The sequence below is a fragment of the Neofelis nebulosa genome, chromosome 18 (assembly GCF_028018385.1).
Source record: "Neofelis nebulosa isolate mNeoNeb1 chromosome 18, mNeoNeb1.pri, whole genome shotgun sequence".
Classification (NCBI taxonomy): domain Eukaryota; kingdom Metazoa; phylum Chordata; class Mammalia; order Carnivora; family Felidae; genus Neofelis; species Neofelis nebulosa.
The window spans coordinates 20,393,416-20,465,192 of record NC_080799.1 but is presented as its reverse complement, the minus strand read 5'-3'; the positions used below and the strand labels follow the sequence as shown (position 1 = coordinate 20,465,192).

Genomic DNA, 71,777 nt, shown 5'->3' with positions numbered 1-71,777 from the left:
TTGCTGTTTTCCCTAGTTCTCCTGGAAGGCAGCTAATACTTGTTCTCTTTCCAAAGCATACCTTGCAACTGCTGCTGAAGGTTTGCCACATTCTGGTTGTAGGAAGCCACAGATGTCCTGCTGGGGCGGTCCTCTGTCTCCAAATCTTTTTGCCGGATAATCTGAGTGAGTTTACCGGTCTCATCTTTGGATGGGTGATCGATCGATCTGTTCAGTTAATCAGATGTTCTTTTCAGTGAGGAGTTTATTCTCCAATTCTTTTTTTTTTATGGTTATTTTTTTAAATTTTTAATCTCCAATTCTTGTCCTTTTGTTCCTTTTACTTAATCTTTCAGTTTCAGCTTTAGATGAATCATGCTTTTCACTTCCGTGTTTCTACAGGAAGATGCTGAATCGTTGTTACTTGAAAAACGTCAGAATGTGTTGTAGGAATGTGCTGGGTTTTTGAAGGATCTGGGTTTTCATTTCCTCTATCGTGTCCTGCAAAATCTTAATCTCCTCATCTTTCGCTGAAAGGAGCTGGGCGTGTTTAACGTTCATTTGCTCATGCTGGCGCGTGAGATCATCTGTCTTCCGTTTCTGGTCTTGTAAAGCACGAAGCCATTGCAGCTTACCCTGGCGTTGATCCTCAATGATCTTTTGTTGTTGTTTGATTTCGTCTTCCAGACGAACTCTTTCTGCATTCAGCTCATACACCTCGCATTCCAGTTCCATGATACGGTCTTGCGTTTGCGGGTCGGCCACAGGTACAGTTTGGCCGTCTTCTCGCAGACACTCCAGTTCGTCTTGCAGAAATGCATTCTCTTCTCTCGTGGATGCAAGACGAACGTCTTGCTCCTCCACGGTTTGCTGTAAAATTTCGTTTTCTCTTAAGACTTGGACGTACTTCTCTAATAGCTCCTGGAGCTCTGGCCTTCTTTCAAGTTTTTCGATACAGATTTCTTTGTCTTGAATAAGTCGTGTCAATCGCTTATGCTCCTCCAGAGCAGAGGAGAGCATTTCCTTAGTTTCTCTATGGTCGGCATCCATCTGCTCAACACTCTTTTTGAGTTGTAGTATTTCATCGTCTTTCTCTTGACTGCGTTGAATTAAACACTCCTGCTCTAACTGGGAGGACGACTTAGACAAGTTATACGTGTCGGTCAGTTCTTGAATAGCTTGCTCATACCTGGCTGTTTTCTCCAACAGCTTCTTTTCAGCCCGGCACAATTTTACTATTAACTGTCCTTTTTCTATTTTCAAGGCCCGCGTAATAGACTTTTTTTCCAGAGAATTCTTACGGTTACAGACAGTAGTTTCTTCCAGCCGACGTCTTACGTCTTCAAGCTCCAAAACCAGCTTTCCATTTTCCACTGTGAGGTTGCAAGCAGCTTTCTTTAAATTGCCATTCAGCTCTTCCATTTCTGAAAGGCTTTGCTGCAACTTTCTAACCGTCGTCTCCCTCCCCTTAAGTGAGTCATCTCCAACAGTATTGTCAGAGTCTTGATTAAGAGACGGTGCTGGCTCCTTCTCAGCGCTAGCAGATTCCTCCTCCTCTTGTTTCATGTGTTCCTTGAGTTCAGCGTTCTCCTTCGGGATGTTTAAATTACGTATTTGCGACGGATCTGACCGACGCAAATCATTAACGGCCGATTGACTCTGAGGTGATTCTTCGTTTTGCGCATCTAACTCTTTAGCTGTGTCCGTTTGCTCCTCTTCAAATGGACAAGCTCTCTTTTCGTCACTGAGATCGTGTTCCACTTTGCCGTTGATGCCGTTGCCTTCATTTTGTTGTTCTGATCGCTGGCCTCTCCTCAAAACCCTGGGCCGTGTAGTTTGTTTCTGTCCATCGAACTCCCCCAGCTCTGCTGTTGGGAGTTCCTTCTCGGTCCTACCCTGAGTGGATTTTTGTCCGTCGGCCTCCAAGTCACATCTGAAATGCTCTACTTCTGAATCCAAATTCACACCTCCTGGAGCCGTACCTTCAATCACTTCCTGCTCATGGCTCACTTTCCAAAGTGCCAGTTGAAGCGCTTCCCGTCCTTGACCTGATGAGTTTTCTTGTTCTAAAACGTAGACTCGCCCTTCAAGTTTCAGATCGTCTCCAATGAGATTGTCACCCTGGGTTAAGCTACACCGTGGCGTCATCTCCTTTTCCGCATCGGACAGCACTTGCCGCGGTCCAGACGCTTCTTCCACTGCTGTACTCTCGGAAAGAACTCTTTCCTTTTCCGTCACTGTATCACTTGGCCTCAACGCGGAAGGCTGCGATTCACGTTCTTCAGTCCTCTCTTTCTTTTCCTCATTGACCCGGTCCCATTCTCTCCTTAAAGCGTCTCTCTCACTTTCTACCGAAGATAATTGGTTATTGATGTATCTTACGGTGTCCTCAAGTTCTTCAATTTTCCTGGTAGACTCCACTTTTTCAGTCTGTAGCACTTGAATGGTGTTTTGCATATCCTCAATGACAGACTCCTCAGCTGCTCTGAGTCCAGAGTCGTCCTTCTCTAACAGATTTTCCAGTTCTTTGATTCTTTTTTCATAGCCTTTTGCCTTTTGATGGTACCTGCGACGTATTTCTGCCAGTGTCTGTTGATAGACGTTCTGCAGTACTGCCTTTTCAAGTTGATGGTCATCCATTGCCTCATTTCGATTCTGTTCAAGTTCCCTGATGGTAACCTGCAGTTTGTAGATTTCATTTTGCTCGTGGCTATTCGCTCCCGGTGCTGAAGTCTGGGAAAAATGCTTCCAGTGGCTAACTTCAGCCTCCAGTCTTAAAACTTCATTTGACAGTCTGCTTATTTCTTGTTGTGACCAAATGAGGTCAGCAAAGTCCAGGTCATCCCCCGGGGAAGCTGAAGCAAAGTAGTTGATACCGTAACCCAAGGAAGGGGACGCTGTGGTTGATCGAAGGGCTGATTGGAGCTTCAGCAACTGGTTCTTGAGCCCTATCTGTCTCACTTTAAGAAGTTTCATTTCTACCTCTTTCTGTTGTAGCTCGTATCGGTAGCTAAGAGTCTGCCGCTTTATTTGAAGCTCCGAGGCTTCATACTTCTCTTCCAGGTGACTACAAAGACGTTTAAGTCTCTGATTCTCCCATCTTAAGGTTTCCCGACTCCCTTCACTCTCTTTTCGGTCAGAGTCAGGCCCTTCTCCCACCTTTTCGGTTCCCTCCATCCGCACATCTTTGATGACCTCAGAGATGCGGTCAGTGAAGGAAGCCACACCGCCACCCACTTGCTCTAGGGAATGGCCCAGGCCACCAAACGAAAAGGACATCGCCGCGGGTCACAGAACTGACCTGGTCCGCTCGGCAAAAAGCGTCCAGCGCAGTCAGACAGTCCCGCTAAGTGTCTCCAAAGGGAGGGCTGCGGGAGGCTACTGATCAAATCACAATCAGGCGTTTCTAGGCAACGCCACACCTCACGCGGGGCTGCTAGGGTCCGCGCGACCCCTGCCCATGACCTCCCACCCCTTACCCTCCCCCCACTGCCCCGCGGCCATCCCTGGCGGTCCCCAGGTGCCTGTGAGCACCTGCGGCGGAAAATGCGACCGGCCCTGGACTTTCCGGGAAGTCCAATCAAAGCGCACAGGGCTCTGCAGCTTGTGGTTTCCAGGTAACAATTTCTTGTAATTGACATGAAATGTACACAGTGACAGCACCCATCCACCCGGGAGCGTAGAAACAGGTCTACACCCGCGCATGGCCACAGTCCTAACGGGGGCATCCGGAAGCTCCCGGGTACCCCAAACCCTCCCGTCTTCCTCTCCCACCATCGCCCCCCCCCCACTACCTCCCCGCCCCGTGCCCGGGTGTGGCTGTTCCCGGCCTCCAGGACCGCGGGGTCACGCCACTGGCGCCTGCTGCCCCCTCCCACCAAGGCGGCGCCTGAACGCGGGGCTCCGCTCGCTGGGCGGGGCAGCCCAGGTTGGGGGGGCGGCGGGGGACAGGCCGCGCGCCGCGCCCGAGCCTGGCGATCATCTGCCATCCCGGCCCCGTGCGGCCCCAGGCGGGAGGCGCCCCTGGAAGTGACGCGGCGAGGGCGGGGCTCCGGCCCGGGAGCAGCAGCCGCGCAGCCACCGCTCAGCCGCCGCAGTAGCAGCCGCAGGAAACGCCGCCGCCGCGCCGCAGTAACCGCAGCAGCAGCCAGGCGGCGAGGGCGGAGCTCCGGCCGGGGAGCAGCCGCCACCGCGGCCGCCGCCGCGGCCGCCGCTCAGCCGCCGCAGTAGCAGTCGCAGGAAGCGCCGCGGCCGCCGCCTCAGTAGCCGCAGCAGCAGCCAGGCGGCGAGGGCGGAGCCCCGGCCCGGGAGCAGCCGCCGCCGCCGCCGCCGCCGCCGCCGCTCAGCCGCCGCAGTAGCAGCCGCAGGAAGCGCCGCCGCCGCCGCCTCAGTAGCCGCAGCAGCAGCCAGGCGGCGAGGGCGGAGCTCCGGCCCGGGAGCAGACGCCGCCGCCGCCGCGGCCGCCGCTCAGCCGCCGCAGTAGCAGCCGCAGGAAGCGTCGCCGCCGCCGCCTCAGTAGCCGCAGCAGCAGCCAGGCGGCGAGGGCGGAGCTCCGGCCCGGGAGCAGCCGCCGCCGCCGCCGCGGCCGCCGCTCAGCCGCCGCAGTAGCAGCCGCAGGAAGCGCCGCCGCCGCCGCCTCAGTAGCCGCAGCAGCAGCCAGGCGGCGAGGGCGGAGCTCCGGCCCGGGAGCAGCCGCCGCCGCCGCCGCCGCTCAGCCGCCGCAATAGCAGCCGCAGGAAGCGCCGCCGCCGCCGCCTCAGTAGCCGCAGCAGCAGCCAGGCGGCGAGGGCGGAGCTCCGGCCCGGGAGCAGCCGCCGCCGCCGCCGCGGCCGCCGCTCAGCCGCCGCAGTAGCAGCCGCAGGAAGCGTCGCCGCCGCCGCCTCAGTAGCCGCAGCAGCAGCCAGGCGGCGAGGGCGGAGCTCCGGCCCGGGAGCAGCCGCCGCCGCCGCCGCGGCCGCCGCTCAGCCGCCGCAGTAGCGGCCGCAGGAAGCGCCGCCGCCGCCGCCTCAGTAGCCGCAGCAGCAGCCAGGCGGCGAGGGCGGAGCTCCGGCCCGGGAGCAGCCGCCGCCGCCGCCGCCGCTCAGCCGCCGCAGTAGCAGCCGCAGGAAGCGCCGCCGCCGCCGCCTCAGTAGCCGCAGCAGCAGCCAGGCGGCGAGGGCGGAGCTCCGGCCCGGGAGCAGCCGCCGCCGCCGCCGCGGCCGCCGCTCAGCCGCCGCAGTAGCAGCCGCAGGAAGCGCCGCCGCCACGCCGCAGTAACCGCAGCAGCAGCCATGCGGCGAGGGCGGAGCTCCGGCCCGGGAGCAGCCGCCGCCGCCGCGGCCGCCGCTCAGCCGCCGCAGTAGCGGCCGCAGGAAGCGCCGCCGCCGCCGCCTCAGTAGCCGCAGCAGCAGCCAGGCGGCGAGGGCGGAGCTCCGGCCCGGGAGCAGCCGCCGCCGCCGCCGCCGCTCAGCCGCCGCAGTAGCGGCCGCAGGAAGCGCCGCCGCCGCCGCCTCAGTAGCCGCAGCAGCAGCCAGGCGGCGAGGGCGGAGCTCCGGCCCGGGAGCAGCCGCCGCCGCGGCCGCCGCTCAGCCGCCGCAGTAGCAGCCGCAGGAGGCTCAGCCGCCGGAGGCGCAGCCGCCGCTGCCACAGTAGCCGCACCAACAGCAGCCGCAGCGGCAGCAGCAGGTGCAGCGGGCGCAGCCCCCGCCGCCGCAGCAGCCGCAGGGGCAGCCGCAGCAGCAGACGAAGCCCGCGCAGCCGGCGCAGCCGCCGCCGCTGCCAGAGGATCAGCCGCAGCAGGCGCAGCAGCGGCAGCAGCCGCTGCCGGCGCCACCGCCGCCGCCGCCGCCGCCGCCGCCGCCGCCTCCTCCTCCGACTCCGCCTCCGCCTCCGCCTCCGCCTCGGCCTGGAAGCGATGTAGCCGCACCAGGCCCGAGCCCCGCGGGCCGCCGCTGCCCTTGAACCACATGAAGCAGCTCGCCAAGCAGACCGTGGGCAGGTGAGTGAGCCGTGCCGGGCCGGCCGAGAGCGCGCGGGCCGGGGACCGGGGGTCGGTGTAGGGGCCCCGCGCTCCGGCCCGGCCACCCTGCCGCCCGCTCTGCGCCGGGTCCGCTGCGGGCCAGGGAGGAGGGCTGGGCCACGCAGCGGCCAGGCACCCAGCTCGGAGCCACCGTCCGAGCGCCCGGGAACAGCGGGGCGGGCCGGCCTCCCGGGACGCCCCCCGCGCGGGTCCCCGCCGCCCATTGCCCCGCCCCGCTGAGCATCGTCCTCTGGGGTCTGGACCCAAGCTTTCCCCAGGCCTCCCCCCCACCCCGCCCCCTGCCTAGGCTCTGAGCTGTCAGCAAAGTGCCTGACGCGGGGCTCGAACTCACGGACTGCGAGACCATGACCCGAGCCAAAGTCGGACGCTTAACCAACGGAGCCACCCAGGCGCCCCTTTTTCAGATTTTAGAAAAGTAAAAATATACATATGCTGTTACTGTATAATCCATGGTGTGCGTCAGCAGCCCTTCGTTGAATATGTTAATATTTCTAGAGTGAAAATATAAAGGTACTTCATGCTAAATGGAACACTTAAAGATTGTAAATGGTTTCATATTAGTTCAGGTCAAGTTTTGTTAGCAAATAAGTTGCCAAAACACCTTGTTTTTTAGATTTCAAAATGATGGATAAGGGCTTATGGAGCTGGTTTACTGAGTAGTAATGCTCCTATTGAGAGAGTCTGAGATGGTTTTTTGTTTTTTGTTTTGTTGTTTTGCCTTTTACTCTACGTAATGCCCCCTTACTCCAAAAAGTTAGAAACCACAATGATGTTCTGTAACTAGGGGTCACAGACTCAAGTGCCAGGCAGGTAAAATTAATAAGCGAAGGGAAGGTAGATGTAAGGCAGTAGAGAGAGGCGAGGAATAGCAAAACTAGCTCATTGCACGGGCTTGCTTGCTCTTGGCAAGTCTAGCTACCTGTGGACATGGGGAATGTGGGTGCAGGAACACCCATCTTCCCACTTTTAAGGATACTCCAGAACGCTGATTTTTTTGTGAAGTTTATCGATACTTAAGTATCAGCAGTGAAAAAGGAAAAGAAAAGAAACCGCTGGACGTAGGCCAGAGAAAATATATCTGCAAGCTTTATCTGGCCTTGGGCTGCCTGCTCTGACCTCCGGGTGCGAGACTGATTCTTACCGAACGAAAAGTTGGACCGTGGTGTTTTGGTAGTGAACGCTTTCTTGAGATGGGGATGGGACGTTTGCTTTATCATCGTTCGTTGTGCTTTACGTATATGTCACATAATTTTGCAGTCAGATGCTCTATCCCTGAGCTATACCCCCTAGTATATAATTTTGGAGCGTAAAATATTTCAAAAGAAAAAAACACTGGAGCACTCCCTTATTTTCTAGCCAGTGGGAAGTTTTCGTTCTCTTCTGTGAATTTGAAAGTTTAATGTTTATTTATTTTGGAAAAGGGAATGAGAACCCCAAGTGAAAATAGGGCCCTCTTTTTTAAAAAGTTTGAGTTAAGGGGGGTTAGATTATAATGTCCCTGCCTTTCCAGGGCCACAGTGATCTGAAGTGCCGTTGCATGTGCGCCCCCGTATTTGGACTGGGAGGTGTGCCTCATCTTCTGTCCTCTCAGACCGTATCCCTGGTCCTATCCCCATACCTACCGCCACACGGCTGATGACTTTCAACTTGATGTCTTTTTTTTTTAAGTTTATTTATTTATTTTGAGAGAGAGAGCGAGAGCGAGAGAGAGAGAGACAGAGGGAGCACACACAAGCAGGGAAGGGGCAGAGAGAGAGGAAAAGAGAATCCCAAGCAGGCTCCACGCTGTGAGGGTGGAGCCTGACGCGAGGCTCAAACTCACAAACCGGGAGATCGTGACCTGAGCCGAGATCAAGAGTCTCGGCTTAAGATCAAGATGCTTGATCAAGACTGACCCCCCCTCTGGGTGCTCCTTAATTTTATGTCTCTAGTCCTGGCATCTCTTCATCTCCAGATTGATCTTTGCCTTGAACTTCTCTATTGAAATGTCCTGCTGGAATTCAGCTCATGAACTGCATCCTCAAATTGGCCTTCTTTCCCTGTATTCCTTAGGCCGTGGGTCAGCAACCTCTGGCCTGTAGGCCAAATCCTGCCCACTGCCTGTTTTGTGAAAAAGGGTTATTGGATCACAGCCACGCACTGCAGCAGTACAGTCAAGCAGATCTCACGGTGACCGTATGGCCCACGGAGCCCATGCTATTTACCGCCTGGCCCTTTGCAGGAAGAGTTTGTGGACACCCGCCCTGGCGCACTGAATGCCAGAAACCACATCTCCTCTGTCACCTGCGATCCCCCTCTTTCTCCTCCATCTTCTTTATATCCAGGCTCTCCCTGCCATCTGGCAGCTCTGCCTCTGGACCATCTCTGACTTGGTCTCTGCCTCTCGGTGGCCTTAGTTAGTTCAAGCTTGCGGGGTTTTTTCTTTCTTCTTTTTTTTTTTTTTAATGAAATGTACTGTCAAATTGGTTTCCATACAACACCCAGTGTTCATCCCAACAGGTGCTCTCCTCAAGGCCCATCACCCGCTTTCCTCTCCCCCCCCCACCCCCCATCAACTCTCAGTTTGTTCTCCGTATTTAAGAGTCTCTTACGGTTTGAACTGTTTTTTGTTTTTTTTTTTTAACCTGGACTCACAATTGTCTTCCAACCGGCTTAGCTAGCTTGAGCTGGATTTTATCCATACGTGGGACGTCTGGGCCTCCACTTTGGTCCGACATGGCCAATCGAAATTTTAATGGTCATAGCTATTCCTCTCTAAATTATTTTCTTCTGATGACATCATGACGTTCGGAGGACATTTTATGTCGTCCTAGTATTGCTAAATTGTCTGTGAAACGATAGTGCTGTCATTGAGTTACGGTGCGGCAGATAATTTACACTGGATCGTATGTCACCGTGCGTGATATGATGAATGTCGTGTTTCACCGTTAGGCTGGTAACATTAGATGCTGTCTTGTAAAAAATCTACCTATTTTAATTTTTTCTGTTAAGGTTGAAATGAATGTGTCCCATATTTGTATTTCTTGATGAGTTTTCTGTATGTTATTTGGTCATTTAATTGCCAGTTGTCAATTTCGTTTTTTAATCGCCAGTTTCGGTTCAACACCTGTCTGCTGAGAACCTGTCAAATGCTGGGGTGAAAAAGATAACGGATTCCTAGGAATTTGAGTGGGGAGAGAGACCTACAAGCAGATAATTTGAATACAGCCGGTTGTACTTACTCTAGCAGGCCTTAGGAAGTATGAATGCCACATCTTGATTTATTTATACATGACAAGGTAAACAAGTTCACGTTCTTATCCTCAGGTACATTACGTAATGAGTGCAGGGACAGAATCTTGAGGGAACACATTCACGACTAGGTACAGGTTTGATACAAGATTCAGAAAATAAAGCGGATTCTGTTGAAAATCCGACCGACCCTGTGGTTTATAGAAGAAACTGCTTTTGAATAGGAGGAGCCTCTTTGTAGCCAGTGACACGAAAGCAATATTAAGTTCATCTCAGCTCTCCAGGTTTCAAGACTCGTTTCTGAAGTCTTGCTATTCCCTGTGAATTACAGCTTATTCATTACTTGCCTAGACTCCTTCCTTTTGATTGGTCCCAGCATGGTTCTCTCTGTCCTTTCTCACAGTTCTTTTTTTTAAGTGTCTTCCTTATCAGAGATACTTCGGCCTGGTTGTCCACTTGATCTCTCCATTCATGTTTCATTAGCAGTTTTTCTATCATTTCTGAATGGGTTCGTTAAATTTCTGCCTCCTAAAGCGTTTATAGTAGAAATGGTAGACTGAGTGACCAGGTACTCAAATGAAAATAAATGTTCAGAACTGCACAGAAATTCTTCCAAGCAGTGACCAGCTCCCTGTCAGTGTGAACATTTAGAAGTCTACCAGCTTGGTACCTGCCACATGGTCGCTGGATACTTTGATGCATAGACAGGACTGGCCACTTGAACCCATGCCCGTCTGTACCTTGGGGAAATACACGAAAGTACTTCTACTTCACTAGGTACGGTGGGTGCAGGATAGATGTAGCGTGGGCGCTGGCATGGGGTCGCTGAGACGTGCCCAGGGGTCCGTGAAGCCTTCTCGGACATGGGACACCTGAATAATCTTGAGAACAGGAAGGTAGGGGTGATGGGTGGTAGAGAATTCCCAGGGAGAAGAAAAATTCTCGGGGGAAACCTAACCTAATCTTGTCCTTTAACTTCATGTTTTGTTTGTTTGCTTTAAATTGGAAAAAGGCAACGCTATCTGATTGCTAGCAGTGGAAAAAGTCTGTCCAGCTCTTATTTTCCAATGAGGTAGTGAACTAACGGCTGTTTGTAGATCCATATGTTCTTAAGTCCAGAGCAATTGTGGTGTTTAAATTCACAAGCCTCTGGATGCATTTCCATCCAATAGATAGAGTAAGTTGGTTCTTAAAAGCTTTGAAGCTCTGAAATCAGGGGACTTAGGTGGCTCATAGTTAAGTAACCAGCTCTTGATTTCGGCTCAGGTCATGATCCCACGGTTCATGGGTTCGAGCCCCATCCCGTGTCAGGCTCTGCGCTGATAGCTTGAAGCCTGCTTAGGATTCATTCTCTCTCTCTCTCTCTCTCTCTCTCTCTCTCTCTCTCTCTCTTCTCTCTCTCTCTTCTCTCTCTCTCTTCTCTCTTCTCTCAAAATAAATCAACATTAATAAACAAGGTTTAAAACCAGTGTACCCTTATTTTCTTTGCTTAATAATAACTGACAGCCATCTTTCCCCAAAATAGACAATTTTTAATTTTTTCTGCTAAGGTTGAAATGAATGTGCCCCATATGTGTCTGTGAACATCTGTGGAGGCATCATTTCTCACAGTGAAGCTTCTCATGTCCTTAATTTGCATCATGCTTGTTCATCTCCCCTTAGAACCTTTTCACTACTCTCATGGCTTTTACCTTCTTGGACACGCTAGGATGTGTAACGTTCCTCAGACAACCCCAAGATGGCAGGACTAAAACACACGAACACCTGTGGCCGTGGACGTCGACTCTTAGAGACGGGCAGTATCGATCGGCCTTTGTGCTCATCGGTGGAGGACCATTGTTCGAAAAGCTTCCGGGCCAGTTTTGGGGGATCGTGGTTTGAGGACCACTGCAGTAGAATTGGGGGAGCCCATCTGTGCAGAAGGTTGAGGAAGCCAAGCTGGTGATTGAGGAGGTGTCCTGTGGTGGCAGGTGAGCCAGGACTGTGGAGGAAGGGGAAGGGACACGAGTGAAAGTCGAGTCAGGAAGCAGGAAGCGATGGCAGCAGCCTAAGGGAGAGGTGATGGCCCCCAGAGCAGGACAATGGCATGGGACTGACGTGAGAAACTAGTTAGCACCATGGCTTTAGGGGCGAAGAAGGGAGGGGTTGGCGTGATTCGGGTTATGTCTGGATGTTATTTACTGAAGTCGGTGACGCAGTGATTATTCGCTTTTCCATTCGTTTCAGATGCTTCTCTTTTTTGAACCATAGAATTCTCACACCTGCCTCGACTTTCTGTTGACTTTGTTTTCATCGACACGTGGCTTCGGGTGGGTGTGTTTGTGCGCACCGACACCACACTGTGCTAATAATAACTGTGGGTGTGTAATGTGTTCTCAATCTGGCAGAGCTGGGCTCCTTTGGCTTTCCTTTTACAGTTGCTGTCTCCCATTTCTGTGTAGAAGTGAATTTTGGTATCGTTTCTAGTTCCTAGAAAAATGCTATGATTGTGATTGGTCGAGAGCACATTAATCCATATATTTAGTGGGTCCCTGCTATGGGGTGGGTCCTGAGAACCCAAAAATAAGTAAATCCCAGGCATTGATGGCCTGGCATATCTGTGAACTAAACTTTGGGGAGGATTGATGTCCTTTCCCATGAGCCTGGCACATCTCTTTCTACACACAAAGGTTTTCTGTGCTTCCTGAGGGCTTTGTTGTCATTGGAAGAGTGCCTGATTAGTTCAGTTGGCAAACGTGAGTGATGTTAATGTCTGTCTATATCTTTATGTACTAAATAAAGATGTGCTAAATTAGTCACAGCTGATCATTTTTGTTACTTCTTTGGATTTCTACGTATGTATTGTCTATGTTTTTATTTCTCCTTTTCCTTTTCTTTCAGCAATTTCTTTTTCATCCCTCATGTAATTGGTTAGACTCGAAAATAATGTGTAGCTGTATAATTGTTTCTAGCAATATTGTCTAAAGGGCGTGTGATTTCACCCTAATTAGGCGTTCCAGAAATGTGGTAAGGTGAAGTCGTGTTTAAGTGCGAATGTCCTAATCTGAGTGGTTCTCAGTGGAAATCTACAAGCATTTTCCCTCTGCTTTTGGAGCCACACACCTTGTAGTGTGTCTGATGTTTGAGCCTTTGTTCCAAGGCTCAGTCATAAGGTTGGCAGGCGTGTGGCTTAAAGGCAGAATACTGAATCGAGGTAGCCTAACCGTATGGAGAAAACAATCACAGTGCACTTGGACTGAGGAAGGAACTGGAAGAGAAATTTGAAATGGAGCCTATGTGGCAATAGGTTTTTATTTGTTCGTTAGTTTTAATTTTTAAAAGGTTTTTATTTTTGAGAGAGAGAGAGAGAGAGAAAATGTGAGCAGGGGAGGGGCAGAGAGAGAGGGAGACACAGAATCCGAAGCAGGCTCCGGGCTCTGAGCTGTCAGCACAGAGCCCAACACGGGGCTCAAACCTACACATCGCGAGATCGTGACAGGAGCTGACGTCGGATGCTTAATTGACTGAGCCACCCCGGCGCCCCAGCAATATATGTTAACATAACTTCTAAAGAAGTGATCAGCAGGTCACAGGGCAGTGGACTTAACTGCAGCCTTTGACTCTTAGAACAGTCTTTAGGAATAGAAACCTTGCTCCCTGTAGATGTTACAGGGAGGTTCTGACGGCCTCTCCCCCCCCCCCAAAAATCATCCACACACACAAATTGGCAGAGAATTTCGCGGACTCCACAGACCTCTTCAAGCCCGTGGCCAAGAACCCCGGGCTAGCTCCTGGAGAGATGTGTAGTCACGGCTCCCACGCTAGAAACACATCTGTGGAGAAGCGCCGTTTACAGGTGTCTACCTCCCGTGTAGGTGGGTGGTGTTCCGCTGTTCTCCAGAACACACACTTGACGTCTGTGAGAGCCTTGCCCAGAAAAGCTGAGATGGGCAGCTGTCTCATCTCTCCATGATGAGATCTGGCGATCCCATGAAATTCCTTTCCCTGAATAATCGGCTTCTTCTGATAGTCCGTTCCATAATGTTTTCAAAGCTTTTAGGTGAGGGCTTAAGAAAACGAAGACTCCTGTGGGGCAGCTGGAGTCTAGTAAAGAGTAACTGGACTTGAGTCCGTGTGGTCCCCCAGCTCTCTGTCTGACCTTGGCCGCGCGAGCCTCCCGGCTGCGCTCCCACGCTGGTGAGACGGGGCTCCTGCTACCACCTGGGAACCGGCCCTGGGAGATTTAAGAAGGCGCCATGAGGTAAGGAGGCGTCAGAAGACAGGGAGGAAACAGTACGAAACAACAGGTTAGCACTGGAAAAAGCAGGCGGGTTAGATTTTACCTCACCATTAGGGGCCAAAGTCGATTCCAAACGGATGAAGAGTTTCAAGTGAAAACCCAGAACCACAGAATGGAGGAAAAGATGGAAAGTTCTTCATGCTCTGGCATAAAAGTACAGAGAATGAACAATAAAAGATAACCACGCAAATAAAACCACCACTGTGAACTTAAGCACACAAGAATTAAACTTCTGTCTGCCTATCTCATAATTAAAATTATGGCCAATGACTAGTTGGAAACAGGAGCAGCCACCACGGAGCATTAATATCTTTAATGTATAAAGCTGTGTTATCGATCAGTTGAAAGATCTCGCAGTTCAGATTGTGAGATTGAGCCCTGCATCAGATTCTGTGCACTGATCTCGAGGAGCCTGCTTGGGATTCTCCCTCTCTCTCTGCCCCTCCCCTATTCACACTCTCCCTGGCTCTCTCAAAATAAATAAGTCAACTTAAAAAAAAATCACATCTCCGTAAAAACCAAGTTTCTGTGGCTGATACACTCTTTGAATGGGCACCGTGGCCAGTATTCTGAGTAATTGCTAGACTTTCCCTGGGTAAAAATTCTACTGGCACATTCTCTGGTAAAGATGAACACTCCCAAACAGTTCAGCATAGAAAGGGCTGAGCCTCGGACCAGACACAGTGATGAGAAAGACCGAGTCATTTGGAGCACATATTGGGGGAGGTAGGGACCATGGTGGTTCCCTAAAATTAAGGTGGGGATAGCATAGACCAATGGGGGTATCTTTGTGTGAAGGAGCCACCCCAATTTGTATGTTACATTCCAGACTCATGATTCGTCACGAAAAGTAATCTTCCCAGATAGCCTGTATTTAATATTATTAAAACCTCCATACTACCCAAAGCTGTCTACAGATTCAGTACAGTTCCTATCAAAATTCTAATGGCATTCTTCACAAAAAAAAGAAAAACAATTGTAAAATCCACATGGAACCACAAACGACTGAAACAGCAAAAGCAATCCTGAGCTAGAAGAACAAGGCTGGAGGCGTCACACTTCCCGATTTCAAACTCCTTGATCCTTGAACAACGTGGGTTTGAATTGCATGGGTCCACTTATATGCAGATTTTGTACAGTACTATACTGTAGATGTACTTTCTCTTCCATACAATTTGCTTAGTAACATTTTCTTTCTAGGGGTGCCTGGCTGGCTCAGTCGGTTAAGCGTCCAACTTCGACTCAGGTCATGGTCTCGCAGTTCGTGAGTTCGAACCCTGCATTGGGCTCTGTGCTAACAGCTCAGAGTCTGAAGCCTGGTTTGGATTCTGTCTCCCTCTGTCTGTCCCTCACCTGCACACACACACACACACACACACACACACTCTCTCTCTCTCTCTCTCTCTCTCTCTCTCTCTCTCTCTCAAAAGTAAATATTAAAAAATTTTAAAAAGTAATTACATTTTCTAACTTTCTTTATTGTAAGAAGACATTAAATAATGCACGTAACATATAATACATGTTAGCCAACTATTTATGTTCTCAGTGATGTTTCTGGTCACCAGTAGCTACTAGTAGTTAAATTTTCAGGGAGTTAAAAGTTACGTGCCAATTTTTCACTGCACAGGGTCAACACCCCTAACTCCTATGTTGGTCAAGGGTCGGCTGTATATTACAAAGCAGTAGTCATCAAAATAGGATGGTATTGGCATAAAAAAGATACATGAATGGAACAGACTAGAAAGCCCAGAAATAAACCTGATTAAGAAGAGATTTTGGATCTCTTTCTAAAATTAATTTTATCAATGTAATATGTGGCTGAGTGTCCATAAAGGCAGGAAACACAGTGTCAACTTATCTTCAAGCTGTATGTTAACATTTTCGCATAATATGTTCCACATAGATTTCAGTCTCCAGATACCTTTCTAGGTAAAGTACCTCTCTCTAAATTGAAAGCAAAGGGTCTGGTCGGTAAAATGAAAACAAGGATAAGAAATACATTGATTTGCTTTGTAATCAAATGACTTGATTACAGGGTGTCAAATGACTCGACTGAGATCGCCGTTTGAACCAGAAGTCCCACTATGGCACCTCGATTGCCATCATTCTGGGTATTACGTAAAGCAACAGTGCTGCCCCTTTGGACTGCAGAGGACTCCTCGGAAAGTACCGTGATCTGGCAACTGAGGCTCGAGCAACTCAGGATGTTCCTCTGCCGGTTGACGGCCGCCAGGTCGGCTTTCTGGAAAGGTCTACATAGTTAATGATAATTGGAAAGCATGAGTGGGAAAAAGCTGTGAAAATACTTTGTTTCTTTTTAAAGTAAAGATGAGATGCCTGAAGGAAGGAGTACTCAGTTGTTACTATTTGTGTGTGTAGTATTGAATCACGTTCCTGGACTTGTGACAAACTTGTTTCAGTAAGGCTGTGCAGCTCAGAAATGATCATTTTAGGAACTGAAGGTTCGGCTTCTCTACAGCGGTCTTTTTTTATTTTATTTTTTTAATTTATTTTAAGTAGGCTCCATGCCCAATGCGGGGCTCAAACTCATGACCCCCAGATCTAGAGTTGCACATTCTACCGACTGAGCCAGCGAGGCGCCTCTAGAGCAGTCTTTTCTGCAAGGGTGGCCTGTGGGTCTCGGCCATGGAATTCTGGGAGGAAAGGGCCTCTTAAAGAAGCAGGATCTTGTTCCAGACCTGCTTTTGAACAGAGGTGAGGCCTGGAAACTGGCATTTTAAATCAGCACACTCCCCACCCTCAGTGATTCTGTACACGCCCAGGTCTGGGAGCCACTGGTCTTGAGGCTTTGTTCTTGTTTGGGGTTGCTATTCTTTGCAGACTTTTGTTTGCTGGTTTTTTTTCTTTGGTTTTGCTCAAGGAGCCCTCTGATGTCAACATCGGTGGAATTTCTAACCATGTTATCATTCATTTCTGCCTGTTTTGTTTATTTTTTATTTTTTTATATTAGAGAGCGAGAGCGTGCATACACACGCGGGGAACGGGGGGAGACAGGGGCCGAGGGAGACGGAGAGAACCCCAAGCAGGCGCCACCCTCCACACGGAGCCCGACGTGGGGTTTGATCCCACGACCCTGGATCATGACCTGAGCTGAAGTCACGAGTTGAACGCTCGACCGACCGAGCCACCCAGCCGTCCGTCCCTAGCTGTTTTGTTTTAAACTCTGGGATAGTCATTATTACATTTCACGAGTTCCTTTGCATTTCTGGATTTCTGACTCTGAGCTTTTCATTTTTTCCCACAGAGCTGAGAAAACAGAAGTCCTCAGTGAAGATCTGTTACAGTTAACAAAATAAAATCTTCTTAAAGTGCTTTGCTTAAAGAGGAAAACAAAACAAAGCCTCATCGGCGAGAACTGAAGCAGATCTGTGTACGTACGTCTGTATGTATGATCTGAGACACGATGAGACTGATCGGCATGGTCCCGAGCAGGAAAGAAAAGCAGTTGGGTTGCACGGTGATAACAAGGGGATCTGGAACTTCGGTGTCATGTTGTGAAGTTCAAATGGGGCTGTCCTGCTTTCAAGTGCCAGGTGTCGGGGTGGGGTGGGGGAGGCGCTGGCTGGCCTGGCCGGTCCACCGGCACTGCAGCCTGGTCACGGCTCCCGGGTAGGCTGCGGGCCTGTCGCTCGCTATGACGGTGTCCTTGATGGGACAGGCCCTGCCGGCAACAGCCTAGAGTTTCCACTTCTTGCCTCTCATGCTATCATCCTCCACTTCTGGGCTGAGTTGGCTCCTGAAGGACTTAGAGTCTCAGTGACGGTGACCAGACCTGTCAGAACCACCCTGAGGCCCTGAGGTGGCCTGTGATCAGCCTGGACTTCTCTGCCCTGCAGGAGGAATATTTTCTGCAGGGGCTTGGCCGGGCCCACTGCACTTCGTCTCTCACAGGCTTCCCTAACTTTGGGGCTGGGGGTTTCTTCCAGAAGGCCTGGGACCCTTTGTACACATCCCTTCACTCGGCCTCAACCCCTTTCCGTCTCCGCCCACCCCAGAGCATGCCGGGAAAGACAGAACCCTTCTGCACTGAGGTTTCTCTTAAGCCTCCTTGCTTGTGTCCTTGCTTTTCACCTGAGCCCCTGAAGACCAGCAATCTGCTCCCGGGTGACTTTCTGTCTCTTCCCACAGAGAGGAGCCGGCATAGCTTAGAAAACTGGTGCCATGCCAGCCCATGTCAGAATATCCTTCTAAATTATGACAGCCACCTGCAGGTAGAAGATTCTAAGAGCCCGTTTTTGTTGTTGTTGTTGTTGTTGTTGTTGTTTTTTAAGGACCAGAAGTTTTTATTACGAGTAGGAGGGTTTGTTTTTTTAAGAATTATTAGATAATCATATTCTTTTTTTTCCATTTTTCTTTTTAATGTTTATTTTATTTTTGAGAGAGAGAGAGAGAGAGAGAGAGAGAGAGAATGTGAGCAGGGCAGGGGCAGAGAGAGAGGGAGACACAGAATCTGAAGCAGGCTCCAGGCTCTGAGCTGTCAGCACACAGCCCAATATGGGGCTTGAACTCCTGAACCGTGAATTCATGAGCTGAGCCAAAATTGGACACTTAACCGACTGAGCCACCCAGGAGCCCTGACAATCTTATTCTTAGTAATATTTCCTCATTGGCTTTTATCGTATATTTCAGCTTCACTTTCAGACTTTCAGAAATGTTGCTTGGGCTCGATAACCTTTAACTAGACTAGGTTTCACATCAGTGTTCTCTCTCCCACACCCCACGTTAGTAATAAATATGCACAATCTCCTTGAACCCTTGAAGCCCCAAACCTTGCAGGCAGTTTGAGGACTGCAGAATTCCCACAGGAGGCAGGTGGCAACTGTCTGCTCCTGTCCCTTTCGTAGAACATCCACGGGGGCCTCAAGAGTTTGCCAGTTTCAAGGAACTCCTTGTTTCATCATGAAGATGCTTACCCGCCTCCCGCCCCCCCACAATCCCCTCTCTGTCAGCACAGAGCCTGACGCAGGGCTCAAACTCACGGACCGCAAGATGGTGACCTGAGCAGAAGTCAGATGCTTAACTGACAGAGCCACCCAGGCGCCCTCGTTTTTTGTTTTTTGTTTTGTTTTTTTTTTCTTAAGTAGGCCCCACACCCAATGTGGGGCTTGAACTCACGACCCCTGAGATCAAGAGTCAGTTGCATGCTCTACCGACTGAGCCAGCCAGGTGCCCCCCCCACCCCACATTTATTTTTTTCAACGTTTTTTTTATTTTTATTTTTTTTTTATTTTTGGGACAGAGAGAGACAGAGCATGAACGGGGGAGGGGCAGAGAGAGAGGGAGACACAGAATCGGAAACAGGCTCCAGGCTCCGAGCTGTCAGCACAGAGCCCGACGCGGGGCTCGAACTCACAGACCGCGAGATCGTGACCTGGCTGAAGTCGGCCGCTTAACCGACTGCGCCACCCAGGCGCCCCCCACCCCGCATTTAAAATGTACACCCTTCCACTCAGCAGTTCTGCCTTTAAGAGTTTACCCTATATGTACAAAGATGTACGTTCCAGAATATTGACTGCAGCCTCACAGCTGCATCACAGCTGTAACCGAGGAGAGCTGGGTTCAAGAGGTTATGGCGCACTCACACAACTGGAGGATATGCAGCTATCTGAAAGAATGCGATGGGTCTGTGTGCACCGACCTGGCACAGTCTCTAAGGCTCACCGTGGAATTCGAAAAGCAAACTGTAGAGTTAATAACGTGCAGAGTACGCTACTATCTACGTCAAGAGCAAGTGGGGGACATACGTGCTTCCACACGCGTAGCTCACTTCTGGAAGAACGGGCAAGGGCACTTGCGTCTTGAGAGAAGGTGGTAGACTCGTGGTGAGGGGAGCAGGATGGAAGGGTTGGTCTTCGTACTCTACACTGCCTTCTTCTGTTTTGTTTTATCATGTGCTTGTATGATTTTTTTCAAAAGAGCATTTAAATATAAGCTTTACAACATATACACAAAGAGGCGCCTGGGTGGCTCGGTCGGTTAAGCGTCCGGCTCTTGATTTTGGCTCAGGTCACGACCTCACGGTTCATGGGTTCAAGGCCCTCACCTCGGACTCTGCACTGACATCATAGACCCGGCTCGGGATTCTCTCTCTCCCTCTCTCGCTGCCCCTTCCCCACTCGCGCTCTGCTCTCTCTCTTAAAATAAAAATAAGTTCAGAGAAAAAATCTGCAAAACACAGGGACTGTGCAGAATTGCCACCGCACAGGGTGCTCTGGGAGTGCGACAGGTGTGACCGCTCGTTTTGACCAAAATAACCTGCTTTGGCACAAACCCTATCTCCGTTAGTGGCTAATGAGTTCCTCTCAAGGTGCTGTGGTTTAGCCTGTATTAGCAGATTAACATGGTTCAAAGTATATCTAGTGAGGGTTGGAGGTTTGAGGTTTGTTTTGTGTTTGTGTTTACATTAAAGACAGTTATGCCTTTAATCAATCAGAATTGTTCGCCGTGAAACTAACTCTCGCCAATCCGCACCTGCTCACTTCAGCTTGAGGCAGTCTGCTGTACGCTTCCATCACGTCGACGGCTGACGCAGTTTCCCACCCATTCGACAGGAGCCGTTCTTTCTAGAATGTGCAGCGGAGAGAAAAGGCAAGGTACGAGGCACTGTTGCACAACTCCAAGGCACTCTTGGAGCACATGAGAACTTGTCTCAGATGACTCCTTTTTCAAAAGCCCGTCCCAGCCCCCATCTTTCTTCTTTTTCTTTTCCAATTTCCTACACCGAACATGCATTGTTATCATGGGAGAGAAGTCACTAATGTATATTTAAAGAGAAATAAAGCCAGGAACTTCTCCGTGAGCAAGAGTGTTTGAATGCGTTCGAGGCGTAATGTGACATATCCCACCTATTTAATAGGGGCAGGGGTGGGTGGTGTCTCCTCAGCAAAAAAAAAGAGAAAACCAAACAACCTAAAAAACAATAAATAAAAGATATTTAAAGTCTCTATTACAGATTCTAAGAAACGTAAGCGACGTGTCAAGTGCAAAGTTTGGACCATGTTTGGATCCTGTTTCAAACACACCACCTATAGAATTTTTTTCTGTTTTTTTTTTTTAAACAACTGGGGAAATCCAAACACGGACTGTGGAGTAGGTGCTATGGAGGAGTTTCGGCTGCTGTGTGAGGTACAATGATGATGTTACCATTATCCCGGGGTGGGGGAAGAAAATGCTTACTGGTAGGAGATTCACATGGAAGTATTTATGGGGGTAATGCTATACTCTCTGGATGTGCCTTAAAATATTCCAGTGACAACACCGACAAAAAATGGGGATAAATAAAACAATATTGAAAGATGTGAGTCACCAAAGTTGGCTGATGGGACATGGGTTTTCGTCCTACTGTTCCCTCTACGTTCATGTTGTTTGCAAATATGCATACTGAAAACTTGGGCTAATAGGGTATGGGAAATGTGAATGTGTTTTTTCCAAACCAAGATGGCGGCCCAGGTCTTGGACTTCTTTAGCGTGACGAACCAGCGGCCCACGTGGAACCCCAGCTGCCTGTTCAGGTGGGCACGCGACAGGGCTTCTCACATTCTCTGATCGGAGAAGGGAGTGTGCCCTTCCCTGGGGGGTTAAGGGTACCAAAGGATGTCCCCGCCCTGCTCTCCGACCTGTGACTCTCACGGCTTGCAGGTCTCCACTCCCGCCAGGTCACACTGTCTCCTCCGCAGGTTTTCGATCACGGTCTGTCCGAACCGGTCGGTCGTCCATGTTCACCTGGGAAGGGAAAGAGGAGGCTGGGCAATGCCAGAAGGGCTTCTCGAATACGCAAAATCAGACAACAGTATTCTGTTTCTGAGCCGTCAAGGCTGATGTTTGCTAATACCCAGTGCAGTCAACGGAGTCGGGGGCGGGCACGGCACGCGGGGCTGACGAGAGCGTCGTCTGCTGCCGCCCCCTGCGGGGCAACCGGGCGGTGTGCGCTCGGCCTGGGAGCCGGTCAGACCACTGAGCGGCTGCTCCACAGGTAGACTCCCACGTGCACGCCAGGTGCAAGAGGGTTTACTCCGCAGCATGATGTGTAACGGGACCTATGACGGAAAGGACTCACATGCCCATCCGCTGGGGTTAAAGCAGTTGTGGCATGGTCGTTTAATGAAATATTACATTGCCATGAAAACAGCAAGAGGACATCCAAGTAGATGTAGGTACAGACGCAGACACACATACAGACACAGATACAGATGTGGAATGATTCTCAGATAACAGACTCTCGAAAAGTACAGTACAGAGGGCTGTGCATAACATGCTCCTGTCTGCCCTTAAGAAAAAAAAAAATCTCTAGCTACATTTATATATGCGCAGAATAATTCTGGAATCTGGCAGTGTTGCTTCCCAGGTTGGAGGACTCACTAAGGTCCGGGGTAGAAGAGAGACTTACCTTTCCCTGCATACCCTTTTGTACTATTTGATTTTTTTTTGAAGTTTTGCATGTGCTGTTACTTATCTAATGACAAACCATTTAAAACCCCCTTCTTACGATGTTTATTCATTTTTGAGAGAGACAGAGCATGAACGAGGGGAGGGGCAGAGAGAGAGGGAACCCCAGAATCCGAAGCAGGCTCCAGGCTCCGAGCTGTGAGCCCAGAGCTCGACGTGGGGCTCGAGCTCATGAGCCGTGAGATCATGACCTGAGCCAAAACCAGATGCTTAGCTGACTGAGCCACCCATGTGCCCCCCATTTACCACTTCAAAAAAACCATTAACGTATCTATATGCACAAATGTCACAAAACATACATAATACACCGCGCACTATTGTTACTTTGTCCCAAAACGTCAACAGTTTACTATACGAAATGATTCCCAGAGCTCCTGTGACAACGGTGGCAGGCAAGAAGCAGCATCACTCTCTGTCGGTGGACGTGTGAGGCTTACGTGGCATGAATGGTCACACTGGGTGCCTGTGAGCACGTGCTCCGTCGTCTTCCTGCCTGGGTCTGAATCCTGGCCTGAAACTTACCGGCCGTGAGGCCGTGCGGCCGTGGGCAGCAAGCTGTCCAATCCCTCTGTGCTTGGGTCCCCTCACCGGCCACACCCGCCACACCCTGGTTACGTGACAAGTAGGTTAATACAGGTCACACTCACGGAAGGTGCCTGCTATATAGCAAGCAACTTCTACAAGTTCGCTACCCTTATTCTACCAGTACTGAAATTTGCATCACTCAGGGCACCTCGGTCGGTAAGCGACCGACTCTTGATTTTTGGCTCAGGTCATGATCTCACAGTTTGTGGGTTTGAGCCCCGCACTGGGCTCTGTGCTCACAGCATGGAACCTGCTTGGGATTCTGTCTGTCTCTCTACCCCTCCCCTGCTCGCTCGCTCTCTAAAAAATAAACAAATATTTAAAAAACAGGTTTTTTCATCATTCATGTGGTTTTTGTCATTTTAAAATACTGAGTAGGAAATCATGGAAGGCATGTGAGCAGTTAGTACACCTGAGGAGGCTGATGGTTTGCATTTGTTAGGAAATTGCAGAATTCAGTGAAAACGGACACATCCCCAGGCTTGCTCCCAAGTGACTGGGTCCATGGTCAAGATTCACTTCATCCACCATTGCTATATGATGTTGAATAAGAGAACGCACGAATGAAACGAGGCGAACAGAGCAGGGTGAACACCCACAATGTGTGAAAACAAAGCAGAATTCAGGGGCACCTACGTGGCCCAGTCGGTTAAGCGGCCGACTTCGGCTCAGGTCACGATCTCACAGTTCGTGAGTTTGAGCCCCGTGTCAGGGTCTGTGCTGACGGTTCAGAGCCTGGAGCCTGTTTCAGATCCTGTGTCTCCCTCTCTCTCTATCCCTGCCGTGCTCGCTCTCTCTCTCTCTCTCTCTCTCTCTCTCAAAAATAAACAAACGCTAAAAAAATAAGATAAATTTAAAAAAGAAAGCAAGCAGAATTCATTTTCCCCAGTCCTGATATCCTGCAAGCAAAGACAGATTCCCAAGACTTACAGAAGCCAGATGAGGCCAGCTACCATTATATCCACTCACCAGGACTGAAGACTGAGTGTGAGGAATGCCCCCAGTTACACAGAGGGAAGGAAGAAAACTCAACCGAGAACCACCTCTACGGGAATGTGGCCTGGGGCATGAAGGGGTGAGAAAGTCAACCAAGGTCTAGCCTTAGATCTGTCCATAATTACGTGACACGGGGCAAAGCGTTTACTGCTGTCATCCGTAATGGAATTTAAAAATAAAATGAGATGAAAAAAATAAAATCAATAAAGTTAAAATGAACTAAGCAATAAAATTAGCCGCCATGTATTCAGTCACGTGCCCCCCGCTACACATCATCTCATGAACTCCCATAATAGCCCAGAGAAGTTCTCCCTTTATAAACAAAGCCCTGGCGGGGGCACCGGGATGGTTCAGTTACTTGAGCGTCCATCCAACCCTTATTTCGGCTCAAGTCACGATCTCACAGTTCGTGGGATCAAGCCCCGCGTCAGGCTCCAGGCTGCCAGCACAGAGCCTGCTTGGGATTCTCTCCACCCACCCCCACCCCCACCCCCACCCCCACCCCCACCCTGCTCCTTCCCTGCTCATGCTCTCTCTCAAAATAAGTAGAGAACTTTAAAAACAAATCAAAATCAAAAACAAGGACCTGGGGCTCAGAAAGATCCAAATAACAGCTAATAACCTGCTCAGCAGCCGGGCAATCCTGAACATGCTCTCGTACAAATTAACTCGCTTACTCCTCACTACACCCTATTAACGTCGGGACTGTTATTATTCTCATTTTCCTGATAAAGAGACAGCACGGAGAGGTTATGAAACTTGTCCCGGTCACACAGCTAGGCAATCTACCTCCAGAGCATGGACTCCCAACCACCCTACCATTCTGCCTAAGGGCACCCGGCCAATCATAAGAGCCAGGGCCAGGACTCGGACCCACGCTGAATAATTCCAAAGCTCTAAAACAGAACCCTTCCCACCACATCAGAAGAGAAAAACAGGCAACCAGCGGGCCAAACTCGGGGACGTTACAAATTAGGAATTTTACATTAAAATTCTACACTGTCGCTTCTCCTGGAAAATTGGGGGTTCTCAACTCCAGGCTCCCATGTCCACATGGGAACAACGAGGTGGCACTGAGCAGGGGTGAACTGTGGTTCACCAGAGTCCCCAGCACTCCTGTCTGCCTTACACCTGGCCAACTTCCTCCACTGCATCACCTGCCTGCCTCGGAAGGAATCAGGGTTCGCTACCCTGACACCCATATGTTAGCCAAAATTCCTTCCATCGCGGTCTATGACTCTATAATTAATACAACGGTAAAATGTGAACTTTACAAAGTTTTTGTAAAGGCCAAGAGAGAAGTTCCAAAAACCCTGGCTGCGAGTTTGCAGGAAGTTAAGAAATCAGGAACGCTGGGAATTGCTAGAATCGATTTAAAACGGCGATGTGTGTGTGGCCAGAGGCGGAAGGAAAAGAGTGAGTGGAAATTTATACTGGGGTTGCTCAGAGAGGGTTAGCCCCCACGCGAACGCATACAGCACGCAAAGGTCTTGAGCTTCCTTTTACCTGTTGGTAGTTTATGAACATAGCTGTCTCAACGCCGTTAGCTGCCCACTTGAGAAGGTTGGCCGACTGCTCCGGAGTCATGTACACCAGCACGCGTTCCGTTATCAGCAGTGCTGGCAATCTTCAGAGAAGAAAAAAGGCACATAAGTATGTATTCATCAAATCGGGACTCTAACGGCAGCCACGGATAGTGCTGGCAGGGCAGGAAAACCCTGGGGTGCACACCGCAGGAAGAGGAGAAGCCCCGGATAGCACGTCAACTATCAGGGCGGTAAGAGGTGGAGAGCCCCGTCGTGACCCAAAGTTTCAGACCGTAACAACGCGAGCACTGAGCAAGGTTTTGTCTGGCTTGCTACAAATTCTCCCCCGGCATGCCCGCACAGGGTGACAAGGTGGCCCTGCAGACCCCTTGCTCCGAGGCAGTCTAGTTCCCTTCCCCTGGAATCTGGGTTAGGCCTGTAACTCGCTGTGGCCAATACAACAGTAGCAAACACGACGCAAGCGCAAGCTGAAAATCACTTGCACGTTGGCCCTTGCCCTCTTGCTCGGAAGTCTGAACCCGTGTGGCAATGAACCCAAGCTGGCTTGCTATCGGAGGGGAGGCCCTGTGCGTGAGAATGAGGCATCCACATAGGAGGGAACCCCAGGGGATCTCAGCTACAGCAGTGAACCCCAGGGGACCTCAGCTGCAGCTGGCTCCAGTGGAAGAACCACCCAGCTAAGCCCAGTCCAAATGGTTCACTCACACAATCCTGAGCAACTTGTGAACTGCTCAGAATTGTGAGTTGTTCGAGACCGCTGAGGCTGCAGAGATTTTGGTACACATCAAAAGCTGACTGATAAAATGCAGAAATACTGCTATCCCTTTAACAGAATCTAATTCTTCTTACACAAACTTTTATCATCAAGAATTAAAAACACGGTGGGGCGCCTGGGTGGCGCAGTCGGTTAAGCGTCCGACTTCAGCCAGGTCACGATCTCGCGGTCCGTGAGTTCGAGCCCCGCGTCAGGCTCTGGGCTGATGGCTCGGAGCCTGGAGCCTGTTTCCGACTCTGTGTCTCCCTCTCTCTCTGCCCCTCCCCCGTTTATGCTCTGTCTCTCTCTGTCCCAAAAATAAATAAAAAATGTAAAAAAAAAAAAAAAGAATTTAAAACACGGAACAGTCTTCAACAAATGACACATTAGCATGCGGTCTGAGTTACCAGACCCGAAGTAACGAACAAATTACGAAACAGGAAAAGCACTAAACTCCTACAGAAATCTCTAAACGCTTTACAGTTGGAAGGGAACACAGGCAGCCCTAAATTGTGTGAGCTCTGCTCATTTATTCCTGCTCCTTCTGACTCCTTTACTGGATCCTCCTCCTCCTCTGCCCCTTTACGCTGCTGTTCCTCATGGCTGGTTGCTATTTTTCTCACAAAGCAAGTAGGTTACTTTTGCCTATTTTTATTGGCAGGGAATTTCAAAACAAGTAAATTGTCTGAACTGAAAATACCCAAGCAATTTGCTGAAAAGAACATCGTGTACGTTAGTGTCAGAATGTAACCCATGCAGTTAGACTCAGTGCCTGGACTCATGATCGCTAGAGAGAAAGGCTACCCACAAGTGCTGCTGGCTTTGACCCGACAGTCCCGACTATCCACTGTTACTGTTCATCAGGATTTCCTTTTTTTTCTTTTTTTGACAAGGAAATGTTGTATAACTCAAGTGACTTAAAAATATACATCCAGGGGTGCCTGGGTGGCTCAGTCGGTTAAGCATCCAACTTCAGCTCAAGTCATAATCTCACAGTCCATGGCTTCGAGCCCCACATCGGGCTCTGCTCACCGCTCAGAGCCTGCGGCCTGCTTCGGATTCGGTGTCTCCCTTTCTCTCTGCTCCTCCCCGGCTCGTGCTCACACTCTCTCTCAAAAATAAATAAACACTAAAAGAAATTAAAAATATATATCCAGGTGCGCCTGGGTACCTCGGTCAGTTGAGCATCTGACTCTTGATTTCGGCTCAGGTCATGATTCCAGGGTTATGGGATTGAGCCCTGTGTTGCGCTCCATGCTGAGCATGCAGCCTGCTTGGGATCTTATCTCTCTCTCTCGTTTCCTCTACCCCTCTCCCTGACTTGCACATGCTCTCTTTCTCTCTCTCCAAAATAAAAACGTATGTATGTGTATACAAATACACACACACATATGTATGCATATATCTACAAATGCTCTCTGGACCCAACTGGGTCATGGTACAAAGAATGAGAGAACTAAATCCAGAGGATAGACAATGAAGTCCAAGTTGCAGATGAAGTTGAAAATCAGAAAGAAAAACATTAAAAGGAAGTTTAAAGTAAGCAATTTTTTTTTTAACCTAAGTCTAAACCCCCAGATTATATCAATAGGAACGATTAGAAAAAGTGAGTGGAAAAAAAAGTTTCAAAACCTCAATAGGTTGGTAATTAGAGAAAAACAGTTCCAAAAACGTTTTTATTTATTTAAAATTTTTTTTAAATGTTTGTTTATTTTTGAGAGACAGAGCACAAGCCGGGGAGGGGCAGAGAGAAAGGGAGACACAGGATCTGAAGCAGGCTCCAGGCCTCCAGGCTCCAAGCTGTCAGCACAGAGCCTGATGCAGGGCTCGAACCCATGAACCATGAGATCATGAACTGAGCTGAAGTCGGATGCTTAACCGACTGAGCTACCCAGGTGCCCCTCCAAAAACCTTTTTAATGCAAAAGGCACTGACTATTACATACGGTGTTACCACATGGGGGGAAGCCAGGTGGAGAAGGCTACGTGGGAATTTCCTGTAAAGGTTTGCAACTTTTTTTTACAAATTTGAATTATTTGGAAGTGAAAAGTTAAACACGTTTACAGTGTATTTTTAAGAGGCAGTCTTCGCCAATGTTAAAAACAGGATTAATACTTTTCAGAAGAGAAGTCTAAGCGAAGCAAAAACAGCCCACGGAGGAAAACACAGAGCACAAATGAACCCCAGAGAATTATGAATGTAATTCTAATACTTGTGATAGCTGCTGTTCCTTATCCATTTTGTAGATCTCCAGGAGTGAGGCAAACTTGCCTATCAAGAGCTCCCCTGATTAATTTTTTTTAAGTGTATTTACTTATTTTGAGAGAGACAGAGGGCAAGCAGGGGAGGAGCAGACAGAGAGGGAGGGAGAATCCCAAGCAGGCTGTGTCAGCACAGAGCCCAATGTGGGGCTCAATCTCATGAACCAGGAGATCACGACCTGAGCCGAAATCAGAAGTTGGATGCTTAACCAACTGAGCCACGCAGGCATCCCAAGAGCTCTCCTGATGTGTAAGTGATTATTTCCCTGGCCATGTAGCACATTTGCCCAAATGGTGTGTTTCTACGTTCGCAGCGGGTTGCTGCTGGTTACCACTGCAACTGTAATAATCTACAGATTATAGCTTCTGCGCCAATTTCCGTTCAACTGCTTTCACACGCGTACTTAATATCATCTCCAAGCTCTCCGCGCAAAGCCTGACATGGGGCTCGATCTCCCCAACCGTGAGATCATGACCTGAGCGGAAATCAAGAGTTGGACGCTTAACCAACTGAGCCACCCAGGTGCCCTGCAGTTATAGGTTTCTATACATATAATTACCTTCTCTCAAACTTTATGGTATCAGGCATCAGTATGTTATAAAAGCAACACACGTGATTCTGATGTGAAAACAGGAGAAACATTGCTTCTCAAAGACTTAGAAAACCTCCCTCATAGCAATGAAATGATAAACATCTCAGAATTAAAAACGGAACACGGGTATCATGCTGCACTTTCACCTGACCTTATTTCGTATTCACATGAAATCACAAACGCGTAAGAGGTTAAAACAAGATCTCACTGTGGATTCACGTCACATTTCTCTAGCTTCTCTTCGAGTTCAGGTGAGTCTCGGAGATCTGCTCCGATAATGGCATAGCTCTTTGAATCCAACAGGTGTCCACCTGGAAAGCCAAGAAGAGATTATCATTTCAACAGAAATTCATCCAGAGGAGATCATTTCAATGGATTTCTTTTCAAAATTCAATTATTATTTTTTCTCCATTACAGAAATACATGTCCCACTGCAAAAAGGAAAAAAAAAATCAGGAAGGAGGAGGGTGGAATGAACGAAAATCACATCTTCCAACTATTAATGTTTTGGTATAGAACATTCCAGTCTTTCTTCTATACATACAACATAAACCCATACACACAACATAAGCACATTTTCTGTCACACAAATACGTACACACACATCACACAGGAAAAAGAAAGGAGGGCCAATTCTTCTTTTGAAAACTGCTTCTCCTACTTAACAGTAATATCAATGACATCATCGTCTGTAATGATTTCCTAGCATTCCATCAGTGGATAAAACAACTTACTCAGCCAAGCCCTCACGATTAGGCCTGTGGTATCTCCAGATTTTCTCCATCTGAGGCACTGCGATGAGCATCTTTGTTTAGACCTCATGAAGCACCCGTCCAGTTAAGTAGGTCTCTAGGAGTAGAATTAGGAGGTCAAAGGGTAAAATATTTAAGTATTGGTACCGATCGGCTGGCCACTCTCTAAATGTCGTGCCAATTTGTGAGATACTATGTTTAAAAGAAAATAGCTTCTAAAGTATTTACAAATACAATGATAACATTTGCTTGAAAATACTCCCACAGAGATCGGACAGCATGGTTTCTATAGTGGTTCTCGAGCTTTGGCAGTCATCAGAATCACCTGGCGGGCTTGTTAAAAGAGACTGATGGCTTCAACCCCCCGAGTTTCTGATGTAGCAGATCTTCCAGAAGTAGACATTTTGCCAAATTCTTTCAAAAGCTAGACATCTGTATTTCCAACCAATGCTCCACAGTGGTGATGTCACTAGTCCAGGACTACACTTCTAGAACCACTGGTACAGATGAAATTGGCCACAGTTAAAAGTTCAGTGATGGGTACATGGAGGTTCATTTACTTACTTATTTTGAGAGATGGCGGGGGGGGGGGGGAGGGAGAGCGGGGGAAGGGTGGAGAAAGGGGGAGAGAAAGAATCCCAAGCAGGCTCTGTGCTAATAACACAGAGTCCAGTGCAGGGCTCAAACTCATGAACTGTGAGATCCTGACCTGAGCCCAAATCACGACTTGGCCATTTGACTGACTGAGCCACCCAGACGTCCCCCTTGATTCACTCATCCGGACTGACTTTTCATTGTGTGCCCATTTGTATACTTTTAAGTTTCACCTCGTGCATATTTCAGCTTTAAGAAATGATCAATTTCAAGATGCGTATTTTTTCTCAGTTTCACATTTCTGAAATGAGGATGCATCGGTCAATAACGTTTCGGTTTAACTTATCAGCACCTTTTCTTTCCTGGCGGTAAATAGATAGTGTGATTCTTGCAATCACAGCCTCAAAGGTTTAATGAAATAGGGCAATTTTTCAATGAAAATGTGTCAGTGTTATCATCGCCTATCACTTTTCTCAAATTTTCACTCACATTTGTATTTTCATTAATTTTTATTTCAACTGTCCCTCTCCCAGAATGATGGCAAGATCAAAAACTATCAAGGACAGGACTAGAAAATTTGCCCACACAAGACACAAACCCAGAGTTAAAAACCAAGTGAAAGGCTAAGAAAGAAATCTGCCAATCAACAGTTGACGAGGGATTTATATCAAAGAACATTGCTTTATGTTGTAAAGGATTCCTATAAATTGAAAAGGAAATGAAACAATGCAACTGGAAAATATATGAGCAGAGGAAAGTTACAAGAAATCCCACAGGCCAACAGAAGGAAGGAAGGGTACTCCGTTTCACTAGCACGTTCAAAGTTATAAAAAATTTAAAACAAAGTTACAGAAACATCTTTAATTCACAGATTTGGCAGACTGGCAGGAATTTTTTAAAATGGTAGTAGCCAGTGTTAGCGAGGGTGTAGGGAAAGGGAACCCGCATCTACTCTGGTGAAAATACAAATTCGTCGAAAGGGTCTTGAAGCACGGCTTGGCAGTAGCTATTAGAATTCATAAGGTACAATTTTTTGAACTGGCAATTCCTGCGAATATGCACATATAACTAGGCTTTCTACAAAACTGTTTAATAGGAAACCATAAAGAAGGCGGCAATCTAAAGGACCATCAGTAGCGAATACGTTAAGTAAAATGGGATTTCCATGCAGAGGAGTACTACGAAGTCACCAGAAATAACGAGGTAGATCTAATCTGGCAACATGAAGACAGCCGTGATTCCCTAGGATGCACAAAGAACAAGTTTCAAAACAGTACGTGTAAATTATTCGCTTTACTAAAATTATACATATAACTGTATTTATTTATTTCTACAAGTATAGATTCACTCTTTCAACAAATACATGTTGGTCTACATCATATATATTTATTTATTCAATATATGCATAGATTCCTTCACCAAAAATTTACTGAACCTTTTGCGGGCCGGGCACGGGATTCTATTTACATGTGTATTTTCTTACGCGTGATATTTACCTGCCTCTAGGTACACTGTCCATCCACAGGAGAAAACACCCTGCACAGTGGTTATCGTGGTGGGGGGAGAGATCACGCAGGGTCTTTACTTTCTACTTCACATGCTTCTACACTGATGGGTCGAAGGCAATGCAAAGTGCTAACTAACCCTTTCATTACAGCTAATCCTTCTGACGCAAATATTAACCAAATATACAGAAAAGTATGACGGCTACGATGTAGAGAAAGCAGATGTGCCAGCCAATGGCAAAGCCTGAGGAGGTTGTACTTAAAATTTGTACGAGGGAAACAAAGGATGGAGGAGATATTAGTTTCTGTGGGAGTCTGTTCACTAGGAGCGTGACGAGGGCACTGTGCTGGTGTAGAGGCCTGTCTAGTTGCCTGACGTTTCCTGTGTTATCTGTGCCCACCATCTAAGGCCATCCTCTCTGAGCATGTTTTCTGACCTGAATTATTAATAAGCCCCTTGAACTTCTCTGTCAGACACACACTGAACACAATGGAACATTCTGGAAGAGTGTTTGTGACCTTAGTTTTAAAGGCTTAGAAGGGAGGAAAGAGTTGTTGGAAACACTCATACTGAAAACTTACGGGGAAAAACTGAGCCCCGGGGCCAAGGACCTAACGTAACAGGTGAAGCGGGTCAGGTACGAGACAACAGTGGTGGGGACGTGCATTCCCTCTCAACGAAGCAGCCATGTAGGAGTCAGGGTCTGAGGCTGCCGGACTGGATTTTTCCAAGGAAAGATTTTCGGGAAAAAGCTCCTATATTTGAAATGTTTGCAACTCACTGAAATGTTTTTCAAAAGATTTCAGATTGGGACCTATGGACATCTAAGAGGGGCCATACAAACAATTGTTTCAAGTTCCTTCACAGTAGATGTGATGCAGAAGTATACACTCTATGACGTCATGTGCACACACGCACAGACTCAGACGCGCACGCTCACACACACACACACACACACACACACACACACCATCTTTAAAAAGAAAGGGGAAGAAAAGCAGAGAGGTAGCCCATACTGTATTACTTAGTTGCCAATTTGCAGTGTGTCCTCTGAATGTCATTCTATAATGGGTTGTAATAAGAAAGGCTTGTATCTATGGGAAGATGGGAAAGAGAGAGAAATGAGTCAAGTAGCTTAGTTACTGAAAAAACGCAAACACCCACTACCGAAATGGCCAGTAGGTACCGCTACTGCTCAAAGCAAGGGCGACTCCAGAGGGCCTGCTGCTTAATCACGTCTGACCCTAGGCACACACATGAAAAATTCAGTGGATCAGCTCTCAGAGTAGGTCAGTGAGCGTTACTCTCCGAATCTGACGTCAAGTCACAAACTGATCATGAAACACTCAAGACGTAGAAACCGCCAAAGATAGGCTGGCGATATGTTTCCAAATGTTCCAGTGTTTTCCAAGCTGTCTCTCGTTTCCTGCTTCTGCTCACTCAATTAAAAATTTTAACCATTGTTAATCACAGACAACTAAACAAACCGATTCCTACTCAGACCTGACGTCCAGTAACGTTTAGGTGATGACTCTGCTCTCCTCCAGAATGTGCAAAAAATTAGACATCCGAGAGCCGATTTCAGTATCGCAACCACCATACACACATCTTTCACCCCAGAAACCTCCTCTAGGCTTAAGTGAGAGCCCACCTGCTCTTATTTGACTCGGTGTCCTAACAAGCTAGGTCGTATTCTGTGGCTGCACAGCGTCAGATGCCATAGCGCATCTCAAATGCACGCTACCTGGGGCGCCTGGGTGGTCCGTCGGTTGAGCATCCAACTTCGTTCGGCTCAGGTCATGATCTCGCACACAGCTCGTGAGTTTGAGCCCTGCGTTGAGCTCTGTGCTGACGGCTCAGATCCTGGAGCTTGCTTCGCATTCTGTGTCTCCCTGTCTCTGTGCCCCTCCCCAGCTTGCACTCTGTCTCCCTCTCTCAAAAATAAATAATTATTTTAAAAAATTATTTTTAGATAAAATGCACCTTCCGTGTAATATAATCTTGTATTTGGAAAAGGGCAAAACTTGTTTCCATAGGATAAGTTAGAAAAAAAAAAACTTAAACTATTTCTAGCTTGTGGGAATTACACATCTTTAAAGGACAAGGTGAAAGTTTTAATGGTTACTAAAAATTTTTTTAAATGTAAGACTTAAGATTTTGTTTAAATGACTAGTTTAAAAAGAAGGGGAAGAAGTATATGTTAAAAACCACTGAGAAAATCTGACCTTGGGCTTGAGGTCAGGGTTTAAATTTCAGCTCTACCCCTTTGTCAACAGGTAACCTTATGGAAATTAGCTTAACTTCTTTGAGCTTTGGTTTCCTCAACTGCTAATAAAAGCATGTCATTCCTGAGTCGGCTCTGAGGACTCAACGAGATCATCTGAGTGAAGCATTTCACATGGTGCTACAAAAGCTCTCAGCAAAGATTCACAAACTCGCCATCTGTAACTGCAGAATTCTTAAAACATGGACTCAGGGTGGCCCCCATACTATCTCATATATAGTAAATGGCCAATTTGGCCTCCCATTATTCATTCAAACGCTATTTACTACACATCTGCTCTGAGCCAGGCCCCTTTCTATGCTCTGGAGATACAGAAGTAGCCGGAGCACACATGAAAATTCAGATTATTGGAGCGCCTGGTTGGCTCAGTCGGTTAAGTGTCCAACTTTGGCTCAGGTCATGATCTCACGGTTCATGAGTTCAAGGCCCACATCAGACTCTGTGCTGACAGCTCGGAGCCTGGGCCCTGCTTTGGACTCTGTCTCTCTCTCTCTCTCTCTCTCTCTGTGCCTCTCCCCCACTCATACTCTGTCTCCCTCTCTCTCTCTCAAAAATAAATAAAACATTAAAACACTTTTTTAAATTTCAGATTAAAATTAAACCACTATAGGTCATTTCTATTACGTGTTCAGAGAAATTACGTTAACGGACAGAAGAGTTGCAAGGGAGGGGACATTTCATTTTGAAGACAGTTTGGAATGGGGATCTTGGGGCCAGAAGGAAGGCGGGAAGGGGGTAAAAGGGAAGAGTCCCCTAAAATGAGGTCTCTGGCGTTCAGACCGGCCGCCTCCTGAACGCTGCCCCTGAATCCTGCCGGGCTCTCTCCTGTGGTCAAAGCCATACTCACTTGATGCTGTGCAGCTTTCTCGTGACTCTCATGGGAAAGTCCACTTCAAAATATTTACTTGGGAGAAGATCTTCATCCTGAGGAAAAACACGCAGTAAGCTCTAGAATTATGTATTCACTCCTACATTTACTGACCACCTTCACGTACCGAGCGAGTACTAGGCCCCGAAGAGCATCAGGGCACTTAAGGGTTTGACATCCAGGAACGATATGGGCAGAGATGTATTTTCCACATTACTGTGGTCTCCACGTGGGGAATGGATGGAGGACGGGCGTCAGGGGTTCACAGCTGTCCAGGGAAGAAGTCACGGGGAGCCTGAACTGGGGGAGCAGTGCCTGGGATGGAGGTGGGGGTATGTGGAGGCGCTGGGGGAGTAGGACCTGATAGGATTTTCCAAAAAGCAGATCGAGATGAATCAGAGAGGGTCAGGACACCAATGCTGACCAGCATTTGAGGGATAAAATGGAATAAAACAGCAAAAATCCCGAAGCATCGCACACAGTGGGGGTGAGTACTGTTTTGTGACACGTTTACTTTTTTCTGTGAGGGGAGGATACAGCGGGTGGTAAAGGGCAGGTGCTCTGGAGCAGGGGACGGGGGTTCGAATCCCAGCTCCACCGCCTGTCTGCCGCGAGGCCCCAAAGTCACTCCATTCCCTGGGCCAAGTTTCCCTCCTCTGCGAAGCAGAGACAGGGACAGCACCTCACGGGGTTGTGAGGAGTAATGAGGAAATGAGTACACACAAGGGACACTCAGAACGGGGCCTGCCTTAGTAAGTGCCACGTGTGTGCCTTTATCATTGACTGTCATGGGGACGGGGCGCCGAGGTGGCTCCGTCGGTTAAGTGTCTGACATTGGCTCAGGTCATGATCTCACGACTCGTGAGTTTGAGCCCCACGTGGGGGCCAGGGCCCGCTTTGGATCTTCTGTCCCCTTCTCTCTCTGCCCTTCCCCCACCGGTTCTCTCTCTCAAGTTAAATAAATAAACTTAAAAACCTTATTGACATGGGTACTTAGAATTAGGTCTTGGCCTGGGGTGTACATTTATCTTTACTGAGGGCTGCAGTAAAAGAGCGTGGCAGACGCGCGCGCGCGCGCGCACACACACACACACACACACACACGACCCTGCTCCCCCTTCTGCATCCCCGGCCTGGTCTCCCCTTGGCCCCCTGGCCATCCTAGCACATTCTCTGTCACGTCCAATCAATCCCTCAGCCCCGGTGCGTATTCACGAACGCATTCTCTCCTCCTCAGCTCGCCAACTGCACACACTGTAAGGACACCGCTGTCTGGACTCTCAGCGACACCCTGCGTGTTGCCTGCAGCAGCTCCCGATGCCCCTGAGGCTTGGGGAAAGAAACAAGGCGCTCCACAACCTGGTGACTTGCCCGGCGCCTCCCCAAAGCGCTCTTCTAACGCCTCCGTATCCACCTGTACTTACATTCCACAAGTACAGAGCCGCTTCCTTAAAGTGGAAAAAAAGACCAAGAAAAAGACACTTGTTGGTGCCCAGAACCCGGTGGTGGGCCTCACAGGTGTGGGCCGGGATTAAGGAAGAGCTGGGGTGAGGATGACACCCCTCTTTCTGACTTGAGCAACTGCGCAGAACACCATTTACGTGCACAGTAACGAGCGATGGACAGCAGGGACCGAGAGGGAGCCGGCCCCCCACGACAGCATGACGGGCGGGGGGCAGCAATCACAAGCAAGCATTTTCCAGTAGGAGGTGACCCTAAGGGCAAGTGTCAGAACTGGGAGAGCCAGCTACCCCTCAGCCCTTGGAAAATCTCAGGGGATCTGGTCTGGGGGACAAAGGGGGAGGGAGGAAGGGGGAGACAGGAAGACAGAGACAAAGACAGTCTCCTGACCCATCAGAAGAGACACGCTCACCGATCTCACCCGTTCTCTCTCGGTGCTGCCGCGCTCCCCTGCCCGTGTGTAGGGCAGGGCCGGGTAAAAAGCTGTCCGAAGATATTTGGAGGAAACGTTTAGAGCATACCAGAAGATGACTTTTGCTAGGAAATTCCAGAACACCCTCTAAGGATTTTGCTCACACGATATGAAGTTAAGGACACGCTAAAATTCCAGAAGGCCTGGGGAACAAAAGCAAATGCAGGACAGCATACGATCCTATGGCTCGTCTAGGACTTCTGACTTTCTAAAGAGCTTTCCCACTCATCAGCTACTTGCCCTCTTAAGAATGCCGATTAAGGGGTCACCATGGAGGGAAAGCTTCCAAAAGGCACACCTGGAGCTTTTAAGGAACAGACATCTTCTTTCTTGCCTTTGGGAAAGGGGCAACAAATGGCTGTGGGACATGACGCTTCAACTTTTATTCTGGGATTCCCTGAGCCCTTCCGACACTCCACTCCACTCGCCAGTAGCTCCACATCACAGGAGGCACGGAAGGCAACCGGGACCGTGCATAGCTACCGCAGGGCAGCCGGGGACAACCGTGAGGAAGAGTATCCCGTAGGCTCAAAGGAGATCCAACGTGGCCGACCGCTGCACAGGCTGCCATATTGAGACTGACCCCCTGCGTCCTTGATCCTCTGGCCGTGTGGAAATAGGATTCAAGAGACACCAAGAAGCTGAGGTCCCTTAAAGGGTTTCACTCACCCTTTATTCTTTGTCTGGGGTTGTACTGGCTTTCCTGCACCCTACTCTCACCCGCTGCTTGAAGGTGGGAGCCTTCAACTGTCCCTTCGACTGGTCTTGGGGCCTGACGTCATACAGAACGAGCTCACACACCAGCGGCAGCAGAAAGCCTGTGACCCACAGCCAAGCCTCTGCTGGTGCAGCCAGGGGACCCTCCCAGGTGGAAGGTGCACCAGACAACAAGACTAGCCGACGAGATCTCCCCTCCTCTTTTACAGAAGCACATAGAGCTCAAAAACAGGGCTCAGCGAACTTGCTGTAAACAGCCAGTACTCTAGCCTTTGCAGGCCAGACGGTCTCTGCTGTGACTTCTCCACTCTGCTGCCGTAGGGCTAAAGCAGCCATAGGGAAGATGGAAGGAACTGGGAGTTGGCTGTGTTGCAGTAAAACTTTATTTACCGACATAGGTGGCAGCCTAAATTTGGCCCGTTCAGCTCCTGCTCCAGAGAGCAAACAAGCATCATTTTTCTAAAAAGAAACTTAGGTTTTTTAAAACCCTTTAGACCGATGTCATTATCAAAACGAAAAAACTCCACCAAATTTTTCAGACCCTGCACTATTCTCCTTCCTCACTGCTGACAGATAACCTTTTCCTCGGAAGGGGCACATGAGCTTCAGTGTACCTTGCTCAGAAATAAAAATCTCAGATTTAGTAATGATTAACCCACCTACACGGCGGGGGGAGAGACCAAACCACGGGACCACGTTGAAAAGGGTGTCAAGCCCAAAGGAGGAGTTTCTCCCGTGGCTTCTGTTCACACTGCACACATTCTGCCACTGCATTCTCTTCCAGTTCCTTCCACCACACCGTGGTCTCTGAGGCCCAGAGGCACCGCCGACCTATAGCAAAGAGCCCCCCACCCCCACCCCCCGAGCAGCCACAGGGCTCTCTGGAGAGAACAAGGAGGGAATCTGGACGTGGACGAACTGCAGTCCGTTGTTTGTTCCATGCTCCAGCGCCACTGGCTGTCCGACCTGGGGACGCCACAAGCTCTCGGAGCCCGCCTTGCCCCGTCTGGGTAACCCGCCCCCCACCTGCAGAGCTCTCATGTTCATTCCTGAGGTCATGGATGTGCACGCCCTTCAGAAACGTTAGCTATCTTATCCTGAATGAAGAATGCAGAGGCAACCGGTTAATACTAAGGCTGTGCTGAGGCCACTGATTTCTCGCCTCAGTGAGAGAGAGGCTGGGGGCACCGATGACCAAAGACCTCATCGGGTGAGCTGATGAGGGACAAAATACACACTCAGGTCGCATTAGGCCCACACACTCTAGTGTATCTTGGTGTACTTCTGCAAGAATCTGGGGAAATGCACGTACCCATGACTGCCACATGACCGACCTGACAGAAGAACCAGAGAGATCTGTACAAACCTACAAAAAAGAAAATGCAGTCAGTGAGATCGTTGTAGAGAAAAGGTTTGGTGCTACAAGTCCAGCCCGGAATCAAAGGCCAGGCCCGTGGTCCTGATTCTGCCACTAACTGGACCCATTTCCTCTTCTGTGAGTGAGTGTAATTATACCTGCTCTTGAACCCTAACGAAGGAGGTGAGGGACCAACTCAGAGAATGGAGGGGCACCTGGATGGCTCAGGCAGTTGGGCTCGCACTCTTGATTTCGGCTTGGGTCACGGTCTCGTGCTCCGTGGGATAGGCCCCGCATCTAAGCCCCACTTAGGATTCTGTCTCTCTCTCTCTCTCTCTCTCTCTCTCTCTCTCTCTCTCTCAAAATGAATCACTAAACTTAAAAGGGCTTTGTGTCATGTTACCATCACCCAGCCTTGCAAATCTCCAAGCTATACTGAAGACACCGTCACGACGACAGTAAAGTCTTTTGTTGTCGTCAAAACGGCAAATGCATGGGCCCCTGGTCTCAGCTACTCCACTGGCAGGGCTCTCGCACACACGCAGAGAATGTATACAAGCATTTGGATCAAAAGCCCTGTTTGTGACAGCAGGAGCTAAGAAGCAAGGCACATATCTAGGGCCCTGGTGACATCACGTACGTGGCTGACAGTGGTTGCACAGCAGGTGCAAACGGATGGGGACAGGGACGCGAGACAGGCAGTCACCGCATTCCTTTTGAATATATTTCTAACATTTAAAAAAATGTTTATTTACTTATTTTGCGAGAGAGATGGGGGAAGGGCAGAGAGAGAGGGAGAGTGCGAGAGTGACAGAATCCCAAGCAGCCTCTGTCCCGTCAGCACAGAGCCCAATGCGGGTCTGAACCCACAAACAGAGATCATGACCTGAACCGCAATCAAGGGTCGGGTGCTCAACCGACAGAGTCGCCAAGGCGCCCCTGACATTTCTGAACCCGCTGGGAACCTTCACAAAATTAAACAATTGGGGAAACAAGGGGGCGGTATTTTTTAATTTACCTTTAGTCTCCAGAAGGTGGTATCCATCCCAGCCCCAAGATTTAGAATCTCACAGGGACATTCTGTCTTCCCTAGAAATGCCTTTATAAGCTGACGGACGCCATGGACGTGAGCAAAATATCCTGAGAGAGAGACAGAGACGAGCCATGACTCAGTGATGATGGAAATAAGCCTTGCAAAGTTCACACCAGGAGGACAAAACACAACCCTTCTGCCCTTCTTCAGGGGTAGCGGTTTAGGTTATCCATAGACCTTATGGGAGAAGTAAGGACTTTAAAATTCTCTTCCTTTTTTTTTTTTTTAAAGCCATTTGAACCAACATAAGCACAATCTATCTAATGGTTGGATCAACTACCTTAAGGAAAACGCAACACCCCCTAATTCTACATATGAAAGAAAAATATTTTACATCAAAACATGGGATCTAAATGTCCCTCTTAGAAATGTGTCTTTTCGTGGCTAAGTGAGAGCTACTCAGAATTCGGCTGAAACTCAAAATTGGGAGACCCGCTGGAAAGTATTCTGGGGTCAGGAAATGGGGCAGACCAATGTCAAAGCAAAGACAGCCATGTTTCTTAGCGTGCTCCCTTCATCTCCATCCTGTGCGGGGTAGAGCCTGGATGTTTGTAAAACACCACAGGCGGGGTTGGGCGGGGGGCGGTGCACAGGCAAACGGTGCCTAATAAACTGACTTGTTAAGCTCTGGCGTGGGAAGCTGGAACAGAGGAGACAAGAAATAAAAGAGGGTCAAAGGAAGATAAAATTGATCTGGGTTCTAAAGCCCTTCTGCTTACAGTATTACTATTTTAAGAACAAAATTTGAGTGGCATTTATAGACACTCACTGCAATTTGACATAGGGATTTCATGTCTATGGATTCTACTAGTAAATAATTTGAGCTTGTCTTTTTACATGTCTCTTTTGGGTCGCCTGGGTGGCCCAGTCGGTTGGGCGTCTGACTTCGGATCAGGTCATGATCTCAGAGTCTGTGAGTTCGAGCCCCCCGTCGGGCTCTGTGCTGACAGCTCAGAGCCTGAAGCCTGTTTCAGATTCTGTCTCCCTCTCTCTCTGACCCTCCCCTGTTCATGCTGTGTCTCTCTCTCTGTCTCAAATATAAATAAACGTTACATGTCTCTTCCATTTTACTTTTTTATTAAATCCTTTTTACCGTGGGTTACAGAGTATCATCTACAATGGACTGGACATTGGAAAAATTTTAAAAATGCTTCCCACACGCTGTTTGGGAAGCACTCTCCTACTGTGGGGCCCTAGTCTAGCGATGCCAACCCAGGGAGAGGAAGAAGGAAGGCCGGAGGGCTGACCTGCTGCCCAGGGCCCCCAGCACCCAGGGCACCATGGTGGGGCCCTGCCTCTGCAGCGTCTGTTAGGAAAGTGTCCTCAAGAGCGCGGGAGGGAGGCTTAAGGCCTCTTAGCCAGGCCTCGTCCAATCTTACTGATGCCTGGTTTCACCCTCAGCTCAAAGTAAGTACCATGTCCTTATTCTCAGGAAGCACCACTTTAAAATTTCTTTGCATTTCTTATTGAAACTACCCATAGGATCCATCTTTAGGGCCAAGATGCCCTGCACCCACAGCAACTATCGTCATTTGGCCAATTTCTCAATCTGGCTGAGACTAAGTCACCCTCCTGTCTCAAATCCTTTCACTGCCTTGATAGAAATGACTTGTACAGCCTGACTTTAACAAGGCCAAAAAAAGTCATTCCTTCCATGAACAGACAGTTCACAGTAAAAGATATATAAATGGCTCTTAAACATATAAAATGATCTTGGGGCACCTGGGTGGCTCAGTTGGCTAAGCAAGTGTCCGACTCCTGATTTCAGCTCAGGTCATGATCTCACGGTTCAAGGGTTTGAGCCCCACATCGGGCTCTGTGCTGACAGCATGGAGCCTGCTTGGGATTCTCTCTCTCATTCTCTCATTCTCTCTCCCTCTCTCCCTCTGCCCCTCCCTGCTTGCAAGCAAGTGAACTCTCTCAAAATAAACATTTAAAAAATATATTAAAAAAATAATCCTAATGATCTTCAACTTCACCCAAAAATAAGAGGAATCTAAAATAAAATTACTGTAAGATACCATTTTTCATGGATCAGATTCACAAAGATGAAAAGTTTCATAATACACTGTGTTGGTGAGGATGTTGGGAAATAAGCACTTTCATATACTACCGGAGAGAAGGAACACTGCAACTCTCATGTTAAGAATGAATCCCTATGTTACACTGCTGGCCTTGAAATGGAGAAGGGGCCATCTTCCATGGAATGTAGGTGGTTTCCAGAAGGTAGACAAGAAAAGGAAATAGACTCTCCCCTATGGTCTCCAAAAGAAACGGCCCTGATGACACTTTGATGTTAGCCTAGTAAGACCCATGTTTGACTTCTGACCTTCAGAACTGTAAGATAATAAATTTGTATTGTTTAAAAAAAAAAACGAATGAATCCCTAAAACCCCAGGCCTCTCAGCTGATGAGGGAATAGTGAGGAGGGAGGGGGTCACTTGCCTCTGTTAATTTCGGGGGCCTTCCTCTCCTTAGACAGTCTTACAAAATGCTGGGTATAAGGGTCATGCGAGTAGCCAATGTTTACTGCAAACCTGGAAGGGATAAAAAGGAGGCAGGTGAGTAGACGTCAGTAGATTCAGGCTCTCAGGAACCAGGTCAAGGAGGAAAACCATCTACTTCACAAGGCCAACACACTCCCATTTAGCACTCCGTTACAAATGTAAACAGACTCAGCCATCCGCCGAGTGCTCACTTCCACTCCTCTCACCCTTCCCACGGCGGCCATGTGTCACCTCTCTTTATTCTGACTGCTAATTCCTTTCCCAGGACCTGGAGAGCATATAACCTCACCTCATACCTCACCCAGAAGACGTGCAACCGTTTATTCACTCGGCAAACTCACTGGCCAGAACTATTCAGACAACCCTACTCAACCAGAAGTTCTGGGTCCACAGGAAAGATCTAGAATTGTTTTGTAAAACTCGATAATGACTTCCTAAGTATTTCCCCCAGCTCTGTCATTTCACGTCCCTTAGGGAGTAAAAGGAAAAACCAGGAACAAATAAACAGAACAGCTACAACCTAGAAAATGCCGTTGTAGCTTACCCTCTCTGGCATGCACTACAACCTGGAAAATGCTACAGTAACCTAACCTCTCCCCAGGCCACACGACAGGGAATCAAAGTTCTAGTGTTCTAAGCCAGGGATCTGAAACCCCAATGACCACTTAAGGTCTTCTGGCAACCATGAGTGGAACCAGCCTTCGGACAAGGACATGTAATGGAAGAAACCTGGATCCTTAAGGCCGAGCCACTGTGGGCCTGCACCCCGCTCTACCTCTCAACAGACATTTTGAGAGTTTCTAAATGTCTTTATCGCTTAAACCAAACGGAGTCAGGCTTCTGTTACCTGCTACACCCTGAAGCATCCTAAGTGATATCCTGAGTATATGAGCTCATTTCCGTGTGATGAACAAGCTGAGGGGGAAGGGATGAGTGACTGTTACCCAGCTAGAGTCTGAGCTCCCAGAGGCAGATATGAGATCTTCTCCTTACGTCCACTGACAAGGCTTACCGCTGCCTTGACTGTGGTCGCTGCTAATCCTGTACAAACCTATCCCCCCCAGTCTCTCTCATGTCCACGTTCACACATCCGCACGCGCGCACACACACACACACACACACACACAAGGAAGCACATACTTTTGGCTTCTCGAGGCAGCAAGTCAGCACGGAAATGCACAAAGTACTCATTAAGGGACACGATTTGCTACGGGCCCAGACTGTCCAAGTTTTACAAGGGTGAACAGGCTCAGCTGTCTAAAACGGTGCTTTTCAAACGATGAATCATGACCCATCCGTATAATAAAATCAGTGTAGTAGTTTGCAAGTCTCCATCTGTGAAAATGCAGTCGAATAGAGTGAAATAGACAATATCAGTATGCATTCCACACTGTAAGAGTTAAGATGGTTTTGTGAAGCTTTGGTTGAAGTGGGTGTCTGGGGTAAAATGCAATGAAAGGTCTGTTCTCCGAACACACAAAATAGACTCTTAAACACAGAGAACAAGGTGGTGGTTGCCAGAGGGGGCGGGGGGATGGACAAAATAGGCAAAGAGGGCTTAAGAGGTACAAACTTCCAGTCATATGAGTAACGCACAAAGATGAAAAGTGGAATATAGGGAATCCAGTCAATAATACTGTTAAAACAGTACGGTGACAGATGTGACGACACCTAACGGTGGTGAGTCCTGAGTAATATGTAGATTTGTCAAATCACTATGTTGCACGCCTGAAATTAATGTAACATTGTATGTCAACTATACTTGGATAAGTAAAAGAAGAGAGAAGAGGGTGTTCTCCCTGTTGGCAGATTTGAGGAGCACCGGCCTCAAAGCAATCACCTGGTGCCATCTAGTGGTAAAGGCCGTGTCTGCAGTCCAAGAACCACAGACTAATGATGCGAACATCAAACATGGACGTAAGGGTTGGAGGGGGCCTTGGAACTGACCTGGTCAACCCTGACATCCGATGCCAGAATCCTTCCACAACACCAAGCCACTGCCTGACTACGCACCACAAAGAAGGCAGTCACTCCAATGCCCAGCAGCCCTACCTGCTGAAAAGCTGATCGAGTTGCCCCCCTCCACAAGCTCTGCGTTGGACTTACTACCGCCCTCCTCTGGATGACAAGGAGCAGTTTCCCCTCCTCTCAACCGTATCCTCCGTCAAGTTAATACTATTGATTCCATCAAGCCATCTTTGGTGAGTGTCTGCTAAGTGCCAACCATTGGGGATACAGTAGTGAACCAGCCACAAAGATAAGGAAGGGCTTGTGACAGATGAAGGACAACAGCATGGAGGACGGATGGACCTACGTTAGAGAATGTGAGAGGGAAAGCCTCTCTGAAAAGGGAATGGGCTGAGTTGGGTGCTTACAGAACTGGAGAAAGCTGTGCAAAAGGCGTTCTAGACAGGAGGAAGAGCAGACAGAAATGCTCTGGACAGGAACCGCCTTGGAATGTTCCAGGAACAGAAAGTCGGTAGGGAGGCTGGGGAACAGCGGAGAATCAAGGAGAAACTAGAGAGGCGGGTGGTGGGAGCCAGGGAGAGACCTCTGCAGCCACGTGCAGCGGCCCCAAACCACGGCGAGGTGCACAAACGTAACAGGTGGGGACAGAACACAAACGTATCCGGTCACGAGTCCTTACGACTCCCACTTTCTAATGTTTCCAACATGCGTCTCCTTCTGGTCTCCAGATCTAGAAGACTGCCAGTGGTTTCTGGGAGGAAAAGGATGTCACTGATCTGCCCTTCAGAGTGGCTAACATGAGAAGATTTACAGAGCACTGCTAAGAAGAGTACGGGTCAAAGAACTAGCGAGCACTGCTGATGGGGAGTTCCAAAGGGAGATGGGCAACCTGTTTCAGGGCTTAGAATTCTGTCACCCCTGGGAGCCCAGCTGAACATGGTGGATCCACACAAGGAAACACTAACCGGTCATCTCAGATATGAACTAGAAGGATCAGACATGCCAAGACGTTCGAGACACCGTGAAGGGAAAAATGTTAGGCCAAAAACCGATGTAGCCAATGTGCCCGTGAACACGTGTATGTGCCTATGTGCGTATCTACAGACAAGTACTAGGGAACTGGCGATTTCTGGGGTGTGTGTGTGTGTGTGTGTGTGTTTTAATTTATCTCTATGTTTTAAACTTTTTCTCCATGAACTATATGCCATATTTCATCTAAGACATTATCAATTATAAGACTGAAACAAGAAAGAAGAAACACTGGCAGTTAGTTAATGTTTTTCTTATTGCTTACAATTTTAATTTTGTGCTTGTTGGAAAAAGCCCGTTTGTTTGTTTAATTAGTTTTCAAGTAGGCTCTGTGTGCAACGTGGGCCTGAACTCACAACCACATCCAGAGTTGCATGCTCTGTTGACTGAGCCGCCAGATGCTCCTGCAAAAGCCCTTTTGTGCTTATTTAAATGGATTAAAAGGAAATGGATGAATGCAGTAAGAGGGTTAAGTCTTCCCTTCTGGGGTATCTGTGAGTTTCCACACAATATTGACCTTCGGGCCGCCAAGGGCATTGGCAAGGCTGCATCCCCAAGAGATCACCATCATCCTCTCCAAGATTTCCTTCCACGCTGCCGACCCTCCAGGTGCAGGTCTTGTTACTGAGCCTTTCTTGATCTCATCAGGAGGTATCCATGGATGGTTCTCCAACAGCATCAGGATTTGTGCTCCTTCTGCAAATGGCCCTTAAAAGGCACGTGGACAGAAGGACCCAAGAGCTGACGGTGTAGTCATCCGGCCCTGCCGCAAGCAACAATGACCACATCCACTTGCACAGGTAATGACAACTCTAACACGACTTGGCAGTGACTGCAGGACACATCGAGAATAAATCACAGCTGATGGCAAAGACGTAAGAACGTGTGTCACAGCATGGATCAAATACAGTATTGCCTTCACCACATGAGCAACAGTGAGCTTAGATATCATAAGCAAAGTAAAAGGCAAATATTAAGCGATGAAAAGTACCTGTGACATCACATAGTAACATCCTGAAAACATAAAGAACTTACGAATCAGTAAGGAAAAAAATCCTAATATCCCAGAAGAAAGGCCAAAAATGGGCAGATCACCAAAGAGCCAAGTGATCACTGAATATACAAAATAAAGAAACCAAAAAATGCAAAATGAAAGCAGAAACAGCAAGCAGTAAATCTGCTATCAAATCAGCAACAAAACCGTTTAATAGAACCTGGCTTTGGTGAGGATGAGAAAGAGGGCACCTGAGCCGCCAGAACTGTAAACTGTCACTGCCATGCCACGAGGCACTTCGGCTGCTGGTACTCAAAGCTGAAGAGTAATATTTACGCGATGCCCAAACAATCCCACTTCTAGGATTTTACCCTAAGGAAATAGTCAAGAATGAACACAAAAAGGTTTCGGTAAGAACACTGAACCTGGGGTTACGGTGTCAGGTGAACAAAGCAAGCTACAAAATTCTATGTACAGAATGTTCCCAATTCTGTTAGATGAATGCGTACATTCACGTACACGTCAATATACATACATGTACAGTACACATATCAAGACTTCCCAGAGTAGGCACCAAAAGGTGAACAGTGGTCGCCTCTACGCTGACGCTGTGCACCTAGCGCTGCTGTCTGTCTGTCCCCACCACAGTCCTCTGTTGCCCAAACCCAGAAAATATCCCCTCTCTTTGTGTATCCTGACTTTGTTTAAAACCCAAAGAATCAAAAATCTCTGATTTGGGAAGACCTATTTCGCAGTCTTCGGTCAATCCCTATTGCTTTTGAAATTTTCATGACATTCACATACCACCTGTTCAGTGTAACATTTCTCTAAATCAACTCGCTTTTTTTTAGTACTCGGGTCTGACGTGCTACCTGGGGTTTTCTTCTAACACACGCTAGAATAAATACCTAACTATTAAAATTTCAAACAAACATCTGCGTGCCACCTAAAGTCATTTCACATTCCTTCCGTGGGAAACCCTGATCTGGGCCGACCGCCTACTCACTCGAGAGCATTTACTGACTCTGCCCTATAGGCATGAGTACCACCTGCAACAGGAAAGGGGTGACATGCTCACCGCCAGGGATTTCTTCACCTGAAGGAAAGGGCAGGGGCCCTCCGCGCTCTCCCAGCCAGTGAGGATCGAGGCCAGGTTCATTTTACTTCTATCAACACTCCTGAGAGCTGACTACAATGCCAGGCATCATTCCAAATGCTTGACCGATAGGAACGGAACGACTACAACCCTCATAATGACCCCCCGTGGAAGGCACTGCTTTACACACTGAGGTGAAGGTCGGTCCCTCAAGCTGCAGAACCCTGTAGAAAATTTCATTCTAGGGGTGCCTGGGTGGCTCAGTCGGTTAAGTGGCCGACTTCGGCTCAGGTCATGATCTCACGGTCTGTGAGTTCGAGCCCCGCGTCGGGCTCTGTGCTGACAGCTCAGAGCCTGGAGCCTGTTTCAGATTCTGTGCCTCCTTCTCTCTCTGACCCTCCCCTGTTCATGCTCCGTCTCTGTCTCAAAAATAAATAAACATTAAAACAATTAAAAAAAAAAAAAGAAAATTTCATTCTATTGCTTTTCGACCTATTTACCCACCTGGATTTGGATCCCTCCCCCGACACTTCAGTTGCTTAAATGATATCTGTGTCTGTGTGTATACGTGTGTGTTTACGTGGTCGTGTGTGTGTATATATGTACACGCACACATATATATGTACATTAAACATATATGTGTAACGTATGCACGCATACACATACATACAACGTACTTAAATGCAATTGCAAAAATCAATCCGATACCCTTAGCATCAATTTTTAAGTTTGAAATTTGAACTACATACTGCATACTAGCCTAAGATACTGCTCTACCTCTTATTGTTAATTTTATTGTTCTTTTTTTTAGTCTCATTTTTTTTTTGTTTCTATTTCTTGGTAGTTTTATTCTTGGTTATACATGGAAGGCAGGAAGCAAAGTCTTAAGGGCAACAGACTTTGTACCTAAACAGACTTTCAGTTTGTTTCCTTTCTCGTGAGCTCTGTTGCTTTCTTAAGTAGATCCGCAAGGCCTTAAGTGTTGAATCACCTAAAACAAAACAAAACAAAACTGAGCCTCAATGAACTCACATGCTATCGTTTCTTCCCAACAGAGGCTACTGGTATTGCCTTTTGGCTTCAGCTAACACCCAATTACTTTACAAGGGTTAATATGTCCTAAAATCTACTGCCTCCACTGTAAGTACTCATTGACTAGTGGGCAAGGCATTTATGAAAAAGGAACCAACATTCACAAGAGGGTGAGTTAAGCAGGAGAAGTCAATCAGAAAGTTCCCATGGTACAATGTCTCCTATCTGACTTAAGCAAACAAAAAACCCAGTTAATACAGAATATAGTAACAGGATGTCATGGGCCTGAATAATGCTAAAGTTCTTTTGGAAAAAATAAAACACTTAAGCACATGTAGTCTGAATATTTTCTCCCAGTCTGTCTTGCCTGTTCATTTTCTCAGTGCATCCATTTTTCCTTTGTAATTAGTGCTTTTTTTTTGTTGTTCTGTATCCAAAACATTTGCCTACCTCAAGGTTGTCCACATATGCTCTCATGGTTTCATCTAAAAGATTTATGGTTCTAGCTGTTATATTTCGGTTTATGATCCATCCCAAATTCATGTGTACAGAACGAGGTAGGGGCTAAGGTCCATTTTGTTTCCACTTGAATATCCACTTTACCCAGAACTATTCGTTAAAAAGACGTCCCTTTCGCCCACTGAATTGGCTTGACAATCTAGGTGACGATCAACCAACAGTCCTTGTGTTTGGTCTATTTCTTGGACTCTTTATTCTGTGTCACTGATCTATCTCTATGCCAAAGACTTTGATTGCTGTGGCTTTACTGCAAGTCTTCAAATGAAGCAGTATTAAGCAGTTTAAGTGCTTCAACTCTGCTCTTCGTTTGAAGACTTTTTTGCTATTCTAGACCCTTCACGTTTCCATATACATTTTCGAAACGATCTGTTAATTTCTTCTAAAAAAAAAAAAAGATGGCTAGGATTTTGACGGTGATTGCACTGATTCCACGGATCAAGTCAGGGAGAACAGGAATCTCGACACATCAAATGTTCCAATGCATGAACAAAGCGTATCTCCCATTTATTTCAGTCTTCTTGAATTCCTCTCAACAGTGTTTTACGGTTTTCTGTGTAAAGGTGTTTTGCGTCTTTCATTATATTTATTCCTCCCCACTTTAGGTTTTTGGATGCTATTGTCAATGTTTCCAATTTGAATGTTCCTACCCATGTATGTATACGTACAATGTATCTATCTGACAAAGAATTGCTATCCAGAATATATAATAAACTCCAATGAGTCAAAACCAAAAACCATTAACAACAAAAATGGGCAAAAGACTTGAACAGACAGTTCACGAAAGATGTAGGAATGTCCAATAAGCACACCAAAAGATGCCTAAGATCGCTAGTCACCAGGGAAATGCAATTTAAAACCATACTGAGATGCTCTTTCACCCTCACTGACAATACAGGATGTTAACAAGGATGTTGAGCCACTGGAGTTTCAATATATTGCTGGTGGGAAGTGGAAAGCGATAAACGACTTTGGAAATTAGTCTAGCAGTTAAATATATACCCACCCTGTGACTAAGCAATTCTATTCCTAGACATTTATTTGAGAGAAATTGAAGACCTGTATGAGAATGTCCCTTGTAGCCTATTCACAATGACCAACAACTTCGATACAACTCAAATGTCCTATCATTGGAGAACACACGAACAAATCATGGTGTATTCATACATGTATAGGAACAGACTACACTGACAAAGACTCTTTCCTTGACCAAACTCTAGCCAGGTTCCTCGAGCCCTCTTCTCGACTAGGCTTCAACCTTGACTTACTGGATAGAGACTCGAACGAACACTAATGTAGACTTTAACAGCTCAAGGCTCCACCCCTAGGATGATTCCGGTACCCCTTAGTGCCTGCCCGAGAAAACTCAAGGCTGCCAAAAGCATCCATTGTTTCTTCTAGCCAACACTGAAAGATCAGGTCCCTGTCTCCCAGTGAGCAAACCCAGGTGGTTTCACATGAACCAATACCTTTCCTGGCTTTTGTAATTTTTTACTTCTGATTTCATTCACCACCAACTTTCCTCCCTCATTCTCTCTTTAAAATCTCCTCTGTACAAACTGAAGTTGAGTTTCATTCACTCTGGACTCTTTTCCTTATTGGAATAGTTAATTACTGATTAAACTCTGTCCTCACCACGTGAACTAGTATCTAGCTTTATCTTTAAAAAAAATTTTTTTTAATGTTTATTTATTTTGAGAGACTGTGTGTGTGCGTGGATGCACACTCAGAGGAGGAGCAGGGGGTGGGGAAGACAGAGACAGAGAGAGAGAGAGAGAGAGAGAGAGAGAGAGAGAGAGAGAGAGAATCCTAAGCAGGCTCTACACTGTCAATGCAGAGCCAGACATGGGGCTCAATCCCACAAACCGTGAGATCATGCCCTGAGCCGGAATCAAGAGACAGATGGTCAAGTGACCAAGCCACCCAGGCGCCCCTGGCATTATCTTTGATAACGCAAAGAACATGGGTGAATCTCAAGGAACACAGTTGAGTGAAAGAAAACAAAAGAACACATACTGTATGACTCCATTTCCATGACATTCGAAAACAGGCAGATCTAATCTACCACAGATTTCGAAACCAGAAAATGACTGGTGAGGGTAAGGAGACTAATTAGAAACATATAACAAGGGAAGTTTCTAGAGTTTCAGATATATTTTATATCTTGTTTGGACGGTGGTACACAGATGTACCGTTGACTCTTGAACAACACAGGGGTTGGGGTGTCAACCTCCTGGGCAATCAAAACTTTGAATATAACTTTCGATTCCCCAAAAACTTAACTACAAATTGACTACTGTTGACCAGAAGTCTTAACAGTTGATTAACATGTATTCCGTACGTTAGATTTATTATATATTGTATTCTTTCAATAAAGTAGGCTAAAGAAAATATGAAGAGGGGCACCTGAGTGGCTCAGTTGGTTAAGGGTCTGACTTTAGCTCAGGGCACGATCTCATAGTTCATGGATTCGAGCCCTGCACCGGGCATTCTGTGGTCAGTGCGGAACCCACTTTGGACCTCTTTCTCCCTGTCTCTGCCTCTCCCTTGCTCGTGCATGCTCTCTCTCTCTCTCTCTCTCAAAAATAAATAAGCACTAAAAAAAAGAGAAAATATTAAGAAAATCATAAAGAAAATACGTTTAGAGTACTGTACTGCATTTATCGAAGGAGCCACATATAAGTGCAGTTCAAACCCATGTTGTTCAAGAGTCAACCATATACACATGTTAAGGCTCGTCAAACTGAACACTAAAGACCTGAGCATTCTATTTTATAAATCATCACCCTCTCACCCCTGCTCTCCCACCTCCATTTTCTTCCTTCCCCTCTCCCTCTGTCTCTTAAGAATACCTGGGGAAATTCTGAAGAACAAGAAAGATGAGCGATATAGCTGACCCTCCGATGGGGGATATTCCCCATTCAATATCCACTTACCCCTTCCTCCTTACCCCCATTTTGTTTGAGGTATCAATCTGCCCCGTGAGAAATTCTCCCCTCCCACACTTTCTTGCAGCTAGGGGTGAGGTCACCTGCCCAATTCTGGCCAATGAGAAGTATGTAGAAGTCTACAGGGTGGGACTCCCTGAAAAACTATTGCTTTCACAGACTCAAACACATGCTTTGGTTAGTATCGCTTTCTTTTCTTTCTTCCTGGAGTGCAGCTGCTCAAATGAACTAAGGAGATTGTGCTAGTCCCTGATACGACCCTGTTTTACCCCAAGCTAGAGGAGCTCTTGGCAAGTCACGACTAACACTTCGCAAGTCAAAATGTTTAGGCATCGAAATGAAAAAAGCAATTCCGACTGGAAGTCAAGAATGATCTACGCATTGCTGCGCTAAAGTATACGTAAGAATTTAGTATGGAAGTGATATTTCAAATCAATGGAGGATACAGACCATCAACGGACAGTGTAGGAACAAAAACTGCTAACTTATGACATACAAAATTATAAAGATAGATGAATGCTCTAAGCAATAGAAGCCAAAACCGTAAAAGTGCTAAAAGAAAAGGCAGTGATTGAAAACGGTCTCATAAAACGTTACCCAAAAGCCCCAAGCCATAAAGTTAGACTGTCAGAGTTGGCACCATAAAGATTCAGAATTTCTGCATCATGAAATGTATGGTACAAGCTAAACTTAAAGACAAGCAACAGTTTGAGAGAAAATAATGGAACACATACGTAGGCAAAGGACTACTACCATACATATGACAAGTTCTTACAGACCAATAAAAACATAAATGAAACAAAAAACCAAAAACCCAGTTAGGAAAATGATAAGGAGAAAGGCGTCATGTAAAAAAATATCAGAGATAGTGAAGAACTAAAAATGCTCAGTCTTAGGACGCCAGGGTGGCTCGGGCGGTTGAACGTCTGGCTTCGGCTCAGGTCATGATCTCACAGTTTGTGAGTTCGAGCCCCGCGTCAGGCTCTGTGCTAATAGCACAGGGCCTGCTTCGGATCCTCTCTCTCCCTCTCTCTGCCCCTTTCCCATTTGCTCTCTCTCTCTCTCTCTCTCTCTCTCTCAAAAATAAACATAATTTTTTAAAATAAAAATAGTCTTACTAGTGAGTAAAATAAAAAAGTTTTTTAAATAAAATAAAAATTTTTAAGAGGTATTATCCACCTGCCAGCTGACAAACAATTTAAGAGACTGAGAATATTCTGTGTTCAGCATCTCTTTTACCATGAGAACAGAAACGGACACAACCTCTTTCGAGGACCACTTTGCAAAGGCTTCTCCCCTGAAATCCATCTCACTGGAAAACTGAAACGCACATGCAAAGATGTTTATCGCAACCCCATTTTAATAGCAAAATCATAGCTACCCAAATAATGAACAGAAGAACAGTCACATAAACTAAAACCACATTGTGGAATACTGTTCAGCCATTAGGACAACAACAAAAAAAGGAGACAAAAAATTATATGTACGGTATATTCAAATTAGACTAATGACTTGGGGAAGAGTATTCACTTTGGCCCTTTAACAAATTAACCATTAAGGGGCACCTGGCTGGCTCAAAGAGTATGTGATTCTTGATCTCAGGGTTGTGAGTTTGAGCTCCACGTTGGGTGTAGAGACTACCTAAAAAAAAATCTTGGGGGTGGAGGGGGGAATCTGGGTGGCTCAGTCAGTTAGGCATCTGACTCTTGATATCAGCTCAGGTCATGATCTCACATTTTGTGAGATCAAGCTCCACATCAGGCTCTGCACTGACAGAGTGGAGCCTGCTTGGGATTCTTTCTTTCCCTCTCTCTCTCTCTCTCTCTCTCTGCCACCCTCCTCAACCCCGCGTGCACACACTCGCTCGCTCGCTCGCGTGCGCTCTCTCTCAAAATAAATAAGCATTAAAAAATAACAAAAAATAAATAAATAAAATCTTAGGGGCACATGAGTGGCTCCGTTGGTTAAGCGCTTGGCTCTTGATTTTGGCTCAGGTCACGATCTCATGGTTTGTGGGACCGAGCCCCACACTGGGCTCCACGTAGATGGCATGGAGCCTCTCTCATCCTCTCTCTGCTCCTCCACCTTCCCCCTCAAAAATAAATAAACAAAACATCAATAATAAGAATGTTTAAAAAATTGAAAAAATCTTAAAAACTTAATCATTAAAAACAATTAGTATTCTAGATTTGAAACCATTGTTTTTCATAGATGGTTTCCAAAATTTAATTTGTTGCTTTTTTGAAAAAATGAGGAGGGTTGCAGAAAATCCACGATTTACGGGACCTTCGTGATGGGCAAGTTGGGCAGCTAATTTATCCTCGCCAGAATATTCTAATTCTAAAGTGACACATCTTCTCTGAGGATGGAAAGCAGCAGCCCCCACCTTCAAATATTCAGATCAATCTCTCAAGCACTGCTCTCTGGGCACGGCTGCAAAGATGCAATCCGTGTGCTGGAAAGGCCTAAGCCCTTGGGAAAATGCCGCCTCTCCAGGGAGGTGATCCTGTGACCCACCTGCACCTCAAGGGGGACATTTTTGGATTCGGTGGAAATCAGATTGACTTCTGTAATTTCTACAACAGGATTTCAGTCTTACAGCCCCTGGCCTGGCTTCTAAAACAGACAGACCGCTCAAATCCAGTGAAACAGAACAGCAGAATGTGGAGACCTCATCAGGAAGCGCAACCCTGAGCATCGGCATTCAGTTCCCCGTCACTTGGCCGCCTGAGAAATGGGTCTAGCAGGCACGTGGCTAAGGCAGACACGGTCATTCCCCACACCTTTCTTCTCGCGGGGGGAGACAAACGTTCAACACTACGCCTGCCTACGCCACAGCTGCACTGACCACCGCCAAGGACACGCACAGAGAACACGGAAGGGGCTGGGCCTGGTCTGCAGGTGTCAGGGGCCTCCTGGCGGGAGCCACATCTGACATGAGCCAGAGGGCTTGGCTTCTTCTTTCACTCACTGGCCTCACCCACATCCAATCTGTCAACACATCCCATCACCTCCTCCTTCAAAACGTACCCAGAATCTGGTCGATTCTCAGCCCTTCCAGTGCAACCATCCTGACCCACGACATCAGCGCCTCTGTCTTGGAATATTCCATCAGCCTGTTAACTGATCTCCCCGCTTCCGTCCTTGCTCCCTACAGGCTGCTCTCAACAGAGAAGCCAGAGTGATCCCATTAAAACCCAAGTCATGTCACCTCGTTCTTCGGTTCAAAATTCTCCATTGGACACCACCACAAGTCCCTAAGACCCCTTCAGTCCACCTCCTTCTCCCTCAGGCTGGCCTGGTCCTTCCTGGAACAAGTCAGGCCTGCTCCCTCCATGGGGCTTCCTACCCTCTGTGCTCTCTGCCTGGGACACCGTTTCCAGAGACATCCACAGGGCTCCCTCCCTCACCTCCTACAAGCCTGTCCCCACCATTGTCCTTCTCAGGGGGCCATCTCAGGGGAAACTCTAAGCTCTACTCAGAGATACCAGCCTAGAGGGGCATCTAAAGGACAGAAGAAAAAAAAAACCCTCAGGTCCTAAGGAAAAACACCCTGAGAACATAGCAGAAATAACTGACCAAGCAAGGTGGAAAGCAGAGATCAGGGTCGAGAGGGGCCGCGCTGCTCACGCATAAGGTGGTGCGGCACCAGGGCGGAAACGCAGGGTGCCGCCGCGGCGATGGTGACAGACATGGATGAGAAGAGGTGATCGCTACAGACGAGGCATTCCAGAAAATGAGTGCCCTATGCATAGACTGGGTCCTCCACACGCTCAGTGAAGCCGACTGGGCTGATGGCAAAAAGGTCGAGACAGACAGGAGGACTGTGGGCCAGGCACCCAAGACGTCCACGAATCAGGTGAATAACCAGGAGAAAACAGTAATGAGGAGGATGAGAGGATGCTCTGCCTGGGGACCATGGATCTCAAGGAAACGGGGGGTTGGGGGGGGGTCAGAGAACAAGGACACAAATCTTGCACCCCCGATCCTGAAATCTCATACCCCGGGGTATGAGAAAACAGAGGCACCATCTGAGAGGACTTCAAAAAAGGATATCCCTGGGGAAGGACCAGGGTCAAAGCAAAGAGAGGGAAGAGATGGCTAAGGAGAGGCTGAGGAAGGAGACGAGGCTGGCGATTAAGGAGTGGGAATTTCCCAGGACACAGGCAGGGTCTGGGGAGAGGGGGTCAGGGGTAAACAACAGAGGGAACTGCCTTGGGAGGGCAGCACAGGACGGAGAAGACAAGGAGAGGGGAGATGGGTAGTGGCGAGAGTTAGCGATCACAGTAAGTGCTGGAAAAATACCTGCGGAATCCCACGGAATTTTTAAGCATAAGCCCAGAATGTCCGCTCAGAAGAGTTCTCGCTGTAGGACCGCAGGACTGAGAGCACAGGCCCATGCTGATGGTCACGGCACTGACGATGACGACTGGGACAGTGCTGATAATAACCACCAGTCTTCGACACCTGCCGTGTGCCAGGCACTGTGGGGAGCGCGCCACATTTAATCCTGCCGACAGCCGTCTGACACCGTTCACGTCACTACTATCCCCGGGAGGGCTCTGAAAGGAAGGAGGGAACAACCTGCAAGAGAAGTAACAGAACCGCACGAGTCCTGGGAAGCTAACTGGCTCCTGTGTTAAATTAGGGCTTTTATGGCCGTAACCTAAGGCGGGGGGAACCAGCCTGATCCACAGGTATGACCTATTCAGTAACTTCAACCAAACAGTGTTCGGAATGGAGGGAAATCAAAACCAGTAGTAACAATTTATTGAAGGCTTCACGCTGTGCCAGATCCTGTGCTAACTGCCTCGTGTCTGTGATCTCATTGAATCCTTACATCCCGAAGGTGGGTTACCATTGTTATCCCCCCACTTCAAAACTCAGACGACAGACAGCCCACGGTTCATGCAAGGAATCCCTATTTAATAACGTGATCTTTTGACAAGATTGAAGGGTTTAACACATTACGGTGAAGATATCACAGAACTTGAAGGAGAGAGACCTACAACGTGTCTTAAAACACTAACTTACGGATTCTCACAATCTTTTTGCATGTTTTTTTCAGATGAGGGAAAGGCCAGTGCAAAAGAAGCTTCAATGAAATGCGCCCAGATGGCAAACACGCCCAGTCTTTACAGCCCAGGACCTATCCCAGCAGATTCTGATTCCGTGAGTCTAGAGTAGGACGTGAGCATCTGTGGTTTCTTCCTTCCTTCCTTTCTTTTTTTTTTTTTTTAACATTTATTTATTTTTTGAGAGAAAGAGACACAGCATGAGCAGGAGAGGGGCAGAAAGAGAGAGAGACGCAGCATCAGCAGCAGAGCCCGATCAAAAAACGTGATGCAGAATGGTTTAGTGGCAGAGCTAGGATCAGCTTGACAGAGCCCGGCCCCAAGGTCCATGTTTTAAATCACTATGCTTAGTGTCCAAGAACCTACAAAAAGTGCGAGCCTTAACCCAAAACCTTGGCATTCCCCACCTCCATTCCCTAGTGGCCCCAGCTTCAAGGGCATTCTATCCATTCCTTTAACAGTTCGCACTCCCCTGCTCTGCCCCAACACCCTCCTATATCCCCGTTTTGCATTCAGCCTTGTGATCTCAGCTTCAACATTATTGCCTCAATGACAAACTCGAATGGCATGCCGTATTTCTCAGCACTCAACACAAAACCGTCATTATGTATTTCACAGGGAATTATTTGCTTCCTGTCTTTTCCAAGGAGATGGTGCTGCCCTCAGACGCCACGTCAGTCCTTTCATCATGTGTTCCCCAAAACTGAATACCCACCAACCATTCAAAAAAGAAGGCTTTGGCACAACGGATACGCTCAATAATTTCTGTGGAACGAATGAATAAAGTACACTCGAGCCTCGTGCTTCTAGGTGTGTGATACATGTCTGTGCTCACGATACTGCCCTCACTACACCCCCAAGTATGTAGACCCCTGTGGCATACTTGCTCAGGACTGGGAGGAGGAGGAGGAGGAGAAGGAGGAGGAGGAGGAGGCGGAGGAGGAGGCGGAGGAGGCGGCGGAGGAAGAAGAGGAGGAGCCACCGCCGCCTCAGCCAGAAGCGACGTACCTCCGCCAGGCCGTCCCCGCGTCGGCGAGGGCGATGTTGTGGCCCGGGAGGGGGAGGAGGAGGAGCCACCGCTGCCGCCGACGCCGACGCAGACACCGCCGCCTCAGACGCCGCTCAGCCGCCGAAGCAGCCGCCGCCGCACCCGCCGCTCAGCCGCTGGAGCCGCCGCAGTACCACCCGCAGCCGGCGCGGCCGCCGCCGCCGCTCAGCCGCCGCAGCCGCCGCAGTAGCAGCCGCAGCCGCTCAGCCGCCGCAGCCGCCGCAGTAGCAGCCGCAGCCGACGCAGCAGCCGCAGCCGCCGCAGTAGCAGCCGCAGCCGGCACAGCCGCCGCCGCAGCAGCAGCCGCAGGCGCAGCAGCAAGCCGCCGCCGCCGCCGCTGCCGCCGCTGCCGCCTCCGCCCGGAAGCGAAGTAGCCGCGCAAGGCCCGAGCCCCGCGGGCCGCCGCTGCCGCTGCCCTTAAACCGCGTGAAGCAGCTCGCCAAGCAGACCGTGGGCAGGTGAGTGAGCCGTGCCGGGCCGGCCGGGAGTGCGCGGGCCGGGGACCGGGGGTCGGGGTCTTGGCTGGGGCCGAGGCGGGCCCGCTGCCCCGCGGGGCCCCGCGCTCAGGCCCGGCCGCCCGCCGGGTCCGCTGCGGGCCAGGGACGAGGGCTGCGCCACGCAGCGGCCTGTCGCCCAGCTCAGGGCCGCCGCCTGAGCCCCCGGGTACAGCGGGGCGGGCCGGCCTCCCGGGACGCCCCACGCGCGGGTCCCCTCCGCCCATTGTCCCGGCCCCGCTGAGCATCGTCCTCTGGGGTCTGGACCCAAGCTTTCCCCGGGCCTCCCCCCGTCTCCCGGGGCTTTGCCTTGGGCGAAAACTCGGCTAACCGGTGTGCCCGAGGCCGGGCGGGCGCGGTGCTCTGGGGGGCGGCATTCTCAGCCTTTCCGGGTCGCCCGGCCGCTGCCCACCGACCGTCCACCTCCAAGTGCCTGAGGGCAGTCAATAAGTAAGGGGCGATCAGAGCCCATCGGAGCCGCTTAGTGAGACTCAGGACTCCCTTGGAGGCACTTTGGAGGGTGTGCCGTCTCCCAACCGTGGCCCCTGTGGTTGCTCAAGTTCTTGACCTGTAGACATTTGGAACCGGGACGAAAGAATTGTGGAAAGGCCTTGGGCAAGTGGAAAAACAAAAAGAGGAGGGGCTCTCAAAACAGCTTTTCTCACTTTGGATTGGGGAGCAAATCCTTCTCCAGGTTTCTCTGGTATCGCTTTAATGCTTGACAGGAAACGATCGATTATGAAATGACAGAAGAGACCGGACTTTGTAGTGGTTTTGAGAGCCTCTGGAGGTTGATCATCGTGTGCTGTGTTCTCTGGGGTAAATCTTTCAAGGTCTTTCAGGGCAGTGAGCTGTCCTGTCCCCGCTGACTGTTTATTCTGAGAAGGGGTATGAAAGTGTGACTTTTACATCGCTTTTTCTTCGTCTTTGTTTTCAACAGTTGAGTAAAAGGGGGCGTTTGGTTTGGCCACAGCACGTGGGGACGCTTCTTTTCTGTGTGTGTCTGAAAATACTTTTACTTCCCCTGGAGCTTTCTGTATTTGCCTTTTACACTTTCGTTCCCCCCCACCCCCCCGCCAAGGTGTTGCTTAGTTTTGTTCAATTTCGTTGCTACCCCCACCCTATTATCTCCGTGTGCACTTATCCTGTTTCCAGAGTGGATCCCTGTCCCTAGAGCCTAGCAGTGCCTACGTTTCTGTCATTTGTAGGAAAATGATAGAAATAATGAGTGCCAAGAGGAAGGCAGACGGAATAGTCGTGTGGCCCAAAGCTTCAACCAGGCATCTGTGAATGAGTTACAAGATAACTCCTTAGGAGTTTTCTCCGCCCCCCCCCACCCCCACCCCCTTAGCATTCTCAGTAACATGCATTGTGAAATCAGTATTTAGTGACGCTGAAGAGACATGTGTCACATTGTCGTTCTGGTCAGTTTGTACATCTCATGAGGAAAGGGGTGTTTGCTCTGTTTGCACAAAGTTCTGAGACTTTTCAAGCTATCGAGCCACTCAGGGTCTCTTTGGCTCCGGCTTCCTCTGTGGCAGCTTCTCTCTTCACGCTGCCGAATTACAGCCACGTGTGCCTCCTTTCGGTTGCCAGAGGCCGCCGAACCTTCTTCCCTGTTAGCCTCTACCTGGAAGTCTCCAAAGCTCCATTCACCTCACCTGCCCTAGACCTGCCTCCTACTCATTCTTTCGGTGTCCAGGCAAAGGTCACTGCCTCTAAAAGACCTTCTGTGATGCTCCAACGTGGATTGGGAGTCCCTGTCCTGGCCACTTACGTACGTCCGCATAGCACCTGTTTTTCTATAATGCAAGGCCTGTTTACTTGTTGGTATTCTCCATTAGACTGAACGCCTTGAGAGTCCTTGCCGTCTTTCTGTTTCATTGGCCAGCTCTGCTGTGGCTCCTGTCATAAGGTCGATTCTCCAGAAACATTTGTCAGTCTAGCACACATCTAGATCGTACCAGATCGCTCCGGTGGTGTGAGCCCAAGAATGGGAAAATGAAAGCTGGATAGAGTAAATGGTGATTCGTGCTAGCAGTGTAATTCTGGCCCTGACCTTTGACTCTGTTTGAAAATCTTTCTTGCTAGATGCCAGTGGAAGCAGCAGCTGTTACAGAGCTGTTAGGGGTGTGGCCATTTCTGCTCCCACAGCCAAAACTGTTTCCTGGGGAAGCTTTGGCTTTACTGCTGCTGACTCCCTCGATAAGTTTGTATTTTTTCCACGTCAAGAATGACGAAGGACTAGGGAGGAAAAAGGGAGGTGAGAGAGAGCCTAGGATTGTAATTGTGTGTTATTGGCGTAGGCATCGGGATTGGGATTTGGGGGGTATTGGGGTCCAGAGGAAAGCTAGAAAGCAGAGAAGTTACCTTCCCCCCCCGCCCCCCCGCCGCAGCCAAGAGTGATATTCTGTGTGTGAGTGGCTCGCCCATTGTGTCTGTTACGGATGCACAGAGTTCTGAATGGTGTCTTGCGAGGAAATATTCTCTTCCGAACAATGAGGACCTCGTGAGTCACCCCACCGTGAGGTTCTGTGGGATGGACATGTGGGAGAATTCGTAATGGGTAGAAGAAGTGAGTTCTCATGATGCAGTTTGTGGACAATGGGTGCATGAGTCTGTTTCGGAAGATGGTTTGTGTATCACAGGCGCGAGGACGATGCAGTGGTCTCTTGAGTGGGGTATCCCAAAGAAGAGAATTACGATGGTTGATTCATGCGTTCAAGAGACCCTTATCGAGCCCAAATTATGTGCCGTTGTGGAAAGTAGAAAAGAATCCAAGTGAATACAAACGCAGCTTCTGCCCTGAAGGGGCTCCACAGACTTGTGGAAGAGGTAGGCAAGCAAAAATGATTATACACCGTGAGGTAAGTCCTCCTTACAGAGGGATGGCGAACACACTAAGGGAAACTCTACTCTTACTGGAAGGAGAGAGGTAACACAACACAACAAAACAAAAAAAAAGAAACGGGAGAAAATTTGACCAGAGCCTTTCCCCTCCATCTTTCAACACTCTTTCAAACTTCTGCTGTATTGAGTAGGTCCCCTTTTTTTTTTTTTTTTTTTTTTTTAATATTTATTTATTTTTTTTTTTTTTTAAATTTTTTTTTTTTTCAACATTTTTTATTTTTTTTATTTTTGGGACAGAGAGAGACAGAGCATGAACGGGGGAGGGGCAGAGAGAGAGGGAGACACAGAATCGGAAACAGGCTCCAGGCTCCGAGCCATCGGCCCAGAGCCCGACGCGGGGCTCGAACTCACGGACCGCGAGATCGTGACCTGGCTGAAGTCGGACGCTTAACCGACTGCGCCACCCAGGCGCCCCTTTAATATTTATTTTTGAGAGAAAGGGTAGACAGAACATGAGCGGGGGAGAGGCAGAGAGAGAGGGAAACACAGAATCCGAAGCAGGCTCCAGGCTCCGATATGTCAGCACAGAGCCTGACGCGGGCCTCAAACCCACGAACCGAGAGATCCTGACCTGAGCCGAAGTCAGACACCTAACCCAGTGAGCCACCCAGGTGCCCCGTAGGTCTCTTTTGATTGTCAGTAAACCCACCTCGAGGGGCGCCTGGGTGGCTCAGTTGGCTGAATATCCTGCTCTTGATTTCAGCTCAGGTCATGATCTCACAGTTCCTGGGATGAAGCCCCGCCCACGTCAAGCTCTGTGCCAGTGGTGCGGAGCCTGCTTGGGATTTTCTGTCTCTGCCCCTTCCCCGCTCTCTGTCTCGATGACGAAAAAAGAAAAAAACACACAAAACCAAACCGACTGGAATTGTTATGAGCCAAGCTGCGAATTTGATTGGCTCCTATGTGAGGAAAAGAGTCCAAAAGCAATATAGTTGCAGCCAGGGCTGGATGCAGGGGTTCCACTCTTTAGGTAAGCTGTGTCACAAGGAGGAATCGCCCCCCACCCCACCCCTCCACCCCCCGGCTTCCAACATCTTCAGTTCAAGTCCCAGAGGGACAAAGAATACCTTTCACTGTGGCCAGAGCCCCAGGATTGACTGTGAAGGTATCTGATGGGGTCAGTGGCCTTTCCCTGGGCATGGAAATGGAGTCAGCCCCACCCCAGCCACAGGGGCCTAGAATGGGAGAGTGCCGAGCCCCCTCCCCCCCCCCCCCCCCCCCCCGCAAGGTAACCCAGCAGGAGGCAGGAAGTGTGGTCTTTTCTAGTCCTGCTAAAAGGAAAGAAAGAGCTTCTTGGAAATCCGGGACGCAGAGAATCCAGTAGCTGCGGATGGCCGTTGGCGTGGAGGGTGTGGAGGAAGGGGTGCACCGAGGTGAGGAACCTGAGCGTTTGGTCGTGAGGTCGATGAGTCCGGGAGGACAGGAATCTGGGGGCCTCATAGCAGAGTCGAGTACGCGGGTGAGGCTCTGGAAGGGAGTGTCTCTTTGGATGTGGGATTCTGCCGAGATCGAAGCTCTCCCTGGAGGCCTGAATGTTCTCCTAGATAGTAGCCTTTACGTAAGTCAGGGTTGCACACTCCAAGCCTCAGGGGGCCGGGCTAATAAGAATGAATAAAGAAAATAAGAGCGACCTAGACCAGGTGAGGGCCGTGGGGGACCCGACGGTGCCTGTCTCACCAAAGGGCCGCGTGAGAATCTGGGCCCGCCGTCGGGCCCGACCTTTGGAGTTGTTGAGAAAGGCCCAACTCCTTCTGGATTTTCATGAAGATTAGGTGGCATTTAATGCCAATTGAAAACAACCACCAGGACCCTGAGCGGGACTAAACAAAATACATCTGTGGCCACAGTTGGTCTGTGGGTCCCCAGCGGGCAGTTGCTTGTGTAAAAGGTTGGGGAGGTGGAGATTCCTGTGGTGACTTTTTTCTCCTTTTCCTCCTGCACCCCACCCTCCGATGACTACCTTCCGAGTTCTTGGGTTTGTCGACGAGCTCGTCCTTTCCTTTACAGAAACGTTTCAGAGATCCGAGAGTAGCAATCATCACTACTTGTCTCCTGGTTTGGTTTACCAAGCGCTGTACCGAACCACCTGGCCTGGTCTCACCTGCTGGCGCTTGTTATCATTTCTGGTTTAGAGAGAAGAAAAATGACCTGCCGTTGTCTGCCCGGCCAGCGAGTGGCCGAGGCAGGACTTGGGGCCAGGGTGTGACTCCGGACCCCGTGTGTTTCCGACTGTAGACACTGGGCCGGCTGCCCGCCAGGGAAGGGTTCGTGTGGATGAAATGTCTTTGGTGCTTGCTGACTTGCTGGGCTAGATGCTTTTGAGTCAAGTCTCTCACGGCCTTCTCCACAGCAACTCCCAGAGGTGATGTGCTTTATTCCTGGTTTCATGATGAGGAAGCGAGGCCTCAGAGAGGTCATCGGGCTAGTTAAGAAGAGCGCTGCCGTTCATCAGAAACCGGGGTTCTGCTTCCAAAGCAGATAGGAGTCCTTCCTTCACGCAGGCAACTCTTTGTTTCAGAGACCCCGTGTTAGAATGCTGTGTGACGACGCTTCCACAAAATCCTGGAAGCTAGGGGTTGGATGTTGCTCTCGTCCGGGGGCTCCTGCCAGGGATGGCCCCCGGGGGGACATTTGGCAATGGCCGGAGACAAACGTTTTTGTGTTTTGTCGTGACTTGGCTCGGGCGTGGGGTGCTCCTGGCATCTGGCGACACAGGCCGGGGATGCTGCTGACCAGCCTACACCGCCCAGGACAGCCTCGCCGCACAGAATTCTCTGGTCCCAAATGTCAAGAGTGGTGAGGTTGGTTGGGAAAGCCTGGTGGAGTCCTTTGAGATTCTGGACACGTGAATCGTGACAACCAAAGGTCCGTGACGTTTGCCTGCAGGGTGAAGGTGCGTTCCGTTTGGTCTGTTTCTTACGTGTGGAAGCATTTCTGACCATCGTTGGCCCGTACTGAACACTCGGGAGTTTTCACGTGGAAACCTGGGCTTCCTGCTGCTTCTCCAATGTTGCAAGACCTAGCGAAGCCTGGCATCGCGCCCTCGCGCAAGGACACGTCGTCGTAGCTGTAGCTGCAGCCGCGTAGGTGCTGTCCCGTCCGGGTGGGGCATCGACCGTCCAGTGTGCCCGGGTCCCTACCTGGCTTGTCCTGCTGTGGTACGTTCCTTGCGGACCCCTCCCTGCTCACGGATCTCTCAAGGACCTTCTCCAGGAGCAGCGGAGTCTCTGCCTCGCGAGGTAGCCCGTTGCGTTAGGGGCAACGCGAGTCAAAGGCATCTCTGCCCGTGAGTCCCAGGGGAGTCCTCCGGTGCCACGACGCCTGCGTCTCTCTACCGCGAGACGGCCCTTTCTGTATTCGGCGTCGCAAACCGCACACCGTGTCCTCGCTCTCTCAGCGGTAACATTCTCCACCCCTCACCTATTCTACACCCTGACTTCCTCCGCCTTTTCCAGGGGAGGTGGCTGTGCTTGGTTCGCTTCGGTCTGGGTGGATCCCGTCCAGCCTCTGCATAGAGCAGAGGAGGAAAGGAATGTGTTCTCCCCGCGACTTCTGAATCCGAGCTTCCGTGGCCTGGTCATCCACTTTACCTCCTGTGAAATCAAGCAGGGTTGTTTATAGGTGCGTGAAGAAAGCCCACGGTTCACTGAACCAGAATGAACCCTAAACAGATGTGGTCACGTGTGGCCTTATGGCGTTGGTTTTACACGTGAAGGCAGCATGGTATTCTAAGAGGAAATGATGTCTGTGGTCGTGGTTCCCAGTGTGTCCACGGCAGCCCCCTGCCCCTGAGATTGGACACGGGTGTATGGGATAGGGTCCCAGAGTCAGTACGCACACCACGCAGTCTTGTCGGACTGGCGATGTCTGGCCTTTATCATTCTGTTTCTGTGTCTCAAGTGTAGGCAGATGCCCTCGTAATCAATCCAAGTATAGATCCACGTACAAATATCATTACGCTCCTACCTGCCGTGTGTGTCTATTTGCTTCAACGTGGATGTGAAAAGTACAGCAGGCCCACGGTCCTTTTTCCAAAACCCTAGGGGCCAGATGCGTTTTGGAATTCAGACGTTTTCAGGTTTTATTTCATTTTTTTTTAATTTCTTTTTTTTTTCTTTTTCTTTTTTTTTTACGTTTATTGGTTTTTGAGACAGAGAGAGACTGAGCATGAACGGGGGAGGGTCAGAGAGAGGGAGACACACAACCCGAAACAGGCTCCAGGCTCTGAGCCGTCAGCACAGGGCCCGTCGCCGGGCTCGAACTCAAGGACCGCGAGCGAGATCGTGACCCGAGCCGAAGTGGGACGCTCAACCGACCGAGCCAGCCAGGTGCCCCATAAGTAGCCACTGTTTTCAGTTATATTTCTATCCGTAGAAACCCTGCTACCCTTAAAACACCTGGGATCCCAACAAATTTAAAGACGGTAAATATTTTGCTCTTTCTTCTAGATTTGGCTGATAGGTTCTGTTCAGCGCCGGTTTCAATGTCCTCTCAGCCACCTTTCCCTTGACCTTGAAGGGGACATGTTTTACCTTGTTATGCACAGGGCACCCAAACCCTTCTGCTATCACATGTCATCTTTGCAGGCAGGCAGGGTCTTCACTTACCGGGAGCACAGGTATGACCTCGCATGTCTGACATCCTACCGTGAGGACATTTGTCGGACACGTTTGTTGAGGACATACGAGTCTCAAATCTTTGCGTATGTTGGGGGTTCTGGAGGCAACATATTCCTTGTTGATAAATTTTACGTCAGCCCATTTATGCTGTGACTTGTAAATCAGACCACATGGAGTGGGCCTCCACCCAAACAAAGCGGTTGGGGAATACTCTCCTCCCATGTAGACAAATATATGTATATGTCTTCCTTTGGCCACAGCCTCCAAACCCACCAGTGTTTACCTACCCTGGTCAGAAGTAACCACTGTTTTGGGGTGCCTTGGTGGCTCGGTCAAGTGTAAGCGTCTGACTTTGGCTCAGGTTGTGGTCTCGTGCCTTGCGAACTTGTGGCTCGTGACCTCTCAGCTCTTGAGTTCAAGCCCCCCCTCTGTCAGCGCAGAACCTGCTTCAGGTCCTCTTTCTCCCTCTCTCTCATTCACTCTCTCTCTCTCTCTGCCCCTCCCCCATTTTCACTCTCAAACAAGAAAAATAAACATCAAAAAATTGTTGCAAACAAGAGAAGTAGCCAGTTTTTTTTTAATTAAAAAAAAATTTTTTTTTAACGTGTATTCATTTTTGCGAGACAGAGACAGAGCATGGGCGGGGAAGGGGCAGAGAGAGAGAGGGAGACACAGGATCTGAAGCAGGCTCCAGGCTTCCAGCTGTCTGCACGGAACCGGACGCGGGGCTCAAACTCACAAACTGCCAGATCATGACCTGAGCCGAAGTTGGACGCTCAACCGACGGAGCCACCCAGGCGCCCCTAAATGTTTTTTTATGTTTATTCATTTTTGAAAGACAGAGAGCACAAGCAGGGGTGGGGCGGAGAGAGAGGGGGACACAGAATCCGAAGCAGGCTCCAAGCTCCGAGCCGGCAGCACAGAGCCCGGCGCGCAGCTACAAGTCAGGAACCGCGAGATCACGAACCGCCGCCCCCTCCCACCGGTGCGCGGCCTAGCCGGGGCCGGTAGTCGGGATCCGCGGTGGCGCCGGGACGCGGGGCTCCGCGAGCTCGGCGGAGCGGGCGGGGAGGGGGGCGGAGGGGTCTCGGGCGGCGGGGAGCCAGGCCGCGCGCCGCGCCCGAGCCAGGCGCTCCTCTACCAGCCCGGCCCCGCGCGGCCCCCCCCCCCCCCCCCGGCGGGCTGAGCCGCTGGAAGTGACGCGCGGTGAGGGCGGGGCTCCGGCCCGGGAGCAGACGCCGCCGCCGCCGCCGCAGACACCGCCGCCTCAGACGCCGCTCAGCCGCCGAAGCAGCCGCCGCCGCCGCACCCGCCGCCGAAACAGCCGCCGCAGCCGCCGCAGTACGACCCGCAGCCGGCGCGGCCGCCGCCGCCGCTCAGCCGCCGCAGCCGCCGCAGTAGCAGCCGCAGCCGGCGCAGTAGCAGCCGCAGCAGGCGCGGCCGCCGCCGCCGCCGCCTCTCAGCCGCCGCAGCCGCCGCAGTAGCAGCCGCAGCCGGCGCAGCAGCCGCAGCAGCCGCAGCCGCCGCAGTAGCAGCCGCAACAGGCGCGGCCGCCGCCGCTCAGCCGCCGCAGCCGCCGCAGTAGCAGCCGCAGCCGGCGCAGCCGCCGCAGCCGCCGCAGTGGCAGCCGCAGCCGGCGTGGCCGCCGCCGCCGCTGCCGCTCAGCCGCCGCAGTAGCAGCCGCCGCAGTAGCAGCCGCAGCCGCTCAGCCGCCGCAGCCGCCGCAGTAGCAGCCGCAGCCGGCACAGCCGCCGCCGCAGCAGCAGCCGCAGGCGTAGCAGCAAGCCGCGGCCGCCGCCGCTGCCGCCGCTGCCGCCTCGGCCCGGAAGCGAAGTAGCCGCGCAAGGCCCGAGCCCCGCGGGCCGCCGCTGCCGCTGCCCTTGAACCGCGTGAAGCAGCTCGCCAAGCAGACCGTGGGCAGGTGAGTGAGCCGTGCCGGGCCTGCCGGGAGCGCGCGGGCCGGGGAACGGGGGTCGGGGTCGTGGCTGGGGCCGAGGCGGGCCCGCTGCCCCGCGGGGCCCCGCGCTCAGGCCCGGCCGCCCGCCGGGTCCGCTGCGGGCCAGGGACGAGGGCTGCGCCACGCAGCGGCCTGTCGCCCAGCTCAGGGCCGCCGCCTGAGCCCCCGGGAACGGTGGGGCGGGCCGGCCTCCCGGGACGCCCCCCGCGCGGGTCCCCGCCGCCCATTGTCCCGGCCCCGCTGAGCATCGTCCTCTGGGGTCTGGACCCAAGCTTTCCCCGGGCCTCCCCCCGTCTCCCGGGGCTTTGCCTTGGGCGAAAACTCGGCTAACCGGTGTGCCCGAGGCCGGGCGGGCGCGGTGCTCTGCGGGGCGGCATTCTCAGCCTTTCCGGGTCGCCCGGCCGCTGCCCACCGACCGTCCACCTCCAAGTGCCTGAGGGCAGTCAATAAGTAAGGGGCGATCAGAGCCCATCGGAGCCGCTTAGTGAGACTCAGGACTCCCTTGGAGGCACTTTGGAGGGTGTGCCGTCTCCCAACCGTGGCCCCTGTGGTTGCTCAAGTTCTTGACCTGTAGACATTTGGAACCGGGAGGAAAGAATTGTGGAAAGGCCTTGGGCAAATGGAAAAACAAAAAGAGGAGGGGCTCTCAAAACAGCTTTTCTCACTTTGGATTGGGGAGCAAATCCTTCTCCAGGTTTCTCTGGTATCGCTTTAATGCTTGACAGGAAACGATCGATTATGAAATGACAGAAGAGACCGGACTTTGTAGTGGTTTTGAGAGCCTCTGGAGGTTGATCATCGTGTGCTGTGTTCTCTGGGGTAAATCTTTCAAGGTCTTTCAGGGCAGTGAGCTGTCCTGTCCCCGCTGACTGTTTATTCTGAGAAGGGGTATGAAAGTGTGACTTTTACATCGCTTTTTCTTCGTCTTTGTTTTCAAGAGTTGAGTAAAAGGGGGCGTTTGGTTTGGCCACAGCACGTGGGGACGCTTCTTTTCTGTGTGTGTCTGAAAATACTTTTACTTCCCCTGGAGCTTTCTGTATTTGCCTTTTACACTTTCGTTCCCCCCCCCCCCCCGCCAAGGTTTTGCTTAGTTTTGTTCAATTTCGTTGCTACCCCCACCCTATTATCTCCGTGTGCACTTATCCTGTTTCCAGAGTGGATCCCTGTCCCTAGAGCCTAGCAGTGCCTACGTTTCTGTCATTTGTAGGAAAATGATAGAAATAATGAGTGCCAAGAGGAAGGCAGACGGAATAGTCGTGTGGCCCAAAGCTTCAACCAGGCATCTGTGAATGAGTTACAAGATAACTCCTTAGGAGTTTTCTCCGTCCCCCCCCCACCCCCACCCCCTTAGCATTCTCAGTAACATGCATTGTGAAATCAGTATTTAGTGACTCTGAAGAGACATGTGTCACATTGTCGTTCTGGTCAGTTTGTACATCTCATGAGGAAAGGGGTGTTTGCTCTGTTTGCACAAAGTTCTGAGACTTTTCAAGCTATCGAGCCACTCAGGGTCTCTTTGGCTCCGGCTTCCTCTGTGGCAGCTTCTCTCTTCACGCTGCCGAATTACAGCCATGTGTGCCTCCTTTCGGTTGCCAGAGGCCGCCGAACCTTCTTCCCTGTTAGCCTCTACCTGGAAGTCTCCAAAGCTCCATTCACCTCACCTGCCCTAGACCTGCCTCCTACTCATTCTTTCGGTGTCCAGGCAAAGGTCACTGCCTCTAAAAGACCTTCTGTGATGCTCCAACGTGGATTGGGAGTCCCTGTCCTGGCCACTTACGTACGTCCGCATAGCACCTGTTTTTCTATAATGCAAGGCCTGTTTACTTGTTGGTATTCTCCATTAGACTGAACGCCTTGAGAGTCCTTGCCGTCTTTCTGTTTCATTGGCCAGCTCTGCTGTGGCTCCTGTCATAAGGTCGATTCTCCAGAAACATTTGTCAGTCTAGCACACATCTAGATCGTACCAGATCGCTCCGGTGGTGTGAGCCCAAGAATGGGAAAATGAAAGCTGGATAGAGTAAATGGTGATTCGTGCTAGCAGTGTAATTCTGGCCCTGACCTTTGACTCTGTTTGAAAATCTTTCTTGCTAGATGCCAGTGGAAGCAGCAGCTGTTACAGAGCTGTTAGGGGTGTGGCCATTTCTGCTCCCACAGCCAAAACTGTTTCCTGGGGAAGCTTTGGCTTTACTGCTGCTGACTCCCTCGATAAGTTTGTATTTTTTCCACGTCAAGAATGACGAAGGACTAGGGAGGAAAAAGGGAGGTGAGAGAGAGCCTAGGATTGTAATTGTGTGTTATTGGCGTAGGCATCGGGATTGGGATTTGGGGGGTATTGGGGTCCAGAGGAAAGCTAGAAAGCAGAGAAGTTACCTTCCCCCCCCGCCCCCCCGCCGCAGCCAAGAGTGATATTCTGTGTGTGAGTGGCTCGCCCATTGTGTCTGTTACGGATGCACAGAGTTCTGAATGGTGTCTTGCGAGGAAATATTCTCTTCCGAACAATGAGGACCTCGTGAGTCACCCCACCGTGAGGTTCTGTGGGATGGACATGTGGGAGAATTCGTAATGGGTAGAAGAAGTGAGTTCTCATGATGCAGTTTGTGGACAATGGGTGCATGAGTCTGTTTCGGAAGATGGTTTGTGTATCACAGGCGCGAGGACGATGCAGTGGTCTCTTGAGTGGGGTATCCCAAAGAAGAGAATTACGATGGTTGATTCATGCGTTCAAGAGACCCTTATCGAGCCCAAATTATGTGCCGTTGTGGAAAGTAGAAAAGAATCCAAGTGAATACAAACGCAGCTTCTGCCCTGAAGGGGCTCCACAGACTTGTGGAAGAGGTAGGCAAGCAAAAATGATTATACACCGTGAGGTAAGTCCTCCTTACAGAGGGATGGCGAACACACTAAGGGAAACTCTACTCTTACTGGAAGGAGAGAGGTAACACAACACAACAAAACAAAAAAAAAAGAAACGGGAGAAAATTTGACCAGAGCCTTTCCCCTCCATCTTTCAACACTCTTTCAAACTTCTGCTGTATTGAGTAGGTCCCCTTTTTTTTTTTTTTTTTTTTTTTTTAATATTTATTTTTGAGAGAAAGGGTAGACAGAACATGAGCGGGGGAGAGGCAGAGAGAGAGGGAAACACAGAATCCGAAGCAGGCTCCAGGCTCCGATATGTCAGCACAGAGCCTGACGCGGGCCTCAAACCCACGAACCGAGAGATCCTGACCTGAGCCGAAGTCAGACACCTAACCCAGTGAGCCACCCAGGTGCCCCGTAGGTCTCTTTTGATTGTCAGTAAACCCACCTCGAGGGGCGCCTGGGTGGCTCAGTTGGCTGAATATCCTGCTCTTGATTTCAGCTCAGGTCATGATCTCACAGTTCCTGGGATGAAGCCCCGCCCACGTCAAGCTCTGTGCCAGTGGTGCGGAGCCTGCTTGGGATTTTCTGTCTCTGCCCCTTCCCCGCTCTCTGTCTCGATGACGAAAAAAGAAAAAAACACACAAAACCAAACCGACTGGAATTGTTATGAGCCAAGCTGCGAATTTGATTGGCTCCTATGTGAGGAAAAGAGTCCAAAAGCAATATAGTTGCAGCCAGGGCTGGATGCAGGGGTTCCACTCTTTAGGTAAGCTGTGTCACAAGGAGGAATCGCCCCCCACCCCACCCCTCCACCCCCCGGCTTCCAACATCTTCAGTTCAAGTCCCAGAGGGGCAAAGAATACCTTTCACTGTGGCCAGAGCCCCAGGATTGACTGTGAAGGTATCTGATG

The 71,777-nt window shown here is 49.5% G+C and overlaps 1 pseudogene; it reads right to left on the bottom strand.

Annotated features, from left to right (window-relative positions):
* Positions 1 to 19,874: 19,874 nt before the first annotated feature.
* LOC131501606 (leucine carboxyl methyltransferase 1-like) lies at positions 19,875 to 42,615 on the bottom strand (annotated as a pseudogene).
* Between the last annotated feature and the right edge of the window lie 29,162 nt (positions 42,616 to 71,777).